This window comes from Carcharhinus amblyrhynchos, chromosome 9, assembly GCF_965287045.1.
Source record: "Carcharhinus amblyrhynchos chromosome 9, sCarAmb.v2.hapA, whole genome shotgun sequence".
Lineage (NCBI taxonomy): Eukaryota > Metazoa > Chordata > Chondrichthyes > Carcharhiniformes > Carcharhinidae > Carcharhinus > Carcharhinus amblyrhynchos.
The window spans coordinates 89,827,299-89,899,387 of record NC_137332.1 but is presented as its reverse complement, the minus strand read 5'-3'; the positions used below and the strand labels follow the sequence as shown (position 1 = coordinate 89,899,387).

Here is a 72,089-nt window from a genome sequence, read left to right as displayed (position 1 = left end):
AGAGAGCCTGCCCTACCTTCCCCAACATCCACCAGACCCTTGGTACAAGTCCCCTGTCCCCCCCCCCCCCAAACTACCCCACCCCCCCCGACTCCCTCTACTCTCCCCCGCCCCCACTCGCCCTACTCTCCCCCGCCCCCACTCCCTCTACTCTCCCCCGCCCCCACTCCCTCTACTCTCCCCCGCCCCCACTCCCTCTACTCTCCCCGCCCCCACTCCCTCTACTCTCCCCCGCCCCCACTCCCTCTACTCTCCCCCGCCCCCACTCCCTCTACTCTCCCCCGCCCCCACTCCCTCTACTCTCCCCCGCCCCCACTCCCTCTACTCTCCCCCGCCCCCACCCCCACTCCCTCTACTCTCCCCCGCCCCCACTCCCTCTACTCTCCCCCGCCCCCACTCCCTCTACTCTCCCCGCCCCCACTCCCTCTACTCTCCCCCGCCCCCACTCCCTCTACTCTCCCCCGCCCCCACTCCCTCTACTCTCCCCGCCCCCACTCCCTCTACTCTCCCCCGCCCCCACTCGCCCTACTCTCCCCCACCCCCACTCCCTCTACTCTCCCCCGCCCCCACTCCCTCTACTCTCCCCCGCCCCCACTCCCTCTACTCTCCCCCGCCCCACTCCCTCTACTCTCCCCCGCCCCCACTCCCTCTACTCTCCCCCGCCCCCACTCCCTCTACTCTCCCCCGCCCCCACTCCCTCTACTCTCCCCGCCCCCCCCCTCTACTCTCCCCCGCCCCCACTCCCTCTACTCTCCCCCGCCCCCACTCCGCTCTACTCTCCCCCGCCCCCACTCGCTCTACTCTCCCCGGCCCCCACTCGCTCTACTCTCCCCCGCCCCCACTCCTCTACTCTCCCCGCCCCCACTCGCCCTACTCTCCCCGCCCCCACTCGCCCTACTCTCCCCCGCCCCCACTCGCCCTACTCTCCCCGGCCCCACTCGCCCTACTCTCCCCACCAAAAACATGTGTCCCCAACCCTTACAGCTCTGTGGGCCGGGGTGGCAGAGTGCATTCTGAATACAGGCAGGAGTCAGACTTGAATTGCACCAGGGACCGGATCCCAGTGTGCACAACAGCGAGTCGTCATCATCCTCCAGCCTTCAATCAAGACTCCCAGCCATTGCCCAGGAAACATGAATAGGGTCAGATATTTCTGGGGGGATAGGGTGGTGGGATGACAGGAGCAGGGGAAGGGTAATGTGGGGGTCGGTTTGGAGGGGGAATAGCGGCTGCACTTGCTCCTGAGGTGTGGTGGATGTGTGTTGGTTCACCCCCTCACTGCATAGAACCAGCCTGGTGAAGCAGGCTGCAGTCAAGGCAGCCCTCCCTGCCCTTCCTTGCTGGACACCTGCCATTGCCGCCCACCATCTTTCCTCCGGTTCTTCATATGGTGGGATGTCCACCTCGCTCCCTCGCCGCTTCTCCTCCAGCCCTTCCTCCTCCCCTTGCTCCAGGTGGTCTCCCCGCTGCTGGGCGATGTTGTGCAGAGTGCAGCAAACAATGATGATGCGTGAAGCATACGCAGGGTCATACTGGAGGGCCCCCCAAAGCGGTCCAAGCAGCGGAACCGCATCTTCAGCAGGCTGATGCACCGCTCAACAATAAACCAAGTGGCTGCATGGGCCTGGTTATAGCAGGTCACCACCTCGGTCTGGGGCCTCTGCACAGGCGTCATCAGTCATGACCTTAGCGGGTAACCCTTGTCACGCAGTAGCCACCCTGGTAATCTGGGTTGGTCTTCAAAGAGCCCAGGGATTCTGACTGCCTGAGCACAAAAAGCTGTCATGGACACTCCCTGGGCGGTGTGCATGGACCTGAATGATCTTCAGCCAATGGTCGCAGACAATTTGGATGTTCAGGGGGTGGAACCCCTTCCGGTGCAAGACTTGCTGCAGCCCTGTATGGGGGGGCCCAGAAAGGTGTTGTATCGTGGTCTTAGACAGGCACAGCCGGTGACGGCACATCTCCTCCGAGAGTGCCTTGAAGGAAGTGTGGGGCCTGTACCTCCTTGTCCTGGGCAACGTCCGCCTCCAGTGCACCCTCTTGGAGCCTGCTCACCCACCTCCTGGCCCTCAGCGGCAGCCCCCTGCCCTCCTTCCTGAGGGTCTATGGTGTCCACTATTGCAGTGGTCTGTCCACGCCCGCCACCTCCTGAGCCGCCGCCACCTCCTCCACCTCTGCCGCCACCATGATGGCCAGCTCCAGATCGAGCAAACCAAGTTCCATCTGCACAGTGGGGTTTGGAAAGAGCGTGGAATGACAGATTATTCTCACTGGCTGCAGAGACCCAGCACCTCCCCAATCTCTCACCTGGGCCAGTACACCCACTTGTGGGAGCTGGCAACACCACACAATTCATGGTGCCATGTGTGGCCCGTTTAGGGTTGTGTGAGACTGTCATCATGACAAATGCTGGCACAGATTATGCAGCTCAATGTGCAGATGTGGGCAATGCGCACCTTTGAGTCATTGCTATGTTCGCAGCTGCAAACATCTGTTGCAGGCATGTTTTGCTGCTCCATGTGACAAGGCAGGGACAGACTGAAAATCAGACCAGACGTGTGCCCAGTGACAGCAGATTCCATGCAGTCCATGTTTGAACCTCTGCACCCGGCCTGGAGCAGCAACTGCTTCATCTGGTTAGGACTCAGCCAGCACATGGCATTCTCCTCCCCCAGCCTGGAACACCAGCACTTAGTCGAGTCCCTGACCACACCTCGCAGCAAGACAATGTCATTGTAAAGTGCTGTGGAGGTCGGGGGGAAGCAGGAGCCCTCGAGGCTGCTTCCCACAGTGCACTTCAGTGCTGCCCAGGAGGGTGGGGTGTGGAGGGGGGAGCGGGACTCCCTGACAGAACCATACACAGAGAGCTGTGAGGAAATACCACCCCCCTCCTCAGATATCTCTGGTCCATGGGCCAACACCTGAAGGCAGCACTCGGCACCTCCAGGGCCTCCCTGCAACATTCCCCCTGCTCCGTAGCAGCACTCACCTCCTCACGCCAGTTCAAGGCTGCCACGCCAAGTTCCAACTTTTAAATACCCGTTCTGATTTGCGCTAAATTTACACCATGCCAGAGGTGGGGAGACACAGATGTGAACAAAGAGTACAAACAAACAAATGTGGGCAGAGAGTGCCATGTGGATTCTGATAATTGCATGTGAAGGTGTGTAAACTCATGCCAAGGTCTGTAAACTCATGTTAATCAGCGGCCTGTCGATTTTCAGCGGGTTCCTGGCAATGCCATTTTTCTCCGATTGAGAGATGTACAGGAGTCATAAAAGCTTCAGGGAACCTGTGAAATGACTGACAAGCACATCTCCTGGCCTGACCCGACTGAAAACTTGTGGGTCACGATGGGAGAATTGCAGCCAAGGTGTGAGGACGGTGTGTTATTACGGGGGCTTGTGTCCCCTCACAAGGAGGACACTTTGTATTCCAGCAGTGTAACAACTCACATCCAGGACAAAGCAAGATGAAAGCATTGCCCCCAGTTATGTTTGGTGGCTGGGCTTCGATAAAGAATGGTCAGCCTAGTTGTGAAGCTCATCAGGCATTGCTGCCACCAGCGAATATGCATCCTTGGGAATAGCCTGGCACACCCTGGGCAAGAACGCATGATGTGGAGATGCCGGCGTTGGACTGGGGCAAACACAGTAAGAAGTCTCACAACACCAAGTTAAAGTCCAACAAGTTTATTTGATTGTAAACCCACAAGCTTTCGGAGCTTGCCCCTTCGTCAGGTGAGTGGAGAGTTTTGGTCACAAACAGAGCATATAAAGTCAAATACAGTTACAGAACACTGATTAGATTGCGAGTCTTTACAGCTAATCTGCTATTCAAATCTTAAAGATGCAGACAATGTGAGTGGAGATAGCATTAAACATAGGTTAAAGAGATGTGTATTGTCCCAGGCAGGACAGTAAGTGAGATTTTGCAAGCCCAGGCAAGTCATGGGGGTTACAGATAGTGTGACATGAACCCAAGATCAAGGTTGAGGCGGAACTTGGCTATCAGTCTCTGCTCAGCGATTCTGCGCTGTCATATGTCGTGAAGGCCACCTTGGAGAACGTTTACCCAAAGATGAGAGCTAAATGCCCGCTCGGCGAGCACTTCATGTTCATGTCACACACTGTGGGCACTGTGGGGATGAGAAGATGGTTTTTAAATCTTTTTATGGGAACAGTGGGAAATGGATCACTTACTGGGGAGTGGAGATTGAGTCGGGGGAAGAGGTTGGGAGCAAACTGGATTTTAGATCTAGGACTGGTCGTTAGGGTAGGATTTGGGACTGAGACAGGAATCCAGTCATTAAACAAGGACCAGCAATTGTGACAGAGACCAGAAATTGGGGCACCAACCCAAAATTTGGAATAGAGACCCAGATTTGGAACAATGTTTCAGGTTTGGGAGGCAGTGGCAAGTAATCCAGAGTCGGAGGATCCAATAGGGGAAGGAGTCGTATTGAATATAATTCTGGGGAATGAAGCCAGCCAGGTGGTTGAGGTGATGGTGGTGGAGGAGCATTTTAGGGATAGCAATCACAACATGGTACAATTTAAGCTTGTTATGGACAAGGGAATAGATAAGTTGCAAAAAATGTTTCGGATTAGGGGAGAACAAAGTTTAGTAAAATAAAGCAGGATCTAGCCAAGGTAGCCTGGGAACAGCTACTAATGGAGAAATCTACAGAAGAGCAATGGGGGGCATTTGAAAAGGAAATGGGGAGGATACAAGCCCAGCAAGTTCCCGCTAGGGTGATAGGGAGCAGTAACAAGCCCAGAGAGCCATGGATAACCAGAGATTTTCCGAATACAATGAGAAGGAAAAGAAAGTCTTTTAACAATTACAAGGGGAGCAAATCAGCAGATTGGACTATATATAGACATATAAAGGCAGGAGAATGGGGATGAGGAAAATATCAGCCATGGTTGAATGACAGGGCAGACTCGATAGGTCGAGTGGCCTAACTCTGCTCCTATGTCTTATGATCTGAGACGCATTAATGAAATATAGAAAGAGCAGGGTGGTGCTTAAGAAAGCAATTAGGAAAGTAAAGAGGGAATGTGAAAAAGCTCGAGCAGGTAAAAGCAGGGAAAATCCCAAGATATTCGATGTGTATATCAATGGGAAGAGGATGATCAGGGAACGAGTAAGGACTAAGGAGGAAATCTGTTGGTGGAGCCAGAGGATGTTAATAGACTGTTGATTGAATATTTCACATCTGTCTTCACCCTAGAGAATTAGGATGAATATATGGAATTCAGGGAGAGACTGTGAGGTTCTTGAGCAAATTGACAGGGGGAAAGACAAGGTTTTGGAGGTGTTGGCAGGCTTAAAAGTGGATTAATCTCCAGGTCCAGATGAATTGTGCCTTAGGCTGCTGTGGAAGGCAATGCAGGAGATTGTAGGGGCTCTGACCCAAATTTTTAATTCTGCTCTGGCCACCGGGGAAGTCATGATGTGGGTATGCAGTACTCAATGCTGACAACTGCCAGTTTCCAGATGCAATTTTACAACTCATCCGCTTTATCCTGGACCACAATGTCTTCGCCTTCAACAACCAGTTTTTCATCCAGACACATGGAACAGCCATGGGGACCAAATTTGCGCCTCAATATGCCAACATCTTCATGCACAGGTTCGAACAAGACTTCTTCACTGCACAGAATCTTCAACCGATGCTGTACACTAGATACATCGATGACATTTTCTTCCTTTGGCCTCATGGTGAACAATCACTGAAACAACTATATGATGATATCAACAAATTCCACCCCACCATCAGACTCACCATGGACTATTCCCCAGAATCAGTTGCATTCTTGGACACACGCATCTCCATTAAGGACGGTCACCTCAGCACCTCACTGTACCGCAAGCCCACAGACAATCTCACAATGCTCCACTTCTCCAGTTTCCACCCTAAACATGTTAAAGAAGCCATTCCCTATGGACAAGCCCTCCGTATACACAGGATTTGCTCAGATGAGGAGGATCGTGACAGACACCTCCAGACCCTGAAAGATGCCCTCGTAAGAACAGGATATGGTGCTCGACTCATAGATCGGCAGTTTCGATGCGCCACAGCGAAAAACCGCACCGATCTCCTCAGAAGACAAACACGGGACACAGTGGACAGAGTTCCCTTCGTCGTCCAGTACTTCCCCGGAGCGGAGAAGCTACGACATCTTCTCCGGAGTCTTCAACATATCATTGATGAAGACGAACATCTCGCCAGGGCCATCCCCACACCCCCACTTCTTGCTTTCAGACAACCACACAACCTCAAACAGACCATTGTTCGCAGCAAACTACCCAGCCTTCAGGAGAACAGTGACCACAACACCACACAACCCTGTCACAGCAACCTCTGCAAGACATGCCGGATCATCGACATGGACACCATCATCACACGTGAGAATACCATCCACCAGGTACATGGTAAATACTCTTGCAACTCGGCCAACATTGTCTACCTGATACGTTGCAAGAAAGGATGTCCCGAAGCATGGTACATTGGGGAGACCATGCAGACGCTACGACAACGGATGAATGAACATCGCTCGACAGTCACCAGGCAAGACTGTTCCCTTCCTGTTGGCGAACACTTCAGTGGTCACGGGCACTCAGCCTCTGACCTTCGGGTAAGCATTCTCCAAGGCGGCCTTCACAACACACGACAGCGCAGAGTCGCTGAGCAGAGACTGATAGCCAAGTTCCGCACACATGAGGACGGTCTCAACAGGGATCTTGGGTTCATGTCGCACTATCTGTAACCCCCGTGACTTGCCTGGGTTTGCAAAACCTCACTTACTGTACTGTCTGGAGACAATACACATCTCTTTAAACTGTGATCAGTGCTCCTACCACTCACATTGTCAGCCACTTCAGGTCTTGAACAGCAGGTTAGGTGTAAGGATTCGCATTTTAATCAGTAATCTCTAAACTGTCTGTGCTTTATATGCTCTGTCTGAGGCCAGAACTCTCCATTCACCTGACGAAGAGGCTGTCCCCTCGAAAGCTAGTGAGAATATTATCAAATAAATCGGTTGGACTAAAACCTGGTGTTGTCAGACTTTTTACTGGGGAAGTGCCAGAGGCCTGGAGAAGAGCTAATGTGGTTCCGCTATTTCAGAAGGTTGCAGAAATAAACCAGGGAAATATAGACCAGTGAGTTTCATGTCAGTGGAAGGGAAGCTATTCAAGAAAATTCTGAAGAAGAGCAGCTATCTCTACTTGGAGGGGCAAGGTTTGATCAGGGATAATCAGCATGGCTTCATCAGAGGACCATGCCAAACAAATTAGATTGAATTTTTTGAGGAGGTGACCAGGTGTGTAGGTGAGGGTAATGCAGTCAATGTAGTTTAAACGGATTTCAGCAAAACATTTGACAAGGTCCCACATGGGAGACATGCAAAGAAAGTAAATTCACATGAGATACAGGGTATTTGATAAAGTGGATTCAATATTGGCTTAGTTGTAGGAGACAGAGGATGACGACAGAAGGCTGCTTTAGTAACTGAAAGCCAATGACCAGTGGCGTACCACAGTGAACTGGGGTGGGTCCCCTATTATTCACCATTTATATAAACAACATAGATGACTATGTGGGATTAGGAAATTTGCGGATGACACAAAGATCGGCTGGATGGTTAACAATGAAGTGGACTGTCTTGGGCTACAAAGAAGGTATAGGTGAAATAGTAAACTGGGCAGATAAATGGTAGATGGAATTTAACCCTCAAAAGGTTGAAAGGGTGGCACAATTGCACAGTGGCTAGCACTGCTATCTGACAATGCCAGGGACCCAGATTCAATTCCAGCCTTGGATGACTGTGTTGAATTTGCATATTCTCCCCGTGTCTGTGTGGGTTTCCTCTGGGTGCTTCAGTTTCCTCCCACAGTCCAAAGATGTGCGGGTTAGGTTGTTTGGTCATGCTAAATTGCCCCTTAGTGTCCCAAGATGTGTAAATAAGGGGGATTAGCAGGGTTACAGAGATAGGGGCTGGGTGGGATTGTTGTTGGTGTAGGCTTATGGCCGTCCAGCCTCCTTCTGCACTGTAGGATTCTATGATTTTAAGTGTGAGATGATACAGTTTGGAAGGAATAATTTGACAAGTACTCAATGAATGACATGACACTCGGAAGTTGTGTGGAACAAAGGGTGTGTTTGTTCATAGATCTCTGAAGATGGAAGGACATGCTAGTAGATGAAAAAGGGTTATTGTACACTTGCCTTTATCAATCGAGGCATAAATTCCAGAAGCAGTGAAATCATGTTGAAGTTGCATAGAACTTTGCTGAGGCCACAGCTGGAGTACTGTGTGCGGTTCTGGTCACCACATTATCAGAAGAATGTGATTGCACTGGAGAGGGTGCAGAGGACATTCACCAAGATGCTGCCTGGGATGGAACATTTAAGTTATGAAGAGAGGTTGAGTAGGCTTGGATTGTTTTCGTTGGAGTAGACAAGACTGAGGGGCGACCTGATTGATGTGTACAGGATAATGAGAGACATAGATAAAGTGGATAAGGAGCAGCTATTCTCCTGAGTTGAAGGGTCAGTCACGAGGGGCCATAGGTTCAAGGTGAGGGGCAGGAGGCTTATGGGGATGTGAGGAAAAATTTTTTATCACAGAAGATGGTGATGGTCTGGAATGCACTGCCCGGGAGGCTGGTAGAAGCGAGTTACCTCACATCCTTTAAAAAGTATCTGGCACATCATAACATTTAATGCTGTGGGTCAAATGCTGGGAGATGGGATTAGGTGGGAGTTCAGGGCCGGAATTTTACTCTCAGGATTTGGAACGGCTGAGAGGTGGACAATGGTCTGCTGACCTGAGGCAGAATTTTACTGTTTTATGACGAACTAGGCTGTAAAATGCTGCAACAGGTGTTTCTTGCATGTCGGTACAGACTCGATGGGCCGAAGATACTGTCTGATTCCATGATTCTACTGTTCTGGGCACCTGGGTGCGAATCCCGCCAAAACAGATGGTGAAATTTGAATGCAATAAAAGTCTAGAATTGTAAGTCTAATGATGATATGAAATCATTGTCATATGTTGTAAAGACCAAACTGGTTCAGTAATGTCTTTTGAGGAAAGAAATCTGCCGTTCTTACCTGGTTTGGTCTTCATGTGCCCTCTGAAAGCTACTCAATTTAAGGGCAATTAGTGATGGTCAATAAATGTTGGCTCAGCTGGAAACACCCACAGCCCATGGATGAATAGAAAATAAACAGACATGTTTGTGGCCAGAGAGGCTGGTCTGCAATCAGGAGAACCGGGATTATGAAGGGAGCTGGAATTCAAACGGAGAACCAAGCTCATGTAGTGCAATGAACTCCACATTATTCCTAATCCCACACCCTATAATAATAGTTCATGAACAAGTCTGCAAATTTCACTGTATAACATTGAGTATTCTACATTCGGTACTTGAGATACATACAGAAGAATGCCAACCAAAGGAACAAGGTAGTGTGTACACTTTTTTCTGGACGGATTTTCCAGAAGGTGAATGATGCCCCCATGGAGCGGACTTCACTATCAAAACTGAACTCCTCTGGAGCCTTAGTGACTCCCCCTGTGGGACAAGTGAGGGCTTCATGATTGCCCAAATCACCCTACTGAGGAACCAGTACATCATTGTCATCAGTGCTAACACTCCTGCTCTTCATGCAACAGACCAGAACAAGGAAGGATTAAAATGCTGATCCTGAGCAATCCTTAATCTGAGACTCAACAGGTGACCACCTGAACCTCCTTGGAAATTTCAATTGAATGAGGAAGAATATGAATCTTTGGATGGGGGAGATAGACAATGAAGGAGCAGGGAAAGTAAACTCCAACAGAGTGAGCCTCATGTTAAAATGTCCAGAACATGACCCTGTCATAAGCAACACCCTGTTCTGGCAGTGAGACTATCAGAAGATCTCGTGGAAACATCCATGCTGCAAAAACCAGTATTTTCTCAGTTACTTCATCATTTGAGCAAGAGATCACAGAGATGTGCATTGGTAATTGGCATTGCAATGGTTAATGTGGGATTGGAAAACAATATCGCCCACAGTATGATGCAAAGGGACACATAACCTGGACTGGACAGAGGTCCGTGTAGATACAAGCATGGAAGTTGCGTATAGCTTGGGCCGTACCCAGAACAATGTAATGTGCCATCAATAATCAGGTTAATGTTCAACTACACAAGACTCAGGAACTCTTTGTGAGACCCACTGAAGCTACAACAAAAAACTTGCACCATGTAGTGACAATGGCTGGACTAATTTCCATCTTATCCAACCTACCATCTCCATCAGCCTGGCGTCCAGATAGCAGAAGCAATGCTACAAGATTATTCACAATGGAGGACTCAAAGATCCAACCAAGGTGTTTCTTCTCAGTCAGTACCTCACTGTCAACCTCCCAACATCCAGCCATCAGCTGCGTCCATACAGCCTGACTAACATTAAACTCCACCATAACAAGATGCAGAGAAGAGATCCTTGATCTCTCTACCAGGAAACAACTTGACTGCTTTCACAAAGATAACCAAATCGAATCCAAGTGTAAAGCTTTCACAGACTGGAAACTCCACCACAACTCAAGGGAAAAAAAGGAGCAGTCCGACAGGTGGTCGAATGGGGCAATGCAGCATAAAACCCACAACATTAGGAGCCAGTAAGGGCAGCATGGACATGGGCATAGGCAACTCTCCTGAATGGCCGAGGTTTCATTTTGAGATGATGTCCCTTATTCATGTTCCTCCCAGCAGAGGGAGCAGTTTCTCTATCTCTAAACCCTTCCTGTTCATTGTAAATTGAGTGTTGTGTTCAGGCAGTGGGTATTAATCAGGAGTTCACTTGTGATCCTATTAATCGGGGTAAATTCACACTCTGGTTGTTGGGTCGCAAGGTTTGTGTTTGTCTCTGTCAATAAAAAATTATAAACGGGTAACGATTACAACAACAACTTGCATTTATATAGCCCCTTTAACAATATAATGTCCTGTGGAGATTCACAGGAACATTCTAGCACGAGCTGTGACAGTGAGTTGTATCAGGAGATATTAGGCCAGAATAATAAATATTTGGTCAGAGGTAGTGGTTAAGGATTGTCTGAGGCAGAGAAGGGGGGAGGTTTAAGGAGGAAATTCCAGACGGTTTGGGTCCAAGCAGCTGAAGAATTGATGAACAATGGCGGAGTGAATAAAATCAGAGTTGCTGAGGAGACCAACACTACAGGAGTGGAGTTAGATTGGAGGGTTGTGGGGATGGAGGACAGGGAGGAGTGAGACCATGGAGGGATTTGAAAACAAGGAGAGAATTTTCACATTAAGACGTTGCAGGTTAGGTTGATTGGCCGTGCTAAATTGCCCCTTGGTATTAGGGGGTTTAGCAGGGTAAATGGATGGGGTCTGGGTGGGTTGTGGTCGGTGTGGACTTAATGAGCTCAACACTCCTCCTTCTGCACTGTGGGCATTCTATGTTGTTCAACTGGGACCCAATCTTTAAAGTAAAGTTTAAAGTTTATTTAGGCTTACATTAACACTGTAATGAAGTTACTGTGAAAATTCCCCAGTCACCACACTCCGGCACCTGTTCGGGTGCACTGAGGGAGAATTTAGCATGGCCAATGCACCTAATCAGCACATCTTTTGGACTGTGGGAGGAAATTGGAGCACCCAGAGGAAACTCATGCAGACACGGGGAGAATGTGCAAACTCTGCACTGTCACCCAAGCCAGAATCGAACCTGCATCCCTGGCGCTGTGAAAACCACTGCACCTTCTTGCCGCCCCTGTCAGCATCTGTCAACCTGTCAGCAATTGTCCAGGTGACAGGTCCGGGTTCAGATTCAGGCTCCTGAGTTTTAGATGACCTCAAGTGTACTGAGGTTAGAAGATGGGAGTGTGTTGGAACAGTCAGCTCCAGGGGTAATGGAGTGAGGAGTGAGGGTTTCAGCAGTCGATGAGCTGAGACAGGGTGAGGTTGGGTGATATTACAGAGGTGGAACTGGATGGTACAGTTCCATTATTCACCACAAGCTCAGTCTGTGTAACCTGTCCTCTTAATTTAACCCCTTTAACCCCAGGGACATTCTGCTGAAACTTCACTGCATTCCCTCCAAGGCAATAGGATATGCGGTGCCCAAAACTGAACACAGTTCTCCAGATGGGGATAAAACAGATCTCTGGAATATAATTTCCGACCCTCAGTATTCCAGCCCTTGGGATAAAGGACAGCATTCTGTAATGTTTCTATCTGTCCAATATATTTTTGGTTTTGAATCCCTAAATCTTTGGACTTGTCCACAGTTCCCAATTTCTCACTGGGGCAGCACGGTGGCACAGTGGTTAGCATTGCTGCCTCATAGTGTGAGGGACCCAGGTTCAATTCCTGTCTTGGGTAACTGTCTGTGTGGAATTTGCACGTACTCCCCGTGTCCTTTGGGTGCTCTAGTTTCCTCCCACAGTCCAAAGATGTGCAGGTCAGGTGAATTAGCTCTGGTAAATGTGCAGGGTTATAGAGAAAGGGCAGGGAGGAAGGCCAGGGTACAATGCTTTTTTGGAGAGTCAGCGCAGACCCAAAGGACCGAATGGCCTCTTTCTGTACTATGGGATTCTTTTCCATAGATTTTATAGACCATGCCAGAAATATTCAGTTTGATTTTTTTTAAGTTCCACAGTGGATGATCTGTCTTTCCCACATTAAACTCAATCTGTTACAGTTTTACCCACTCACTTTATCTGTTAATATCCCTTTGGAACTTTCTGTTCCCATCGATGCAACTTACTGACCATCTGAACTTAGTAACATTTATAACTTTGATACACAACTTTCCCTCACTGATACATTTATAAATGTGATGAACAGTTATGGCCCCAGTACAGATCCCTGCGAGAGCACCCTACACATCCCACCAATCAGATTACTTACTCATTAACCCCAATCCCTGTCTCCGACCTCCCAAAACAATCCCCAGCCCAAGTCAAAAGACCCCATCTCGTTCAGAGATCTTGGAGGGTTGTGTGGCTGGAGGATGTTACAGGGATAGGGAGGGGCGAGGCCATGGAGGGATTTGAAAACAAGATGAGAATTTTAACATGGGCCAGTCAGTGAGCACAGGAAGTGATAGGGGAACAAGATTTGCCACGAGTTAAAAATGTCGGTGGCAGAGTTTTAGATCATCTCAAGTTTCCAGAGGTAGAGTGTGGGAGATCAGCAAAGAGAGTGTTGAACTGTCGAGGTATGAGCGAGGGTTTCAGCAGAAGAACAGCTGAGACAGGAGTGAGATCAGCTGACGTTACAGAGGTGGAGATCAACAGTCTTGGTGATGGCACAAATATGTGATCAAAATCTCATCTCCGGGGCAAATATGACGCCAAGGATCCAATTCCCGGAAATATAGAGAGGATCCTGGCGAGAGGAGGGTATGATGAAATATTGCGACTGTTAAGTTGGTAATACTGGTAGAAGGACTAGAATCTCAAAGTATTGAATAGTGGGAACTGGACAGGTAATGTTAAAAAGACGAGCTGGAAGACTTTGTAGAGCTTACATGGCAGTTCAGCAGTTAGTTTGCAGACACTGAATTCTACACTGCCTGTTTCCGTGCTGGGTAAACTCAGGAGGTCTGTCAGCATCTGCGGAGAGAGAAATGAAGTTAACATTTGGAAACCTTTGACCCTTCTACAGGACAGTATCCATAAAAGCCAGACAGGGTGCCTCACACTGGTTCTGACATCCATCATTATGAAGTGCTTTGAAAGGTTAGTCGTGACCCAAATCAATTCCAGCCTCCCGGACTGCCTGAATCCACTACAGTTTGCCTATGCAACAAGTCCACAGTGAACACTATCTCCCTGACCCTACACTCAACCCTGGAACACCCAGATAACAAAGACACGTATGTCAGACTCCTGTTCATAGACTACAGCTCAGCATTTAACACCATTATTCCTATCAGACTCAACTCCAAACTGGAGCTCAGCTCCTCCCTCTATGACTGGATTCTAGACTTCCTAACCCCAGACCACAATCAGTAAGGATAGGCAACAATACCTCCTCCTCGGTCATCCTCAACACCGGTGCCCACAAGGCCCTGTCTTCAGCCCTTTACATATATGACTATATGGCCAAATTCCCCCACCACTCAATTTTCAAGTTCGCTGATGGCACCGCAATAGTTGTAGAACATAGAACATAGAGCACTACAGCACAAACAGGCCCTTTGGCCCACAAGTTGCACCGATCATATCCCTACCTATCTATAACCTTCAATCCCATTAACTCCCATGTCCTCATCTAGAAGTCTTTTAAAAGACCCCAGCGAGTTCGCCTCTACCACCATTGACGGCAGCCGATTCCACTCACTCACCACCGTCTGAGTGAAAAACTTACCCCTAACATCTCCTTTGTACCTACTCCCCAGCACCTTAAACCTGTGTCCTCTCGTCGCGACCATTTCAGCCCTGGGAAATAGCCTCCGAGAATCCACCCAATCTATACCTCAACATCTTATAAACCTCTATCAGATCGCCTCTCAACCTTCGTCTGTCCAGGGAGAAAAGACCGAGCTCCCTCAACCTATCCTCATAAGGCATGCCACCCAATCCAGGCAACATCCTTGTAAATCTCCTCTGCACCCTTTCAATAGCTTCCACATCCCTCTTGTAGTGAGGCGACCAGAACTGCACAGACTACTCCAAGTGGGGTCTGACAAGGGTCTTATAAAGTTGCAACATTATCTCCCAACTCCTAAACTCAATCCCTCGCTTAATGAAGGCTAGAACACGGCTTCTTGGTCACATTCTCCACCTGCGAGGCTGATTTAAGAGTCCTATCCACCCAGACCCCAAGGTCCTTCTGATCCTCTACACTGCTAAGAGTCCTACCCTTGATACTCCTTCATCCCATTGGACCTGCCAAAATGGACCACTACACATTTGTCCGCGTTGAAGTCCATCTGCCACTTCTCTGCCCAGTCTTGCATCCTATCTATGTCACACTGCAACCTCTGACATCCCTCCAGACTATCCACAACACAACCGACCTTCGTGTCGTCGGCAAACTTACCAACACATCCCTCCACTTCCTCATCCAGGTCATTTCTGAAAATGACAAACAGCAAGGGTCCCAGAACAGATCCCTGGGGCACTCCACTGGTGACTGACCTCCATGCAGAAAAAGACCCATCTACAACCACTCTCTGCCTTCTGCAGGCAAGCCAGTTCTGGATCCACAAGGCAACAGCCCCCTGGATCCCATGCCCCTCACTTTCTCAAGAAGTCTTGCATGGGGGATCTTTTCAAATGCCTTGCTGAAGTCCATGTAAACCACATCCACTGCTCTTCCTTCGTCAATGTGTTTAGTCACATTTTCAAAGAACTCAACTAGGCTCATAAGGCACAATCTGCCCTTGACAAAACCGTGCTGACTATTTCTGATCATACTAAACTTCTCTAAATGTTCATAAATCCTGTCCCTCAGAATCCTCTCCATCAACTTACTAACCACTGAGGTCAGGCTCACCGATCGGTAATTTCCCAGGCTACCCCTGTTCCCTTTCTTGAAGATAGGAACCACATCCCCAATCCTTCGGAACCTCTCCCGCCTCCATCGATGATGCAAAGATCATCGCCAGGGGCTCTGCAATCTCTTCCCTCACCTCCCACAGTAACCTGCGGTACATCCCATCCGGTCCCAGCGACTTATCTATCTTGATGCAATTTACAAGTTCCAACACACCCTCTTTCTTAACGTGCACATACTCAATCTTTTCAGTCCGCCGCAAACCTACAGCACAACCTCCCAGATCCTTTTCCACTGTGAATACTGAGGCAAAGTATTCATTAAGCACCTCTGCCAACTGGTTCCACACAGACTTCTCCCCCTTCACCTTTTATAGGTCCTATTCCTTCACACCTCATCCTTTTACTCTTCACGTATTTGTAGAACGCCTTGGGGTTCTCCTTAATCTTACCCGCCAAGGCCTTCTCATGTCCCCTTCTGGCTCTCCTAATTTCCTTTTTAAGCTCCTTCCTACAACCCATATAACTCCTCTCAATCCTTAACATCTCCTAGCTCTCTGAACCTGCTGTATGCCTTTCTTTTCTCAAAAATGACCTCAAAAATGATGAGAGTGAGTACAGGAATTAGATAGAGAATCTGTTGACCTGGTGCAGCAACAATAATCTCTCCCTCAATGTTTTCTGAGGAAACAAAGGGAATTTGCCATGTCCACTACAACTCTCACCAACTTTTACAGATGCACCATAGAAAGCATTCTTTCTGGTTGTATCACAGCTTGGTATGGTTCCTGCTCTGTCCAAGACCACAAGAAACTACAAAGGGTTGTGAATGAAGCCCAGTCCATCACTCAAACCAGCCTCCCATCCATGGACACTGTCTACACTTTCCACTGCCTCGGAAAAGTAGCCAGCATAATTAAGGACCCCACGCACCTTGGACATTCTCTCTTCCACCTTCTTCTGCTGGGAAAAAGATACAAAAGTCTGAGGTCACATACCAACCAACTCAAAATCAGCTTCTTCCCTGCTGCTCTCAGACTTTGAATGGACCTACCTTGGATTAAATTGATCTTTCTCTACGCCCTAGCTATGATTGTAACACTACATTCTTCACTCTCTCCTTTCTTTCTCTAAGTACAGTATGCTTTGTCATTAGAATATGCAAGAAACATGTGTACTCATACATGTGACATAATCAATCAAATCAAATTATTTTGCTTTAAATAAACTTACTCCGTCTTCTGAGAGATAATTCAATAGAAGATGGGTTTTCGATGTCTGCTAAAATGTAACAATCAGTCTTCATTGTCTCCACAACCACAGGAGATTAAAGTTCAGATTTTTGAATTTAATCTCTTCTTTTCAAGTGTCTCTGTCTGAAGTTGTGATGTGCCATTTCCTTCCCTCTCCTGGGATCAGTTGATCAATTACAATCCACATAGGAATTTTTCAGAAGATGGTCACTTTACCATCTCAGCCATCATGTCTGGGAAAAATGCCCTTGAAGTCAGTTCTTTTGAAAAAACAAAAAATGAGATCATAGGAAAACCCTCGAGGGTGCAGTGAGAAAACTGTGTGTTAGTTTAGAGTTTGGAGCTCCTGAGGTGACGTCATGATTTAAACATGATGTGGGGCAAGTGGAAGCAGCTAATTGGGTGAGTACAGTTGGCTAAATATTTACTACTTTTATTGTTTATAGTCTGTAAGGCTTTACCTGGCAGGGGTGAAACCATGATCAGGAAGGTGGTTCGCCCAGGACGAGGCTATCCCATTGCACTTCGGGTGTGCTGACGCCTGCGATGTCCCCAAATGCGGGATACTCGACTGCAAAATTTGTGGGTCTATAGTTTGTAAGGGCTTTATGCTGTGGACCAGGAAGGGCTCCAGATTTATTAATTATAGAATCATAGAAAAACTACAGCACAAACAGGCCCTTCAGCCCACAAGTTGCTCCAATCATTTCTCTACCTACTAGGTTTACCTATAACCTTCAATCCTATTAAGTCCCATGTACTCATCCAGATGTCCCTAATGAATTTGCCTCCACCACCACCAATGGCAGCCGATTCCACTCACCCACCACTCTCTGAGTGAAAAACTTACCCCAACATCTCCTCTGTACCTACTCCCCAGCACCTTAACCCTGTGTCCTCTTGTGGCAGCCATTTCAGCCCTGGGAAAAAGCCTCTGAGAGTCCACCTGATCAACATCTTATACACCTCTATCAGGTCACCTCTCATCCTTCGTCTCTCCAAGGAGAAAAGACTGAGCTCCCTCAACCTATCCTCATAAGGCATGCCACCCAATCGAGGTAACATCCTTGTAAATCTCCTCTGCACCCTTTCAATGGCTTCCACATCCTTTCTATAATGAGGTGACCAGAACTGAGCACAGTACTCCAAGTGGGGTCTGTCAATTGTCTTATACAGCTGCAGCATTATCTCCCAACTCCTAAACTGAATCCCTCGATTAATGAAGGCCAGTACACCATACGCCTTCTTAACCACATCCTCTACCTGCAAAGCCGATTTGAGAGTCCTATGGATCCGGACCCCAAGGTCCTTCTGATCTTCTACACTGCAAAGAGTCTTACCCTTGACATTGTACTCCTTCATCCCATTGAACCTGCCAAAATGTACCACTATACATTTATCCGGGTTGAAGTCCATCTGCCACTTCTCTGCCCAGTCTTGCATCCTATCTATGTCACGCTCCAACTTCTGACGATCCTCCAAACTATCCACAACACCTCCGACCTTCGTGTCATCGGCAAACTTATCAACCCGTCCCTCCACTTCCTCATCCAGGTCATTGAGAAAAATCACAAAATATTATTTAATTTTAAGTATCTTGCATCAGGTTTAAATTAAAGAGGTAAGCCATGGCAGGAGAACTCAAAGTCATGGTGTGCTCCTACTGCTCTATGTAGGAAGCTGAGAACATTTTGAGAGCTCAAGGTCAGAATTTGTGCAGGAGGTATCTCCAGCCGTGGCTCCTGAGAGCTTGAGCAGTGGCTGAGGACACTGAGGAGTATCTGTAAGGTGAAGACTATGATGAATAACATGTATAGAGAGGTGGTCATACCACAGGCCACACTCCACAAAGCAGGAAGGAATGAGTGACCGCCATGGAGAGCAAAAGGACCAGGCAGACAGTGCAGGAATCCCCTGTGATCATTCCCTTGCAAAGCAGATCTGCTGCTTTGAGTGGAATTGCCTCTTCGGGGAATGCAGCAACAGCCAAATTCATTGCACTGTGATTGGCTCTGCTGCAGAGGGGAGGGGCAAAATAGTTCGACATGCAATAGTTATAGTGGATTCAATAAGGGGGATAGGTAGGTGTTTCTGTGGCCACAAGCAGGACTCTAAGATGGTATGTTGCCTCCCTGGTGCTAGGGTCAAAGATGTGTCAGAGAAGTTACAGGACATTCTGAAGGGGGAGGGGGACAGTCAGTGGTCATATGGACATTAGTAAAAACACCATTGGCTAAAACAGGGAATAAGGTCCTAAAAGCAGTATATAGGAAGGTAGAAAGCAAGCTGAAAAGTAGGATCTCAAAGGTAGTAATCCTAGGATTACTATCTGTTCCATGTGCTAGTCAGAGTAGAAATAATTAGATATATAAGTGAATACATTGCTGAAGAAATGGTGTGAGAGGGAGGGTTTCAGATTCCTGGGGCATTGGAACAAGTTTTGACAGAGGTGAGACCTGTAGAAACTGGATGGTTACCTGGGCAAGGCTGATGTCTGAAGGGAATATTTGCTGGAGTGGTTGGTGAGGGTTTAAACTAAACTGGCAGGGGGATGGGAACTGATGCAAAGATTCAGAAGGTGGGGAAATCAAGGACAAAAACAAAAATGGAATGAGGAATAAGAAAAGTGATGGGCAGAGAAATCAAGAGCCAGGAATAAACAGGGGTCACTATGAAAATTAATGGGAACAGGGCCAGTAATGTTCAAAATATGAGCCTGAAGTCGTCGTGTCTGAACACACGGAGTATTCACAATAAATTGGATGAATTAATCATGCAAATAGATATAAATGTGTCTGATATAGTAAGGATTGTGGAGACATGGCTGCAGGGTGCCCAGGGATGGGAACTGAATGCCCAAAGGTATTCAGTATTTAGGAAGGACAGACAAAGAGGAAAAGACAATGGAATGGCATTTCTGGTTAAAGAGAAAATTAACACTGTTCTGAGGAAGGATATTAGCTCTGACAATATGGAACCTATGTGGGTAGAGCTAAGAAACGTCAGGGCAAAAAATATCAATGAGGGTTGTATATAGACCACCAAACCGTAGTGGTGATTTTGGTAATGGCATTAAACAGGAATTAGAGATGCATGTGATAAAGGAATATCTGTAATTATGGGTGATTTTAACCTGCATATAGATTGGGCTAATCAAATTCTTCACAATATCATAGAGGAGGAATTCCTGGAGTGTCTCCAGGATGATATTCTAGAACAATACATTGAGAAACCAACTAAAGAGCAAGCAATTCTAGAATGGGTAGTGTGTAATGAGAAAGGAATAATTGGCAATCTCGTTGTGAAAGAATCCTTAGGGCTGAGCAAGCATAACATGATAAAATTCTTAACCAAGATGGAGATTGAAGAAATTGATTGTGAGATGAGGGTCCTGCGTCTAAATGAAGGAATCTGCAGTGATATGAGGCTCAAATGGATACGATAGATTGGGGAACTTTCCTTAAAGGGATGACAATGGGTAGGCAATGGCAAACATTCAGAGTGCATGGGAGAACTGCAACAATTGTTCATTCCTGTTGGTATAAAAGTAAAATAGAAATGTTAGTCAAACCATAGCTTACAAGGGAAATTAGAGATAATATTAGATCCAGGGAAGAGACATTCAAATTGGTCAGAAAAGAACAGCAGACCTGTGGATTGGGAAAAGTTTAGAATTCAGCAAAGGAAGACAAAGGGATTGATTGAAAAAGAGAAAATAGAATATGGGAGTAAGCTTGCGGAAAATGACTGGAAGTTTCTACAGATATGTGAGGACAGAAAGATTGGTGAAGACAAATGTAGGTCCCTTACAAGGGAATTTATTATGGGGGAACAAAGAAATGGCTGACTAACTTAATACATACTTCGGTTCTATCTTCACAAAGGTGGAAACAAACAATGTATCAGAAATATTGGGGAACACAGGATTTAGTGAGAGGGAGGAACTGAAGGATATCAGTATGAGTAGTGAAATGGTGTTGGAGTAACTGATGAGATTGATAGCTCCCAGAATACTTAAGGAAGTGATCCTAGAAATAATGGATGCATTGGTGATCATCTTCCAAGACTGGTGGCACAGTGGTCAGTACTACTGCCACAGAATGCCAGAGATCCAGATTCATTTCCAGCCATGGGTTACCATCTATGTGGAGTTTCCACATTCTCCCTGTGTCTGTGTGGGTTTCCTGCAGGTGTTTCGGTTTCCTCCCAAACTCTGAAGCTATGTGGGCTCGGTGGATTGGCCATATTAAATTGCGCCCCAGTGTTGAGGGGATCAGCAGGGTAAATATATGGGTTTAAAGCCTGCACTGGCAACAATCTAACCCTAGCCAGGCTTTCTGGGCTGAATGGTCGTCTTCTTGCACTGTGGTATGGGTCTATGATCTAAAAAAGTACGATATGTGTGGAAGTACTTCATGGTTCATAACTAAATAATATGCAAGTGCAACATGTAATGAAGAAGGCTCAGGGAATTCAACCAGTTTTAAGGACTGGGGTTCAATTCCTGCCTTGGGCCACTGTCTGTGTGGAGTTTACACATTCTCCCTGTGTCTGTGTGGGATTCCTCCAAAGATGTGTGGATTTGGCTGTTTGGCCAGGTTAAATTGACCCTAGATTCAAGGGATTAGCAGGGTAAATACGTACAGTCATGGGAATAGGACCTATGTCTGATTGTGGGGTGTAGACACGATGGGCCGAATGGCCTCCTTCTGTACTGTAGCAATTCTATGATGTGTGAGTGAGTCCAGCAAAAGGGGATCTTCGGAAACTATAGATGTCTCCTTTTTCAGATAGGGTTGAGGAGAATTTTGTTTTCTTACAGATTTGTTTGACTTTGGAACTGTCTGCCTCAGAAAGCGATAGAGGCAGGGACGTTGATTAATTTTAAGACTGAGGTAGATAGATTCTTGTTTGGCAAGAGAACAAAGAACAAAGAAAATCACAGCACAGGAACAGGCCCTTCAGCCCTCCAAGCCTGCACTGACCATGCTACCCGACTGAACTAAAACCCCCTACCCTTCTGAGGATCATATCCCTCTATTCCTATCCTATTCATGTATTTGTCAGGACGCCTCTTAAAAGTCACTACCACATCCGCTTCCACTACCTTTCCAGCAACGAGTTCCAGGTACCTACCACACTCTGTGTAAAATATCCACCTCGTACATCTCCCCGAAGCCCTGCCCCCTTCACCTTAAACCCATGTCCCTGAGCAATTGACTCCTTCATGCTGAGAAAAAGCTTCTGACTATCCACTCCGTCCATGTCTCTCATAATCCCGCAGACCTCTATCAGGTCGCACCCTCCACCCCCCCAAACCCCGTCGCTCCAGTCAGAACAAACCAAGCATCTCCAACCCAGATAGGTTTCTGATAGACAGGGGAATTAAGGGTTATGGGCAGAAAGCGGGAAAGTGGAACTGATCCACTTCAGATCAGCCATGATCTTATTGAATGGCGGGGCAGGCTCGAAGGGCTAGATGGCCTACTCCTGTTCCTATTTCTTATGTTCTTACGTTCTCTCCTCACAGCTGATGTCCTCCACACGAGGCAATATCCTGGCAAATCCCCTCCGCACCCTCCCCACACCTCACCCCAGCTCACCCTGGCAGCGCAGCGACAAGAACTGAACACTACATTCCAAGTGCGGCCCAACCAAGGCTCTATAAAGCTGCAACATGACCTGTCAATTTTTAAACTCAATGCCCCAGCTGACAAAGGCAAGCACACCACACGCCCTCCCGACCAACCCCCCTCCCCTCCCGCATTGCCACCTTCAGTGACCCGTGTACCTGTACACCCAGATCCCCCTGCCTATCAATACTCTTAAGGGTTCTGCCATTTACTGTATATTTCCTATCTGTATTCGACCTTCCAAAATACATTACCCCACATCTGTCCAGATCAAACTCCATCTGCCATCCCTCCATCCAAGCCTCCAACTGATCTATATCCTGCTGTATCCTCTGATGGTCTCATCGCTATCCACAAATCCACCAACTCTGTGTCGTCCACAAACCCACCAATCAAACCAGTTACACTTTCCTCCAAATCATTTATATACATTACAAGCAGCAAAGGTCCCAGCACTGATCCCCGAGGAACACCACTTGTTACAGCCCTCGAATCTTTGATTATAGGCGATAAATGGAATGTGGAAATTGAAACAGAAACAGATTGGCCATGATCTTATTGAATGGGGGAGCAGAATAGCCAACTTTTGCTCGCATTTCCTATGTTTGTGTGCAGGTAATCTGATTGTTAATTTCCCCTGAATTGGATTCCTGAAACACACCAACACTCACGGTTCAGTGGGGGTACCAGAATGAAACTAAAATGTGGAAAAATAAAATCAAACTGTGAGATTCTCAGCTCTGTCAGGCTGCATAGTTTTCAGACAAGATAACTGGCTGCATCCAGCCAGCTTCCTGAATGCCCAAGCAATGCGGTAGTTTTATCTGGTGTATGACGATAAATTAAGAGTCCCACAAAATGGTCAAACGAACTTTAAATCTAGTGATTATTTCTCCTCATGTTCTGCAGAAATATATTCTCTGCAATTCTTCTCATGAGCTCAAACCTGCTCTCTATAAAAAAATCAAATCCATGGGTTAGTCCGGGATCTCTCACATTCTAACACCACCCTAAGCGAGAATCACACCCCGAGACCAACGAGTCAGGTGTTGAAAGCAACGGTAATGCCAACGTCTTTTCAATGTCTCCAAAAGCTCATCAGCCAATTTATCACAAAACAGTTGTAAAATCCGAGATATTAATGAATAATGTTCCATTTCACTGTCCGTTCTGGAGAAGATCAGAAACAGTGTTATCTGTTTTCACCACTCGCCAAGTTGGCCTGTGGTTGTGTCTCGCCAGTCCCATGGGGAATGTCATTTTGTTAGTCAGTGAGTTTAGCTGGTATTTTAGGAGAAATCTGAAGTCACCCTGACTTGATCAGAGGCCTCATGGTTCAGGTGTGAGTGATGTGATCCATAATGTGATCGAATGAGTGTCTGTTTCCATCTTTCCACTGGGAGTTTTCATGCTGAGGAGAAACATGTTGTGACACTATCTGCTGTCCAAGCAGTCAATGGGACCACCCAGTGAGAGCCAGACATGGAGGGCATCTCATCAAGGACAGGGATCTTGTATTGGATTTATCAGCCTTCTCAGAATCTACCAAAACAGAGCGGATGTGAGTCATTGTCCATCCCAAGGGACTGTCTAAGTGCTAGACAGTCCCACCTGAAGGTTCAGCCCATGACTGAACCTAATGGATAACATATTCCAGTGTTCAAAGATTAAAAGATTCAAACAAAACACCCAAAAGATACGTTGAATACAAATTATAAGTTTGATTGAAACATTTTCCATCCTGTAATCTCTTTCTAATGAACAGTATAATTACTAACACCAATGAAAACTCAGTGTTTTCCAGATTATCAGTATCTGGGTAACCTCTCTCTATGCAGCCTACCTTCTGCTTTAGATTCAAACACTGTCCAGTGGAAATGCCAGCATTTTATTGAGATCAAGTTTCAAAGTTTGTCAATCAGGCTTTAGGATTGGATTGCTGAGATTGAAGGTCAGAGTAGAGGCAGCTTCAGTGCATCAAAAAAATGGAAACTAACAGTGCATTCTATCCATTTGAAAAAATTGGGAAATTGATATTTGGGAAGTAAGACCTGGATTAAGTGACAGAACAAATTCAGCCAGACAGAGTGGTGGTGGATGGGAATTATTTAGGCCTCTGTTCAATTAAGAAGTGGAGAGTGCTCAAACCCCCTGCTGAGGAATGGAGGTGGAGAGGGATTCGAGATCTATGGTTTTTTTTCATAGATTATCATAGAAACCTACAGTGCAGAAGGGGGCCATTCGGCTATCGAGTCTACGCCGACAACAATTCCACGCAGACCCTATCCCCAAAACCCCATACATTTACCTTAGCCAATCTTCCTGACACTAAGGGGCAATTTAGCATGGATAATCCACCTAACCAGCACATCTTTGGACTGTGGAAGGAAACCGGAGCACCCGGAGTGATCCCACGCAGGCATGGGGAGAATGTGTAAGCTCTAGTCAGATAGTGACCCAAGCCAGGAATCGAACCTGGGTCCCTTGTGCTGTGAGGCAGCTGTGCTAACCACTGTGCTGCTGTAGTAAAGAGGAGGCTGTTTGGACCAGGGAACAGGAAGCTGTTAATGTGATGTAGGGCATCAGAGGAATTGCGGGTGTAGTTGGGAAGGGACTGATCAAGAGGAGAGAGGCTGGAATTAAGATAAGAACAGTTGAGTTCAGTGGAGCAGGAACAGGATCCTGATGGGCCTACTGGGACAATCCTGTTTATGCATTTTGGAAGGAGATAGAAGCGGACTCTATGGGATTGATAGACTGTAAGGTTGGAAGCTGTGGAGGAAAGTCACAAGACCCGAAAGTTGTGAACTCAAGTCCTAAATCAGGATGTTGAATATAGAATCTAGACTGTCACTGCACTTAGGGAGTGCTGCACTGTTGGAAGTGGTCCCTTTCAGATGAAATGTTAAACTGAGGCCCTGTTGCACTCAGAATGACGTTTTTAAGCACCATTTTCAGGAGCAGGAGAGTTCTCCTTGGAATCCTGACCAATCTTTACTCGAGAATCAACATCAAACCAAAGGGAAGTGTCACATGGTTGTTTGTGGGTGTTTTCAACATTTTCATTGGGTGACAACCAGAACAGCAGGCTAGTAAGTGTAGAGACTGGGGAAAAAGACTGAGATAAACATAGAGCAGACAGAAGGAAGCCACGGAACTCAGCAGGACTGTAGGTCTGGAATGTGTTTACTTCAATGCAAAAAGTATAACAGGTAAGACAGATGAACTGAGAGCCTGGATTACTGCATTGAGTTATAATGTTATTGCAATTACGGACACATGGTTAAAGGACGGACAAAACTAGTAGCTTAACATTGTGGGATATCATTATTTTAAAGGGGAAACAAAAGGGATGGCAGAGTTGCATTGCTGATTAAGGAGCAGATCACAACTGTATTGACAGTGGACACATTGGAGAGATTTTGCAGTGACCATTATGGGTGAAGCTCAGGAACAGGAAAGGTGAAATCACAATGTTGAGAGTGTACTTTACACCTGCCAACAGCCCGCAGGAGACAGAGGAGCAGTTGTGTTGACAGAAACTAATAGGGAGTGGGGGTGGGGACGAGACTGATAGCTCATTAGGCACTGGGATTGGGAGCGAGTTGGGTGACAGGGTAGGTTTGGTTGAAAGGAAAATTATCAGGGGGAAGGAGGATCCGAGTGGGCCTGGAGGGTTGGATTGCGTCTGTTTTAATGCGAGGAGTGTAACGGGTAAAACAGATGAGCTTAGGGCCTTGATGTTCATGAGGAATTTAGATGTGGTGGCAGTGACGGAGACATGGTTAAAGGAAGGGCAGGACTGGCAGCTGAATATTCCTGGGTATAAGTGTTTTAGGTGTGACAGAGGAGGGTTGAAGAGAGGTGGTGGGGTGGCATTGTTAGTAAAGGAGCACATCACAGCGGTGCAGAGGGAGGATAATATGGAGGAGTTGGGATTGAGTCACTGTGGGTGGAGTTGAGGAATAGGAAGGGAGTGATTACTATGCTAGGGGTGTATCATCGGCCACCCAACAGCCCAAGGGCAGTGGAAGAAGGCATTTGTAAAGACATTTTAGATAGGCGCAGAAAGAATAGGGTTGTTGTAGTGGGTGACTTTAATCTTCCTAGAGTGGATTGGAAGGTGCCTAGAACTGGGGGTACGGATGGCGAGGAATTTGTAAAATGTGTGTTGGAAGGGTCCTTGGAGCAGTACGTAACTAGCCTGACTAGGGAGGGGGCTATACTGGATTTAGTTTTGGATAATGAGCCGGGTCAGGTGGTTGAGGTTGCAGTAGGCGAACATGTGGCTAACAGTGACTACAACTCTGTCTACTTTAGGATAGTAATAAGTCTGACAACACCAAGTTTCAGTCCAACCGATTTATTTGATAGTAAACTCACTAGCTTTCGGGTTAGTCCCTTTGTCAGGTGAATGGAGAGTTCTGGCCTCAGACAGAGCGTATAAAGCACAGACAGTTTACAGATTACTGATTAGAATGCGAATCTTTACACCTAACCTGCTGTTCAAGTCTTAAAGTGGCCGACAATGTGTGTGGAAGGAGCACTGATCACAGGTTAAAGAGATGTGTATTGTCTCCAGACAGTACAGTAAGTGAGGTTTTGCAAACCTCCATTCTCCAAGGCGGCCTTCACGACACACGACAGCGCAGAGTCGCTGAGCAGAGACTGATAGCCAAGTTCCATGCACATGAGGACGGTCTCAACAGGGATCTTGGGTTCATGTCACATTATCTGTAACCCCTGTGACTTGCCTGGGTTTGCAAAACCTCACTAACTGTACTGTCTGGAGACAATACACATCTCTTTAACCTGTGATCAGTGCTCCTTCAAATAAATCGGTTGGACTTAAACCTGGTGTTGTCAGATTTTTTACTGTGTTTACCCCAGTCCAACGCCGGCATATCCACATCATGACTACTTTAGGATAAAAATGGAAAAGGATGAGTGCTGTCCGAAGGGGAGGGTGCTGAACTGGGGGAAGGCGAGCTATAGCCGGAATAGGAAGGAGCTGAAGGACACTGATTGGGAGAGGTTGTTAGCGGGTAAGTCCACGGTTGGCAAGTGGGAGGCTTTCAAGGGCAAACTGAAAATGTTGCAGGAAAGACATGTGCCGGTAAAGAGGAATGATGGGAAAGGCAGGATTAGAGAGCCGTGGATTACAGGGGATATTGAGGACTTGGTCAGGAAGAAGAGAGGTATATGTTAGGTCTAAGCAACTGGGAACGGAGAGAGCACTGGAGGAATATAGAGAGAGCAGGAGGGAGCTCAAAAGGGGAGTTAGAAGGGTGAAAAGGGGGCATGAAATTGTTTTGGCTGATAGGACTAAGGAAAATCCAAAGGCATTTTACTCTTATATTAGGAACAAGAGGGTGGTTAGAGGGGAAATAGGTCCTCTTAGGGACAAAGGAGGGGAACTATGCATTGAGTCTGAGGGAATGGGGGAGATCCTGATTGAATACTTTGCATCAGTATTCACAAAGGAGAGGTGCTTGGTGTCTTGTAATGTCTTGGAGGGAGCTGTAGACCAGTTGAGGGAAATATCCATTACGAGGGAGGAAGTGTTAGGGTTTTTAGGTAGCATAAAAACTGATAAAGTTCTGGGGCCTGATGGCATTTATCCCAGGCTGCTTAGGGAGGTGAAAGATGAAATTGCTGGGCCTCTGACGCAAATCTTTGTCTCTTCTTTGGACACAGGTGAGGTCCCAGAGGACTGGAAGATAGCTAATGTGGTACCGTTGTTTAAAAAGGGCAGTAGGGATAACCCTGGTAATTATAGGCCGGTGAGTTTGACATCGATGGTAGGAAAGTTGTTGGAAAAAATTCTTAGGGATGGGATGAATAAGCATTTGGAGCGTTGCGATCTGATTAGGGATACGCAGCATGGCTTTGTTCAGGGGAGGTCTTGCCTTAAGAATCTGGTAGAATATTTTGAGGAGGTGACAAAAACAGTTGACGATGGACGAGCCGTTGATGTCATCTATATGGATTTCAGTAAGGCATTTGACAAAGTCCCTCACTGTAGGCTGGTAGAAAAGGTTAAGGCTCATGGGATACAGGGACAGGTATCTAGATGGATTGAAAACTGGCTAGGCAACAGGAGACAGAGAGTAGTAGTAGAAGGGTCCTTTTCTAGCTGGAGGTCTGTCACCAGTGGTGTGCCGCAGGGCTCAGTACTGGGACCTCTTCTCTTCGTAATATATATAAATGACTTGGAAGAGGGCATACGTGGTGTGATCAGCAAGTTTGCAGATGACACCAAGATGGCAGGATTGGCAGATAGCGAGGAGGATTGTCAGGTGACACAGCAGGATATAGATAGGCTAGTATATTGGGCAGATAGATGGCAAATAGAATTTAATCCTGATAAATGCGAGGTGATGCATTTTGGAAGGAATAATGCAGGGAGGAGTTACATGATAAAGGGTAGCCCAATTAAGAGTATAGAAATGCAGAGGGACCTGGGAGTGCAAGTGCACAAGTCTCTGAAGGTGGCAACCTCGGTGGAAAAGGTTGCGAAGAAAGCTTACGGAATGCTAGCCTTTATAGGAAGGGGTATAGAGTATAAGAGCTGGCGTCTAATGCTACAGTTGTACAGGACGTTGGTTAGACCGCATTTGGAGTACTGCGTCCAGTTCTGGTCACCTTATTACCGGAAGGACGTGGAGACCCTGGAGAGAGTGCAGAGGAGGTTTACCAGGATGCTGCCTGGTGTGGACTGACAGGGTTATGAGGAAAGATTGGGGAAACTGGGGCTCTTTTCCTTAGAAAGACGGAGATTAAGGGGGGATCTGATAGAGGTGTATAAAATAATGAAGGGTATAGATAGAGTAAACAGTGGCAGGCTTTTTCCTAGATTGGAGACAAATATCACGAGGGGTCACGAGCTAAGGGTGAGGGGGGAGAAGTATAATTTGGATACTAGAGGGAGGTTTTTCACACAGAGGGTCGTGAGGGTATGGAATGCGCTACCAAGTAAGGTGGTGGAGGCAGGCACGCTGGACTTGTTTAAGGTTTACTTAGATAGACACATGAGCGAAACAGGGATGGAGGGTTATAGGCAACAGTTTTAAAAAGGGTCAGAGCCTCGGGACGATTCTGGAAATCTAATGCTGCATGTTGATGTTTTGTCTCTTTTACTCCGCAGGTGTGTCGGTCCACCTTGTTGTCTAACGAGGGGCATGCACACGGTGGGTCGTGCGTGGGCTGCTCTTGGATGTTTTGAGAGTGGCCTAGTACTTCGCGTCATTGTGTGTGCTTAAAACTGGACCAGCAGATGGGCACCACAACAGCTCAGTGACTATCACTGCTAGCTGTGCAGATACATGGATTTGGGCCAGCTTCTGTGGGAGTTTGTGCATTCTCCCTGTGGTTGCGTGGGTTTCCTCCCACACCCCAAAGATGTGCTCTTAGGCTGATTGGTGTAACAAATTGTCCCTAAATTATTCTCCCCTGAATCTGGTTTCCAATGGGGGTACCATACGCATACACATGGGTTAAGGCAGGTGTAGGAAAATGCTTTGTTAAGATGGCGGCATGGGCTCGTTGGGCCGAAGGGCCTGTTTCCCATGCTGTGTTGTTCTTTGTTCTTTTTGTTCTTTGTTTAGATACTGGAAAAGTGTGAAAAAAGCGGGGTAGTTGAGATGAACTTTCACCATATTGACTGGAAATCCCTTACAACCAACAGCTCGGGTTGAGAGCAGTTGGTTAGATGTATCAAGGAGAGCTTTTTGATACAGTATATTGACAATCTAATAAGAGAGGGGCCATACTAGACTTGGTATTGGGGAATGTGCCAGGTCAGATGATCGATGTTACAGTGGGGGAGCATTTTGGACTTAGCAATCATAATTCCGTAAGATTTTGGGTAGTCATGGATAAGGACAAGAGTGGCCCTTGACTGAGGGTGCTTAATTGGGCGAGGGCTAATTACATCCAAATTAGACAGAAACTGGGGAATGTGGATTGGGAGCTGCTATTTGAGGGCAAATCCACGTCTGGTAAGCGGTAGGCTTTTAAAGGCCAGTTGATTGAAGTGGAGGACAGGCAGTAGATGTGTTGGTGGGCTTTCTTAACTATGGTGTTGGCATACAGGGAGCAGGACAGGTTGTTGGTGATCTAGATTCCTAAACACTTGAATCTCTCGACGCTTTCTACTTTGTCCCCATTGATGTAAACGTTCTTCTTTATGCTTCTTGAAGTCGATGAAATGGCAGGATTTGGGAACCATTGATGACAAGGGAAATTGTAAGCTTAGTCAAAAAGGAAAAGAAAGATGGCAAGGCATCTAAAAACTAAAGAAGTTGTTGAGTACCATGACAATAGAAAGGAACTTCAACATGGAATTTGGAGGGCTAAAAGGGACAACGATCTGTTGTTAACAAACAGGGTCATGGAGAATCCCAAGGCTTTTTATGCATATATTGGGAGCAAGAGGGTAGCAAGAGAAAGAGTAGGCCCACTCAAGGACAATGGAGGGAAGTTTTGCATGGAACCACAGAAAGTGGGTGAAATTCTTAATGAGTACTTTGTATCGGTACTCACCAAGTACATGCCAGACGCTGAGGTCAGGGATAGGTGTGTCGAGAGAATGTCAATGTATCAAAGGAAGAAATGACGGACATCCTAAATTGCATTAAGGTAGACAAGTCCCCGGGGCCAGATGGGATCTATCCGAGGTTACTGCAGGAGGCAAGCAGAGAAACAGCTCGGACCTTAACAGATATCTTCACATCCTCTTTGACCACAAGTGAGGTTCCATAGGACTGGAGAATGGCCAATGTTGTTCCCTTGTTTAAGAAGGGATGCAGGTATAATCTTGGAAATTATAGGCTGGTGAGCCTGACTTCAGTGGTGGGGAAGCTTTTGGAGAAAATACTGAGCGACAGGATACATGCACATTTGGAGAAAAATGGACCAGTTGGTGACAGGTGGCATGGTTTTGTACAGGGAAGATCATGTCTCACCAACTTGATTGAGGTTTTTTTGAAGAGGTGACAAAGATAATTGATGAAGGAAGGGCTGTGGATGTTGTTTATATGGACTTTACTAAAGTGTTTGACAAAGGCCGACATGGCAGACTGATAGAAAAACTAAAATCACATGGAACTTAGAGTGGGCTGGCTAGATGGACACAGAACTGGCTTGGTTATACAAGGTGAAAGTCCAACAGGTTTATTTGGTATCACAAGCTACTAGCTTTCGGAGCGCTACTCCTTCATCAGGTAAGTGGAAGTGGGGAGCAGCACTTCAAAAGCTGGTGGCTTCTGCTACCAAGTAAACCTGTTGGACTTTAACCTAGTGTTGTGAGACTTCTTACTGTGTGTTTACCCCAGTCCAACGTAGGCATCTCCACATCTTGGCTATACAAGGCAGAATAGCAGTGGGTGTTTTTCAGAATGGAAAACCTGTAGCTAGTGGTATTCTGCAGGGTTTTAGTGCTGGGATCACTGTTATTCGTGGGGTATATAAATGATCTGGTGAAAAATGTGGTGGTTTGATTCCTAAGTTTCCAAATCACACAAAGACTAGCAGAGTTGCTGATAGTGCCAAGGATTGTCAGAGGGTAGAAGAGGATGATAGATAGGAGACTTGGGCACAGAAATGGCAAATGGGGTTTAATCCTGATAAATACAAGGTGATACATTTTGGAGGATCAAATTTAAGTGCGAATTATACTGTGAATGGTCGAACATTTACAGAGGGATCTGGGCTTGCAGGTCCACAGTTCAGTAGAAGTGTAATACACGTGGCCCAGGTGATTTAAAAGGCATATGGTGTGCTTGCCCTCATCAGCCTGGGCATTGAGTACAGGAGTTGGGAAATCATGTTGCAGCTGTATAAAACCTTGGTTAGGCTGCATTTAGAGTTATTGGATGCAGTTCTGGTTGGTACGCTACCAGAAGGACATAGAAGCTGTGGAGAGAGTGCAAAGATTCACCAAGCTGTTGCCAGGTCTTGAGGATGTTGGGTGTGGAGTAGAGGTTGAATAAACTAAGATTGTTTGCACTGGAAAGAGAGAGGCTGCTGATGACCTAATAGAGTCTCCAAAATTATGAGGCATAAACAGGGTAGATAGTTAGAAGCTTGTTTCAAGCGTGGTAGTGTCAATTACAAGAGGGCACAGGTTCAAGGTGAGGGGAGAAAGTTTGAGAGAGATGTGCAAGGAAGTTTTTCCACACAGAGCAGTGGGTGCCTTGAACATGCTGCCAGACAATAAGCTGGAAGCAAGCACATTACCAACACATATGGCACCCAGATAGATACATGAGTAGGGAGGAAATAGAAGGATACAGACCAAGTAAGGGCAGAAGGATTTTTTTTAGTTAGGGCAGCATTATCAGAACAGGTTTGCAGGGCCAAAGGGCCTGTTCCAATGCTGTACTTTTGTCCATTTTGGCATCTCTGATCATCATGTTTGTCCAAATGATCATTTAATCTAGATGTGAGACTAATAGGTCCATACCTGCCTCGTTTATTTCTCCAGTTTTTAAATATTGAAGCAACATTAGAGCTTTTCTCATTAATTTGAATGTGACAATGCAGATCAAGTTTTATTAAATGTATGTGAATCCCTAGCTTTGCTTCTGCACCACAAAGTGAACACCCTTTTCTATCCTGTAACGTTGCTGACTTTTTCCCCTCTTCGTTAGTCCCTTTTCAAAAGCCTCTAAAATTCAAACTGCATATTTGTTTGGACTTCAAGCATCTCTACATCAACCTCTCACTTCATGTTGTCCTGCAGTTGAACATTTTATTTTTGCACGATTTATTGTTTCTCTGGCATTAAGATCAATTTTTCCTCACTCTAAATTCAGCATTTACCTTTGTTGATAATGCTTGTGTTTTACTCTGACACCTGCTGCTATGATCAAATGAATTAAGATGTGGATATGCCAGCGTTGAGCAGGAATAGGACATTTGGCCTCTCAAGCCTGCTCAGTCACTAAGATTGTGGCTTCTGATTGCAACCTCAACTCCACATTCCTGTCTATCCCCAATCCCTTCCACCCCCTTGTTAATAAAAAGATTCAAAGGTTCTGTTTCCACTGCCTTTTGAAAAGGGAGTTCCAGAGACTGAATTCACTATAAAAGAGAAATACATTTGCCTCATCTCAGTCTTAAATATCCTTATTTGTGTATCAGTGACCTAGTTCTAGATTCTCCATAAGAGGAAACATCTTCTCCATGTATGGCTCAATCAATTTGTCATTTACTCTTCTAAACTCTCCTCGATACAGAAAACCTTTCCAACCTTTTATCATAAGACAACTCGCCCATTCCTAGTATTAACCCAGTAAACGTTTTTCTGAACTGCATGTAAAGCATTTACATCTTTTAAGGAAACCAATACTATATACAATATTCCAGGTCTCACCAATGCCTTGTACAACTGAAGCATAACCTTCCTATCTAATTAGTTTCCCTCAAAATAAATAACATTGTTAGCGTTTCTATGTGTATATCAGCTTTGCAATTTCTCACAATTTAAAGTTTTTTTAATTAATTCCCACCAAAATGGAAACTTCACATTTGTCCACATTATACTCCATTTGCCATATCCCTTTTAACATCCTCAAATGTCCGCTTTGATACAATAAGAAAGTAAGCTGCAATGAGCAAATTTATCAAGATTTACCCATTTATATAAATTGTAAAAATTTGAGGCCTGAGTACTGATCTGTGGCACACAAGTCATTCCTGCCAACTAGAAAAAGACGCAGTTATACCAACCGTTTCCCGTTAGCTAACCAATCTGCAATTCATGCATATATTACCCACTACACCATGAGCTTTTATCTACAATAACCTTTGATATGGCACCTTATCAAATGTCTCTAGAAATCCTAGTACAGTATATCTACCAATTCCCCTTTACCCATATTACATGGAACTTCAATGAAGTGTTTAAAACAGAATTTCCCTTTCACAAAACCATGTTGACTCTGCTTGAATTTAAGTGTCTGGTTACAACTTTTTCCATAATGACTAACGTTTTCTCCATGACAGATGTTAGACTAACTAGCCTCTAGTTTCCCGCTTTCTCTCTCCCCCCTTTTGAATAAAGGGAGCTGTATTTGTTATTTTCTAATCTAATAGAAACCTCCGAATCTGGGGAATTTTGGAAGATTTAAACCAATGCATCAACCATCTTATAAAGCACTTCTTTCAAGACCGTACGATGAAATCCATAATGGCCTGGGGTTTTGTCAGTCCATAATTCCACCAATTTTCTCAAAAGCCCATCCTGATGACTAATTTTCTCAACTTCCTCCCTCCCTTCTATTTCTTGATTTACAGCTATTTCTGGGATATTCATGTCTTGCCATTCTAACAAGTTTGAAATAAATCGCACTTTTAATATTAAACACTGAGATACTTGGGAATTTGATTGTTACAAGATTTGAATGTTCCTTATTATTTATGAGATGCATTACAGACAGATTGGAGTCCAAATCTAATTTATTAGAACTTCAGTAAATATATAACAGCAAATACAAATTAAACCACCTTTTGCAAAGCATAACCAAGCACCCCTTTCCAAACTACCCCCCCCACCCCCCCAATTATTCACAAGCAAAAAAAATTCTGATTTATGTTCCATGACCTCCCAACAACACTTTGCTTTTCCCTGGGACAGTCTCATGGAGCAGGTCCCTTCACCACCCCACACCACCACCTACTGAAGGTCTGCAGAATCAAAGCCCTGCACCATGCAGATAGGTGAGGCCCCATGGACTTAAATCAGTGAAAACCAGTTGGACTCCCACACCCTGATTGTGCATCTGAGAGCCGGGAGCTGAGATACGGAGATCTGGATCATTGCTCCATTGAATCTCTCCCTTCCCCTCACAAATAATGAATGAGATTAACTGTTAAAATGCAGTATTGCAAACAAGCCCCAGAATGAAATCAATGTATGAATCAGTGGACAGAATTTTCCATTCTCAGCAGCAGCAGAAATCGTAGCAGGCGGAACAGCAAAGATTTGACGGAAAACCAAAAATCAGATTCCCAGAGGCAGGAAGTTAGTTTGGAATCTTGTGTACCCTATTTTCATGGTGGATTAAAGGCTGCGGAGCTATGTCAGGAATGCCATTTGCATCTCATGAATGATTAAAGGGCCAACACTCTGGAACTTTATTCCCTCTCCAATTAAGCATCCGACCAGCAAGACTGTACACAAGCAGAGCGTGCTTGGTGAGTTTGACTTCTTCCTGGACTTTGAGGCAAGTAGGTATTGCACTGTCAGAGTTATCAGCTGCCTGTTACACAGTGTCAAGACCAGGTAAAGAGGAGGAACATATCGGGGATAACACATGTGTACCCGAGTGTGTATGGGTACTTGTGTGGTGGTGGTGGGGGAAACAGTAGTGAAGGAGCAGAGTGAAGGACTGAATAACTTGTTGGAGCCTATGAAGTAAGAGAGTCAGACCACTTGCTGCCTGTCCCACCGTGTCATCCTCCTCGCCAGTGCAAAATGAAAACGTTGAACAGCGCATCATCATGCGTGTTCAACTCTTCAGCAAAGTCATTCCTATCTTTGGTCCCATCAGGAGACCGTATCTCCAGAATGGAAAATTCCACCCAATTTCCCAGTATTTGCGCAGCAAACAGTGCTAGTTGAAGCTTAATTCATCAGGTACTCCCTATTCAAAGCACACACATTTCATTATGTACAGATCCCCCCCCCCTTCAAATCGCCGTTATAATCAGTTTCAGAAATGGAGTCAGTGATGAAAACACATTCTCCCCATTTTTCTCATCAGCTCCATTCATTGGTCGATTGAACTCCGTGAAATGTCACTAAGGAAGAGAAATAAAAGATGGTTAACAGAGTGAGGCAAATCCACACAAATATCCACAACAAACCCATCAGACTCCACCCCCCCCCCCCCACCCCACCCCACCCCCACAACTCCACCAGATCCATCACCCCCCAAAAACCAGTAACACAGGATTCTTGTTCTGGCGAGAAAGGAAAACAGGACAGATGAATACATGGCTCAAGGAGGTGGTGCAGGAAGGGGGATTTTAGTTTGCTGGATGACTGGGACTGTTTCTGGGGGCGGTGGGACATGTACAAATGGGACAGTTTGCCCCTGATCCACACCGGGGCCAATATTCGTGGGTAGATTTGCTATTGCTGTTGGGAGGAGTTTAAACTAGTCTGGCAGGGGGAGGGAACACAGGACATGAATAAAAGAGAAGCAAGTCAATGTGTCTGTCTACTGCAGCACAGAGAGAATTTAGCTGTGTTGAGTATCAAGAGAGTAAGGTAAGGTTGGATGGTGTTTACTTCAACGCTCGGAGTAAGACTGACAGGTTGCAGGTGTGAATTGACACATGGAAGTGTGACATTGTTGCCACAGAAACATGGTTGTGGGAAGGGTAGGACTGGCAACTCAAAAACATTCCAGGGTTTGGGATCTTTAGGCGAGACAGAAGAGAGTGTAAAAGGGAGGTGTTGTAGCACTACTAATTAATAATTACTGCAATAAGGAGTGATGATATTTTGGAAAGGTCTTCAAAGAGACTGTGGAGTTAGAATTAGGAATATAAAAAAGGGCAGCCACATTAGTGGGAGTGCACTATTGGTGAAGTCGCATGGGATCAGAGGTGAGCTGGCAAGGTGGACACAAAACTGGCTCAAAGAACAGAAAGACGTCTCAGCTTAAAGTCCAACAGGTTTATTTGTAGCAAATGGCACAAGCTTTTGGAACAGGCTGTTCCACTGAACTCCCACCCACCTGACGAAGGATTAGCCTGTTCCAAAAGCTTGTGCCATTTGCTACAAATAAACCTGTTGGGCTTTAAGCTGGTGTTGAGACTTCTTTCTGTTTTTATGCCAGTTCAACACCAGCATCTCCACATGACTACCACTGGTCAAAGACACAGGCTGTGGAAAGGTGTGTTTCTGAATGGAGGGCTGTGACAAGAGGCGTTCCTCAGGGATCAGTGCTGGGACCTTTGCTGTTATACATATATGATTTGGAGGAAAATGTAACTGGATTGATCAGCAACTTTGCAGATGACACAAAGGTTGGTGATTTGCAGATAGCGATGAGGACCAGAGGATACAGCAGATATAGATCAGTTGGAGACTTGTACAGAGAGATGGCAGATGGAGTTTAATTTGGACAAATGTGAGGTAATGCATTTTGAACAGGCAAATACAGGTAGTAAATATACAGTAAGTGGCAGAGCCTTTAGAGTCTTGATAGTCAAAGGTGTACAGGTACAGAGGTCACTGAAAGTGGCAATCCAGGAGGATAGGTAGTCAAGGCGGCATATGGCATGTTTACCTTCATCAGCCGGGACATTACATTTAAAAACTGACAAGTCATGTTGCAGCTTTATAGAACCTTAGTTAAGCTGCACTTGGAATATAGTGTTCAATTCTGGTCCCCAATCAGAAGGATGCAGAGGCTTCGGAGAGGGTACAGAAAAGATTTACCAGGATGTTGCCTGATATGGAGATCATTCGCTATGAGGAGAGGTTGGAGAAATTTGGTTTGTTCTCAGTGAAGCGACAGAGGTTGAGGGGTGACCTGACAGAAATCTACAAGATTGTGAGAGGCATGGACAGAGTGGATAGTCAGAAGCTTTTTCCCCCAGGGTGGAAGAGTCAATTACTAAGGGACACAGGTTTAAGGTGTGAGCGACAAGGTTTAAAGGAGATGTACGAGGCAGATCTCCCCCCACCCCCGAGTAGTGGGTGCCTGGAACTCATTGCCGGAGGAGGTAATACATACAGATATGGTAGTGACTTAAAGGGTGTCTTGACAAATACATGAGTAGGATGGGAATAGAGGGATGTGTCTTCAGAAGGGTAGGGGGTTTTAGTTAAGTTGGGCAGCATGGTCGGTGCAGGCTTGGAGGGCCAAAGGGCCTGTTCCTGTGCTGTAATTTTCTTTGTTCTTTGAGGTCCCAAAGAGTCAGGGGGAGAGACAGTAGATATGAAGACAGTTCACTGACGTGTTTAAGAATAATATTCAGGTAAATTACCTTGCAAAATTTTAACTTCCCCAACATAAATATAGTCATACTGTAAAGGGTTTAAAGCTAGAGAATTTCTTGCATCAGTAAGCAGAAGGCCCAAAGGATGGATATAGCGTTGGATCTCGTTCTGGGGAAATGAAGCTGAAAGTATTCAATGTGAAAATGGGGCAGCATCTCAGCAGTAGTGACCACAACACAATACAGTTCAAGTTTGTTATGGACAAGGAGAAAATTGGCCTGCAAAAGTCAACTTTGGATTGGGGAAAAGCAGATTTTACTAAAATAAAGCAGGATTTGGCCAAAGTTGACAGTGGATAGCACCTTGTGGATAAGAATATGGCAGAGCAGTATGGGGGGTGGGGGCATTCAGTAAGGAGCTGGGAAGAGTACTAACATGTTCCATATAGGGGGAAGTGTAAGAGCAATAGGTTCAGGGAAGCCTGGATATCTAGGAAAATTCAGGAATGGATGAGCAAGAAGCGAATGGCTTTTAGCAAATCCATAGGGAACGATTCAGCTATAGTCCTAGAGGAATACAGGAAGTTCAAGAAGGAACTTAATAAAGCAGTTAGAGGAGCAAAAAAAAAGGGGCATGGAAAAGGACTTGCAAGGAAAGGTTAGGGGAATTCTAAAGGCATTAAAGGGAAGAGGTTAACTAGGGAAGGAGTAGGGCCGATTAGGGGCCATGGGGACAATGTGTGTGTGAAGCTGCAGGACACTGGAAGGGCGTTACATGAATATTTTATCATCTTCACTCAGGAAAAAAAGGAATGTGAGAAACTTGCATAGTTTGACATTGGAAATGGTGGGCTTTGGGAGTCTTAAAAATGGACAAATTCCCAGGCCCAGATGAATTGCATCCCAAGTACTATGGGAGATGAGGCAGGAAAAATGCCAGAGGACAGGGGAATAGCTAATGTCTTTTCAAGGGCAGTAGTAATCAGTGGTAGGGAAACTATTGAAGAAAATTCTGAATGAGACGATTAAAATTCACTTGGAAAAGCATAGGTTAATTAGGGATAGTCAGGATAGTTTTGTCAGAGAGGGGTCATGCCTTGAGTGAGAAAGTTCAGTTGATATAGTTTATATGGATTTCAGCAAAGCCATTGACAGGTTCCCACTGAGAGACTGATTGAGAAGATTGAAGCACAACATTGGTCAGGCCACAGTTGGGGTAGTGTGTAGAGTTCTGGTCACCTCACTATAGGAAGGATTTGATTGAGGGGTATGGAGGAGATTCGCCAGGATGCTGCCTGGAATGGAGCATCTGAGCTTTAAGAGACTAGATAGGCTTGGATTGTTTTCTCTAAAACACAGAAGGTGGAGGTGAGACATGATTGAAATGGATAAGATTATGAGGGGTATGGATAGGGCAAGGAGTAGCTGTTCCCTTTGGTTTGAGGGGTCATGGTTTTAGTGCAAGCAGGAGATTCGGGGGTGCGGGGGGGGATGGGATTTGAGAAAAAGCTTTTTCACTCAGTTGTGAGAATCTGGAATGCACTGTCTGGGAAGATAGGAGATCATAAATATTACAACCTTTAAAAAATATACAGATAAGCACTTGAAATATTATAATATTCAAGGATATGGGTCAAAATAGGATTAAATGTGAATTTACCAATGGCTATTATTGGTGCAGATTTGATGGGCTGAAGGGATTTTTTGGTATTGTATGACTATGGAGGAGGGGCAATACAAATCCCCATGGAGCAGCTGACAGCAGGCACATCCCGGGTCAGATGTGATGAGGGGTTTCAACCCCTCCCTCACAACTACCCAAGATATCCATGCCTCAAGTCAGCTACTCCAGGCGGTCAATTCCTAAGCTGTGTCAAATTGTTCAACCCATGGTGAGATTTTCCAGAGGTAGCCAATGGTGTAGACACCAGAGGGATCAGAAAATCCCAAGTGGTGGCCAACCGTGAGCCACCTCCATTGCCGAAAAACGTGCTACAAGGGGCTGGAAAATCTTCCCCGTCTTTAATACATGAGAGAGAGAGAGCGAGAGAAAGACAGACACAATCAGATTCCACCCCGAGTGTACAGGAAACAACAGCTTCAAAGCCAGTGCACAATCTGCTCACTATTGATCAGTAATGTTCTTACCTTTAGGCAGTGGCAGAAGAATTTGAAGAAGATTCTCCTTTGTCAGAAGCTGTCAACAGAAAAACAAGCATTACAAAACTGTTTACCAACAGTGAGCCACAGATACAAAAAGGGTCACAAGTATAGAGGGGGCCAGAGGCTGACACATAGAAACACAAGAGGATGGAGGTCGCACACACAAAAAGGGGGACATCACATACCAATGAAGACAGCAATAAACCAGTGACTGTACACTGAGTGTGAGTAATATTTCCTGCTCTTAGATGAAGATGCAGTGATTTGAGGCATACTTACTCTTTGCTGGATTGTAGCCAGTCTTCTGCCCTGCTGTAAAACAAGGAATTCTCAGTAAGCAGAGAACGACATTCAGAGAGGAGACACAATCATTTTCTCTCTCCCAGCCAGGATCACACACATAGAAAGATAAGTACATTATAATGGGAGGAGACTATTTCGATCATATAGTTTTGACATTCAGTGAGATCATAGCTAATCTACAATATAACACCCAGCCAGTGAAAGCAGTTTCTTCCTGTATACCCATTATCTTAAATTTCCATTAGATCATTTCTCAACTTCGAGATTGCAGAGAATATATTCCTAACTTTTCAAAAAATCTCTCCTCACCCTTTCAGTCAATCTGCACTCCTCTGAAGACAAATATCTTTTTCCTATAGTATTAAGACCAAAGCTGCTCCCAGTATTTCAGGTGTGGTCAAACCAGAGCTTCTTGAAGCTGAAGTGTCTTCCCACTACCAAACTTATCTCTTCTTCTCCCCGCTCCCACCCCCCCAATTCTTCCCTCCAGATAGAAAAGCAGCAATATGTTTGACTAATGATTTTTTTCTGAAGCTGTAACCAGCGAGATGGATAATGGGTATCTGGTAGGCTGTGTGTATCTGGACTTCCAGGAGGCATTTGATAAGATACCACACAAAAGGTTAATTCACAAGGTTTGGTCACATGGCATTAGGGGTAATTTATTACCTTGGATAGAGGGTTGGCTAACCAATGGAATGCGGACAGTCAGGGTAAATTAGTCATTTGCGGTTGGCATGATGTTAACTACTGGGGTGCCATAGGGTTCGGTGCTCAGGGGTCAACGATTTTTAATCTACATTAATGACTTAAATATGAGGATAGTATGAGTATAATATGGGGATAAATTTGCAGACGATACTAAAATAGGTGGGATAGTAAGTTGCGATAACGAAATAAGAAATTTACAAATGGATACGGATAGGTTAAGTACATGCAGTAAATTTGACACGTGTAGTTTAATGTGATTACGTGGAAGGTTATCCATTTTGGCAGGCAAAATACAAAGGAAAATTCTGGTCTAAAATGAGAAACTTGAGTGCTTCGGTGCAGAGAGACCTGAGTGTCCTTGTGCACGAATTGCAGAAAACTAACATGCAGGTAATAAGGCAATGGAGTCTTGGCATTATTGCTAAAGAAAGCAAAGTAGTGAAGTGATGCTGCTACTGTACAAAGCATTAATGAGACTGTATTTAGAATATTGCGTATTTAGTCCACTTACTTGGAGGGATGTAGTTACCTTGGAGACATTTCAAAGGAATTTCATTGGATTAATTCCAGAGATGAGGGGTTTGTCTTATGAAGAGATAATGAGCAGTTTAGACCTATATTCTAGAGTTTAGAAGAATGAGAGGAAGTGCTACACGAGGTGCGAAAAGGGATTGATGGTTTGACGTAGATGAACCTCTTATGGGGCAATCCAGAACAGGAGGTCATAGTTTCAGAATAAAGAAGAAATTTAAAACAGATGAGAAGAAACCACTTCTTTCAGTGAATTGGAGTGCAGTGGGTGCTGGGACATTTGAGGAGACAGATTTTTTTTTTAAATCAGTAATGGGTTGAAGGACTATGGAGAACTCGTAGAAAAGTGGAGTTGAGGCTGAGACAAGATCAGCCATGATCATATTGAATGGTGTAGCAGGCTTGAGGGACTGAATTGCCTACTCCTGCTCCAAGCTTTTATGTTCTTATTCAATTCACCTTTGAGATTATTTTCTATGTTTAGGGTATTTTAATAATCTGTTCTTATTAATATGTTCTTATTCAATTCACCTTTGAGATTATTTTCTATGTTTAGGGTATTTTAATAATCTTTGTCCCTGACTCCCAAATTTTTTCAAACCTCCACTGTCTACGCTGAAATCCTTGTGCCAGTGTTTAATTGTATACTTCCATTTACAATGTCTCCAATGACACTCATCTTTGTTACAGCAACAATTATCTAAGTTAGTGAACAGTTGAGGCCCAGATCCCTGTGGGCAGCACAGTGGCAAGCACTGCTGCTTCATAGTGCCAGGGAGCTGGGTTCATTTCAAGCCTTGGGTGACTGTAGGGTTTGCACATTCTCCCCATGTCTATGTGGATTTCCTCCAGTTGTCTCCCACAGTCGAAAAATGTGCAGGTTAAGTGGATTGGCCATGCTAACTTGTCTCAAGATGTGTAGGTTACCTGTCTCCTGCCAATTTCCAAACAAGGTTGCAGCCTGATGGGTATTCATAAAGACACCAGCAAAGCCTGACAGTTAGCCTGAAACAGGCTAAGGCTTGTTGAAGCAACCAAGAACAGGATCAAGCATAGGAACTGATTGGACAATGGCAGTTGCTATGCTTTGAACTGACAATGTTGTGTTCCTGACAGAATTACCACCCATGACAGAGGCATAACATTTCAGTGCTTGTGTCCAAAAAGACAGTGATTTATTAATGCCCGTCCTGAGAGAATGTGATTGGAAGCATCATCAGTGCCAGCAGGATCTCTACAAGAAGAAGAGACAAAGCGATATCGGCAGCCATAACCTGTAGAAGCAGCAAGACCCTGAGCACAGAACTCAGACATCGGGACAAAACCCAGCAGGGGGGAATCTGATCAGTTTGCCTCGCCACGGATAGTATCTCTAAGGCAAAGTCATGAGTTTGGATATTTTATATAAAGCTTGGAGGGGGATCAGGGGAACACACCTTCAAGTAAAGCCACAGCAATAGCAAGTTGTACTAAGGAGCTGTGAGAAAGAGATCAGCAAACTGAAGCAGCAATGGAGTGTCGCAGAACAGGAAACCGACAAGGTGTCTTAAAGCCTTAGAAGCTGAGCAATGGAATGAGAGTCATGAGTTACGTATCAGTCAGTTGCAGAAGCAGTTTGAGAAAGCAGATAGCTGCTTCTCGCTCTCACTGTCTAATAGGATAATTGTGGAGATACAGCAGAGGTATAATGACTTACAGGTTGCTGTGAATGTCTTGCACAAGTCAAACACAGAAATTAACTGACCAAAATGTTAGAGGAAGACACGCAAGTTAAAGTTGCAACTCTCAGCACAAAGGGGTACGATATGCACTCGAGGATCGAGGGCTAGATGGAGACAGCGACAAATTGAAGTCTCTACTGTCAGCTCAGAAGTTTGTTAGACAGATTGGAGAGGCATGAAGGATGAGCCCGTAGTATGGGGACAGGACAGGGACGACCCTGGGATAATCCTCCGTGTGATGAGCATGTGCTGGAACAGTCAACCTCATTCACACCCATGCCCATGAACTCCATCAAAACAGAGTGTTCGGGGCAAGAAGCAGCAGCTCAAACCCTCACTTACACCACAAAGAACCCCAGGAAGCCCTATGCACCCAAAGGGCAAGAGGGAAATGGGCAGTGCAGTGTTACAGAATGGGAAAAAGGAAGGAACTAAGCCCCTTTAGCTTACTCAGAAATATTGTAAACTAATTGGCAAGATGCAAACATTTCTACAGATCCATCTCTGCACAGTTGCTTGTTCAATGTACGTTGTTGTATATTGAATTAGGTTCAGTGAGGAGTTATCTGGGGTTATGGAATGGAAGTTAAAAATGTTAGAAGGGGAATAAAATACACCATTTGTTCACTGTTCATGAACTGGAGACGTTTCCTCTACAATTTGTCAAGCAGACAAAAAAAAATCATTGGAGCTATCATTTACCTATATTGGGTTAGCTGAGCTTTTAAAAGGAAGTAAGCAAGTGTATGCTAATAGGAAACAAAATTTTGAGCTGTGACTATTGGGGATTTAAGTTTATAATGATAGCTGTGACAAAAAGGATTAAATGAACAAACAAAACATGTTAAAGACTAGCATCATATTCTGAAAGAAAATAAATAGTGCTTAATCCAAATAGTATTTGGATTAAGGTCTGGAAACAGGTGAGGCAAAAGACCCAACGAGAGTAGGAAGCCCTATTCAAATGTCCACCCTCTGCTTAAAGTCCCAAATCTCAGCTAGAATAGGCAAGATTGAGCTGGTAGAAACCTCTCATAGCGTTACTGGGGAAAAGAAAAATCAAATAAATCCAACAGAAATCTTCTGAAAATACAGAACCAATATTAGATTTCTCCTACAAAGGGTGATAAAAAAGCTAAGGCTCACCAAATATATATTAATATTATACAACAGGCAAGGACAATCAGAAGGAAATGGAGGCCATGAAAGAAACTAGCTGGTGAAGCGCAAAATGTTCAGATACACACTTGGATAAAACTTCTCTCAAAACTGTGTGTTGTATTTCTTAAGTCCAAGCAGTGCGTTTGAATTTTGTGAAGTTTTGATAATTTTTGAATACTTATAATGGAGTAGGACAGAATTTAGTTATTTTGTGCGTAATAAAGATTGATGCCATGTGTAATTTTGTGGTAACTTGGGTTGGCACAGTAAAGGAGACTTTTTGTGCAATAATTTGCGAGTTTGAGTGTCTTTCACCAGGTTCTGGGGCAACAAGGTCATTAATTGACCTCTAATTTCATGACTTTAAGCTTTATGTAATATCCTCTCAAGGGACTTGATCAAACGTTTTCTCATATGAATAAAATTCACATGTTCACTTACATTAATCACCTCTTCAAACACTTCACACAGGGTCATTTGACATGAGCTCCCTTTGCAAATCCATGCTGCGCCTCTGACCAGCCGAAAAGATTTACAGTGCTCCGTCACCCTATCTAATGTTAGATTCTCATCATTTCCTGACACTCATGATAGGATAATGGGTCTATAATTCCCTGCTTTCCCCCTCTCACCTTTCTCAATAGTGCAGAGAGAAGGGTATAATTTTCCAATATAAAAGAACGGTGACCCAATTGAGAAAACTTTGCAGATTGCTATTTGAATGTTGCTCTTATCTGGTCTTGGGGTTTAGACACCATCCAACTTTATTAATATTAATGAGAATTGTGTCGAGTTCCTGGCACAGACAATATTAATTGATTAACACATTGCTCTCTTCCTCTACAGTAAATACTGACATGTCCCCCATTTTGTATTCCCATTGACAATATACATCAGTCTTCAAAAGGCCCAGTGTTTCCATCTTTCCCGAGCTATTTCATGTGTTGGTTTTAATATCACACACAACTTTCTTTTCATATCTATTTTTGTAACTTTCTGGGAAGGTTGGCACAGTGCTAACATCACTGAAGTAGTAATCCAGAGTCCAGGTGAATGCTGTGGAGACACTGGTTCAAATCCCACCACGGCAGCTATCAGTTATTGTAAAAATCCATCTGGTTCATAATGTCCTTTAGGGAAGGAAATCTGCCATCCTTACCTGGTCAGGCCTACGTGATTCTTAGCAACTGCCCTTGAAATGGCCTAGCAAACCACTCACTGCAAGAGTAATTAGGGATGGGCAATAAATGCTGGCCTTGCCACAACCCCTGAAGCAAAAAAATCTGCTTTTTTTGTATGTTTCCCATTTACCAAGGTCTGTGCAATTTTTTGTAACTTTTTCTTTTATGTTGCCTGTTGAATTGTTCATGACGACCATTTTTGGCAAGTGGAGCTTTTGGTTTTTAGGAGTCTAAATTGGTTATTCACTTTGGAAGCAAAAACAAGCAGGCAGATTACTACCTGAATTGCTGTAAACTGGGAGAGGGGAGTGTGCAATGAGACCTCGGTGTCCTTCTGCACCAGTCACTGAAGATAAGCATGCAGGTGCAGCAGGCCGTAAAGAAGGCAAATAGCATATTAGCTTTAATTGCAATAGGTTGAGTACAGGAGCAGGGATGTGTTATTGCAATTATACAGGGCAATGGTGAGGCCACACTAGAGTACTGTGTGCAATTTTGATTCCTTTTCTGACAAAGGATGTTCTTGCTCTCAAGAGAGCGCAGCAAAGATTTACCAGGCTGATTCTGCGGATGGCGGGACTGATGTATGAGGAGAGGTGTCTAGGTTAGGATTGTTTTCACTGGAGTTCAGACAAATTAGGGGGAGATCTCAAAGACTTATAAAATTCTAATAGGACTAGACAGGGTAGATGCAGGAAGGATATTCCCGATGGTGGGGGAGTCCAAAACCAGGGGTTACAGACTGAGGATTCAAGGTAGACCATTTAGGACAGAGGTGAGAAGACATTTCTTCACCCAAAAAGTGGTCACCCCTGTGGAACCCATTACCATAGGAAGTAGTTGTGCCAAAACACTGAATGTAATCAAGAGGCAGCTGGATATAGCACTTGGGTGAATGGGATCAAAGGTTATGGGGAAAAAAAACAGGATTAGGCTATTGAGTGGGATGATCAGCCACAATTGCAACGAATGGCAGAACAGGCTTGAAGGGCCAAATGGCCGCCTCCTGCTCTTATCTTTTATGTTTCTAATGCTCAATCTATACTTGCCACCACCCCCCACTGACTGTGTGGAATTCATTGCCACTGAAGGTTGGTTCTATGATGTTTCTATGAAGAACAAGCGATCATTGTATGGTTGAGGTTTTGATGCAGATGGAGGATGAGAAAGTAGGGTCCCGGACCTGTGTCCTCTGTTTGAACAGAGGGGAGTACGATAAGATGAGAGAAGAATTGGCAAATGTAGATTGGGGGCGCAGATTGGTCGGTAGGACTGCTGAGGAACAGTGGAGAATCTTTAAGATTTTTTTGGTGCTTAGCAGAAATATATTCCAATGGTAAAGAAGGATGGTAGGAGAAGGGATAATCAGCCGTGGTTATCGAGGGAAATAAAGGAGAGTATTAAATTAAAAGCTGATGCGTTTAGACTGGCTAAAAGTAGTGGGCGAGTAGAAGATTGGGAGAGATTTAAAAAACCAAGAATGACTAAAAAGTTGAGAAAGAAAGAAGGATAGACTATGAAGTTAAACTAGCACTAAATGTAAAAAAGGACAATAAGAGTTTTCACAAATATATAAAGAGGAGGAGGCTGGCTAGTGTGAATGTTGGACCCTTAGAGGATGAGAGGGGGGGATTTAGTGGTGGGAGATGAGGAAATGGCTGAGGCCTTAAATAAGTTTTTTGCCTCGGTCTTCACGGAGGAGGACACGAATAGTTTGCCGGATATTAAAGATAGAAAGATGGTAGGAGTTGAGGGCCTGAATGCGATTACTGTCACAAGAGAGGTAGTGCTTGATCGACTGGTGGGACTGATGGTGGACAAGTCCCCAGGACCGGATGGAATGCATCCCAGGGTTCTGAAGGAAATGGCAGAGGTGATAGTAGATGCCTTAGTGATTGTTTACCAAACTTTGCTGGATTCCGGGGAAGATTGGAAAATGGCTAATGTTACACCGCTGTTTAAAAAAGGTAGCAGGCAAAAGGCAGGGAATTATAGGCCGGTTAATTTAACGTCTGTTGTTGGAAAAATGCTGGAATCCGTCATCAAAGAAGAAATAGCGAGGCACCTTGAGAAGAATTGTTTGATAGAGCAGACGCAGCACGGATTCGTTAAGGGGAAGTCGTGTTTGACAAATTTATTGGAATTCTATGAGGATGTGACTAGTGCGGTAGAGAGGGGAACCGGTGGATGTGGTGTTTCTCGATTTTCAGAAGGCGTTTGATAAGGTGCCGCACAAAAGGTTGCTTCAGAAGGTTAGGGGGCATGGAGTTGAGGGTAAGGTGTTAGCGTGGATAGAGGATTGGCTATCTAATAGGAAGCAGAGAGTTGGTATCAATGGGTGCTATTCTGGTTGGTGGTTGGTAACTAGTGGAATGCCACAGGGATCGGTGCTGGGGCCTCAGCTATTTACCATTTACATAGATGATCTGGAGGAGGGGGCTGAGTGTAGGGTGACGAAATTTGCTGATGACACAAAGATGAGTGGAAAAGCAAATTGTGCGGAGGGTGTGGAAAGTCTGCAGAGGGATCTGGATAGACTGAGCGAGTGGGCGACGACCTGGCAGATGGAGTACAATGTTAGCAAGTGTGAGGTTATCCACTTTGGCAGAAATAATAGTAGGAGGGATTACTATTTAAAGGGTGAAAAGCTGCAGCATGCTACAGTGCAGAGGGACCTGTGGGTCCTTGTGCATGAGTCGCAAAAACCCAGTCTGCAGGTGCAGCAGGTGATCAAGAAGGCGAATGGTATGCTGGCCTTTATAGCGAGGGGGATAGAATATAATAGTAGGGAGGTCTTGCTGCAACTGTACGGGGCACTGGTGAGGCTGCAGCTGGAGTACTGTGTGCAGTTTTGGTCGTCGCACTTGCGCAAGGTTACTTTGGCCTTGGAGGGAGTGCAGAGGAGGTTCACTAGGCTGATACCGGAGATGAGGGGGTTGGACTATGAAGAGAGACTAAATAGACTGGGTTTGTACTCGTTGGGAGTTTAGAAGGACGAGGGGGGATCTCATAGAGACGTAAAAGATAATGAAGGGGATGGATAGGGTAGAGGTAGAGAGATTCTTCCTGCTCAGAAAGGACAGCAGGACAAGAGGGCACAGCCTCAAGATAAGTGGGTGGGGGGGAGGGGGTGCAGTTTAGAACCGAGTTGAGGAGGAACTTCTTCAAAGGGTGGTGAATCTCTGGAATTCTCTGCCCCTTGATGTGGTGGAGGCTACCTCACTAAATATATTTAAGTCACAGGTAGACAGGCTTTTGGTAGGCAAGGAAATTAAGGATTATGGGGAGAAAGCGGGAAAGTGGAACTGAGCCACTTCAGATCAGCCATGATCTTATTGATTGGCAGGGCAGGCTCGAAGGGCTACTCCTGCTCCTACTTCTTATGTTCTTATGTTAAGAAATTCCTTTCTCAGCACCTTCTCCTGAAGTTGTGTCTTTTTATCCATTACCAGATTTCTCAGATTAGTGTGCCATTAAAAGAAGAGAGAGAGGGGGAAAAGCAGGGAATTATAGACCCCTTAGCCTAAAATGTATTGAGTGGAAAGGATGAGAATCTATGATTAGCGAACAATATAGGTTAAATTTTCCTGTGCCACCCACCATAGGAATAGTAGTGGACAGGACAGAAAATTCAGTGGACCGTGCAAACGTCTGTTGACCTCGAGCAGGAATTTCCAGCCTTGGGGCGAACGTGGTCAGAAAATCCCATCATAAATCTTATCAGCTGATCAGAGAGCCAGCATGGACTTCAGGTAGTAATCGCAAATGGAATGGTGGCCTTTATGGCGAGAGGGATGGAGTATAAAAGCAGGGAGCTCTTGCTGCAATTGTACAAGGTGAGGCCGCAACTAGAGTACCGTGTGCAATTTTGGTCCCCTTATTTGCTAAAGGATATATTGGCTTTGGAGGGAGCGCAGAGAAGGTTCACTAGGTTGATTCCGGAGAAGAGGGGGTTAGCTTATGAGGAGAGATTTAGACTGGGCCTGTACTCGTTGGAGTTTAGTAGGCTGAGGGGAGATCTTATAGAGACATATAAAGGTAATGAAAGGGCTAGAAGCAGAGAGATTATTTCCACTTAGAAAGGAAACAAGAACTAGAAGCACAGCCTCAAAATAAGGGGGAGTCAATTTAGAACAAAATTGAGGAGGAACTTCGTCTCTCAGAGGGTAGTGAATCTCTGGAATTCTCTGCCCATTGAAGTGGTGGAGGCTAGCTCGTTAAGTGTGTTTAAGTGACAGGTAGATAGATTTTTGACCAATAAGGGAATTAAGGGTTTTGGGGAGCAGGCAGGCAAGTGGAACTGAACCACCATCAGATCAGTGATGATGTTATTGAATGGCGGGGTAGGCTCGAGGGGCTAGATGGCCTACTCCTGCTCCTATTTCTTATGTTCTTATGATTGCTGTGGACGATCTCTGTTGCATTCCATTGAAGTCAGCCTTACCCAAAACTCGAATCTTTGCTGTTTCTCACTTCCAGCACTTTACAAACCCAAATATATTATGATCACTATTGTATCAAATGTTCAAGTGCTATTAGATTGTTAATTTTTTGTCTCATTATTAAACCTGATATGCTTGGTTCTAGGATTTTTATTAGAAAACTATGCCACAAACATTTGAAAAATTTACAGTCTGTCTAATAATTGCACACCTGCTCTTCCTAATCTCTATGAAAAAAAATAAACCTCACACCCACTGTCTTTGCTACCTGTCTAATTGCAACAGTTGAACTAGTGTCAATGCACAACTCCCAGTCACGTCTTAAATCCTTTTCCACTCTATTCAGAGTGACTCCACTCTCTGCCGCGCTCTCATTATATCCGTTCTGAATTTATCCGTAATCATTAAGGTTTCACCACCCTCTATCATTTTCCTGCTCTTATTTCAGAGTATCTTTAATTCCTGATCATCGAGCTGCCATGCCCACCAGATCATACCCACCGAGACGAACTTAAATTTCCAATTCATACAACGGACGCTTTGTATTTGTAGAACGATGCTTATCTGGGCAAATCCATTACTTCTCCATCCATTCTAATGAGTTAATATCACTGTATCTCTCCAAATCTAACTATTTAACTTTGTCAAGTTTTGCCATTCCTTTAGTTCCTGAAGTTCAAAGATTATAACCCTCCCCACCAGGTGCCCATTTCCTACCTTTCTTCTTGTACAGGACGAAAGCCACAACAGCCAGAGCGACAAGCACCAGGACAGCAATGATAACACCAATGATAACTGGGAGCGTGGAGTCAGTTTTTGGCTCTGAGGAGAAAGAATCAGAGAGAGTCACATAACAGGGGTCAGGAACATCATACAGCACAAAGACCAATCACATTATAATATATGAAAATACTGGGAAGTCAGTGGTCCTGGATATGAGTCCCACTGGGATACACTGAACCCCTTCACACAGCTCAGCACTGACCCTCTCTCCCATAGTGAGGGAGAGGGACTGGATCCTCACCCATGGGGAGAGGGACTGGATCCTCACCCATGGGGAGAGGGACTGGATCCTCACCCATGGGGAGAGGGACTGGATCCTCACCCATGGGGAGAGGGACTGGATCCTCACACATGGGGAGATGGTCTTACCATAAAACACCACCAATTTCTGGCTCAGCCCGGCATGATCCACCTCACAGGAGAACTTGGCCGAGTCGCTGGGTTCAAAGTCGGTCTGTTTCACCATCTGGTAAGTGCCATCGTGGTTGGGGCGGACCCCACTGGAATAAGGCACATCGGCAGCTGCCTGACCTCGGTGCAGTTTCATCTCGATGGACTGAGGGTAAAAGCCCGTGGCCACACAGGAGAGTCTGTTACTGTCCCCCAGCCGGGTAAAGGAGACGGTGGGAGCAACTGAGAGACAGAGAGAGAGACAGAGATTAACACAGGAGCAGAGAAACCCCGCACAGACTGAATAAACCCACCCCCTCCCGGGACTGACCCGCCCCCCCGGCCCCGCCCCCCCTCTCCCCCGCCCCCCCTCACCTCCCCCCCCCGCCTCGCCCCCCCTCTCCCCCGCCCCCCTCTCCGCCCCCCCCGGCCCCGCTCTCACTCACCGGCTCCCAGCTCTCTCTCTCCATACTGCAGGTATTTTTTCAGCCACTCGATGCAGATTCTCTCCAGGTAATCCTTCACCCCCTGATTCATTCCCTGCTCCTTATCCCACTTCTCCTTGGTGGCCACCCCCCATTGTACCGGGGTCACCCACACGCTCCGCTCCTTATCGAAGCTGATCAGATCTTTCCCGTCCCAGCCGTACTGGATAAATCCCCCGGTGCCGCCGTCCCCCCGCAGCTCACAGCCAAACATCCGCTGGAGGACGTGGATCCCTGTCAATCACAGAAACAGCCAATCACAGACAGGAACAGGAAACCCCCGCCCGCCGAACGAGCTCAGGCAGCCAATAGGAAACAGCGGCCTGAATCCCCGCCCCCCCGCTCCCGCCAGCCAATCAGGTTTAACAGGAACCCGCGTGCCCCGCCCCCCGGCTCAGTGCGGGGGGGGGGGGAATGGGCACTTACCGCCGCTCTGATTGGTCCGCTCCATGGCGATGGGAATATTGACTTTTCCCGTCTGTTCCGCGCCCTGCAGCTTCTGTGTCTCCCGCTCCCAGTAATCGGGTCCCTCACTCTCCGCCATCCAGCGCTGCCGGGGAACCATCTTCTTCAGATCACTGTCATAATGAACAAACTCCACCTCATCCACATAACCGACTGCCACAAACTCCGGCATTCCGGAAATCGGGGTCATTGATGTGGAGAAATACCGGAGAAAGTGAGAGCCTGAAAAACACAGAGAGAGATCAGGACATGGACACCAAACCCACCCCCACCCCCCACACACACAACCCACACCACACACCCTCCCACAACCCCACACAGAGAGAGATCAGGACATGGACACCAAACCCACCCCCACCCCCCACACACACAACCCACACCACACACCCTCCCACAACCCCACACAGAGAGAGATCAGGACATGGACACCAAACCCAGCCCCACCCCCCACACACACACAACCCACACCACACACCCTCCCACAACCCCACACAGAGAGAGATCAGGACATGGACACCAAAACCCACCCCCACCCCCCACACACAACCCACAGGCAGAGAGAGAGAGAGCGGGGCACAGGCAGAGCGAGAGAGAGCGGGGCACAGGCAGAGCGAGAGAGAGCGGGGCACAGGCAGAGCGAGAGAGAGCGGGGCACAGGCAGAGCGAGAGCAGGGCACAGGCAGAGCGAGAGAGCGGGGCACAGGCTGAGAAAAAGAGCGGGGCACAGGCAGAGAGAGAGACAGCGGGGCACAGGCAGAGAGAGAGAGACAGCGGGGCACAGGCAGAGAGAGAGAGAGTGGGGCACAGGCAGAGAGAGAGAGAGCGGGGCACAGGCAGAGAGAGAGAGAGCGGGGCACAGGCAGAGAGAGAGAGAGCGGGGCACAGGCAGAGCGAGAGAGAGCGGGGCACAGGCAGAGAGAGAGAGAGAGCGGGGCACAGGCAGAGCGAGAGCGGGGAACAGGCAGAGCGAGAGCAGGGCACAGGCAGAGCGAGAGCGGGGCACAGGCAGAGCGAGAGAGCGGGGCACAGGCTGAGAAAAAGAGCGGGGCACAGGCAGAGAGAGAGACAGCGGGGCACAGGCAGAGAGAGAGAGACAGCGGGGCACAGGCAGAGAGAGAGAGAGTGGGGCACAGGCAGAGAGAGAGAGAGCGGGGCACAGGCAGAGAGAGAGAGAGCGGGGCACAGGCAGAGCGAGAGAGCGGGGCACAGGCAGAGAGAGAGAGAGCGGGGCACAGGCAGAGAGAGCGGGGCACAGGCAGAGAGAGAGTGGGGCACAGGCAGAGAGAGAGAGTGGGGCACAGGCAGAGAGAGAGAGAGCGGGCACAGGCAGAGAGAGACAGCAGGGCACAGGCAGAGAGAGAGAGACAGCGGGGCACAGGCAGAGAGAGAGAGCGGGGCACAGGCAGAGAGAGAGAGAGCGGGGCACAGGCAGAGAGAGAGAGAGCGGGGCACAGGCAGAGAGAGAGAGAGCGGGGCACAGGCAGAGAGAGAGAGAGCGGGGCACAGGCAGAGCGAGAGCGGGGCACAGGCAGAGCGAGAGCGGGGCACAGGCAGAGAGAGCGGGCATAGGCAGAGAGAGAGAGCAGGGCACAGGCAGAGAGAGAGCGGGGCACAGGCAGAGAGAGAGAGAGAGCGGGGCACAGGCAGAGAGAGAAACAGCGGGGCACAGGCAGAGAGAGAGACAGCGGGGCACAGGCAGAGAGAGAGAGACAGCGGGGCACAGGCAGGGAGACAGCGGGGCACAGGCAGAGAGAGAGGGCGGGGCACAGGCAGAGAGAGAGCGGGGCACAGGCAGAGAGAGAGAGAGCGGGGCACAGGCAGAGAGAGAGAGAGCGGGGCACAGGCAGAGAGAGAGAGAGAGCGGGGCACAGGCAGAGAGAGAGAGAGCGGGGCACAGGCAGAGAGAGAGAGAGAGCGGGGCACAGGCAGAGAGAGAGAGAGCGGGGCACAGGCAGAGAGAGAGAGAGCGGGGCACAGGCAGAGAGAGAGAGAGCGGGGCACAGGCAGAGAGAGAGAGAGCGGGGCACAGGCAGAGAGAGAGAGAGCGGGGCACAGGCAGAGAGAGAGAGAGCGGGGCACAGGCAGAGAGAGAGAGACAGCGGGGCACAGGCAGAGAGAGAGAGACAGCGGGGCACAGGCAGAGAGAGAGAGAGCGGGGCACAGGCAGAGAGAGAGAGAGCGGGGCACAGGCAGAGAGAGAGAGACAGCGGGGCACAGGCAGAGAGAGAGAGAGAGCGGGGCACAGGCAGAGAGAGAGAGCGGGGCACAGGCAGAGCGAGTGAGAGCGGGGCACAGGCAGAGAGAGAGAGAGAGCGGGGCACAGGCAGAGCGAGCGAGAGCGGGGCACAGGCCGAGCGCGCGAGAGGGAGCGGGGCACAGGCCGAGCGCGCGAGAGGGAGCGGGGCACAGGCCGAGCGCGCGAGAGGGAGCGGGGCACAGGCCGAGCGCGCGAGAGGGAGCGGGGCACATGCCGAGCGTGAGAGAGAGCGGGGCACAGGACGAGCGCGCGGGAGGGAGCGGGGCACAGGACGAGCGCGCGGGAGGGAGCGGGGCACAGGACGAGCGCGCGAGAGAGCGGGGCACAGGCCGAGCGCGCGGGAGGGAGCGGGGCACAGGCCGAGCGCGCGAGAGAGCGGGGCACAGGCCGAGCGCGCGAGAGAGCGGGGCACAGGCCGAGCGCGCGAGAGAGCGGGGCACAGGCCGAGCGCGCGAGAGAGCGGGGCACAGGCTGAGCGCGCGAGAGAGCGGGGCACAGGCCGAGCGCGCGAGAGAGAGCGGGGCACAGGCCGAGCGCGCGAGTGATCGGGGCACAGGCTGAGCGCGCGAGAGAGAGCAGGGCACAGGCCGAGCACGCGAGAGAGAGCGGGGCACAGGACAAGCGCGCGAGAGAGCGGGGCACAGGCCGAGCGCGCAAGAGAGCGGGGCACAGGCCGAGCGCGCGAGAGAGAGCGGGGCACAGGCCGAGCACGCGAGAGAGAGCAGGGCACAGGCCGAGTGCACGAGAGAGAGCGCGGCACAGGCACAGCGCGAGAGAGAGAGCGGGGCACAGGCCGAGTGCACGAGAGAGAGCGGGGCACAGGCACAGCGCGAGAGAGGGAGCGGGGCACAGGCCGAGTGCACGAGAGAGAGCGGGGCACAGGCACAGCGCGAGAGAGGGAGCGGGGCACAGGCCGAGCGAGAGAGAGCGGGGCACAGGCCGAGCGCGCGAGAGCGAGCGGGGCACAGGCCGAGCGCGCGAGAGAGCGGGGCACAGGCCGAGCGCGAGAGAGCGGGGCACAGGCCGAGCGCGCGAGAGCGAGCGGGGCACAGGCCGAGCGCGCGAGTGATCGGGGCACAGGCCGAGCGCGCGAGTGATCGGGGCTCAGGCCGAGCGCGCGAGTGATCGGGGCACAAGCCGAGCGCGCGAGAGAGCGGGGCACAGGCTGAGCGCGCGAGAGAGAGCAGGGCACAGGCCGAGCACGCGAGAGAGAGCGGGGCACAGGACAAGCGCGCGAGAGAGCGGGGCACAGGCCGAGCGCGCAAGAGAGCGGGGCACAGGCCGAGCGCGCGAGAGAGAGCGGGGCACAGGCCGAGCACGCGAGAGAGAGCAGGGCACAGACCGAGCACGCGAGAGAGAGCAGGGCACAGGCCGAGTGCACGAGAGAGAGCGCGGCACAGGCACAGCGCGAGAGAGAGAGCGGGGCACAGGCCGAGTGCACGAGAGAGAGCGGGGCACAGGCACAGCGCGAGAGAGGGAGCGGGGCACAGGCCGAGTGCACGAGAGAGAGCAGGGCACAGGCACAGCGCGAGAGAGAGAGCGGGGCACAGGCCGAGTGCACGAGAGAGAGCGGGGCACAGGCACAGCGCGAGAGAGGGAGCGGGGCACAGGCCGAGCGAGAGAGAGCGGGGCACAGGCCGAGCGCGCGAGAGCGAGCGGGGCACAGGCCGAGCGCGCGAGAGAGCGGGGCACAGGCCGAGCGCGAGAGAGCGGGGCACAGGCCGAGCGCGAGAGAGCGGGGCACAGGCCGAGCGTGCGAGAGAGAGAGTGCGGGGCACAGGCCGAGCGCGCGAGAGAGAGCGGGGCACAGGCCGAACGCGAGAGAGCGGGGCACAGGCCGAGCGCGAGAGAGCGGGGCACAGGCCGAGCGCGCGAGAGAGAGAGTGCGGGGCACAGGCCGAGCGCGAGAGAGAGCGGGGCACAGGCCGAACGCGAGAGAGCGGGGCACAGGCCGAGCGCGCGAGAGAGCGGGGCACAGGCTGAGCGCGAGAGAGAGCGGGGCACAGGCCGAACGCAAGAGAGCGGGGCACAGGCCGAGCGCGCGAGAGAGCGGGGCACAGGCCGAGCGCGAGAGAGAGAGCAGGGCACAGGCACAGCGCGAGAGAGCGGGGCACAGGCCGAGAACCATAGAAAATTACAGCTCAGAAACAGGCCTTTTGGCCCTTCTTGTCTGTGCCGAGCCATTTTTTGCCTCGTCCCACTGACCTGCACTTGAACCATATCCCTCCACACCCCTCTCATCCATGAACCCGTCCACGTTTTTCTTAAATGTACCACTTTATCCGGCAGCTCATTCCACTCTCCCATCACTCTCTGCGTGAAGAAGCCCCCCCCTCAATATTCCCTTTAAACTTTTCTCCTTTCACCCTTAACCCATGCCCTCTGGTTTTTTCTCCCCCAGCCTCAGTGGAAAAAGCCTGCTTGCATTCACTCTATCTATACCCATCAAAATCTTATACACGTCTATCAAATCTCCCCTCATTCTTCTACGCTCCAGGGAATAAAGTCCTAACCTATTCAATCTCTCTCTGTAACTCAGCTTCTCAAGTCCTGGCAACATCCTCGTGAACCTTCCCTGTGCTCTTTCAACCTTATTTACATCCTTCCTGTAACTAGGTGACCAAAACGGTACACAATACTCTAAATTCAGCCTCACCAATGCCTTATATAACCTTACCATAACACTCCCAACTTTTATACTCGATACTCCGATTTATAAAGGCCAATGTACCAAAAGCACTCTTTACGACCCTATCCACCTGTGACGTCACTTTTAGGGAATTCTGTACCTGTATTCCCAGATCCCTCTGTTCAACTGCACTTTCAGAGTCCTACCATTTACCCTGTACGTTCTACTTTGGTTTGTCCTTCCAAAGTGCAATACCTCACGCTTGTCTGCGTTAAATTCCATCTGCCATTTTTCAGCCCATTTTTCCAGTTGGTCCAAGTCCCTCTGCAAGCTTTGAAAACCTTCCTCACTGTCCACTACACCTCCAACCTTTGTATCACCAAATTTGCTGATCCAATTTACCACATTATCATCCAGATCATTGATATAGATGACAAACAGCGATGGACCCAACACCAATCCATGCGGCACTCCACTAGTCACAGGCCTCCACTCAGAGAAGCAATCCTCCACAACCATTCTCTGGCTTCTTCCATTGAGCCAGTGTCTAATCCAATTTACAACCTCCCCATGTATACCTAGCGACTGAATCTTCCTTACTAACCTCCCAGAGTGAGAAAGAGAGAGGGAGAGCGGGGCACAGGCAGAGCGAGAAAGAGTGGGGCACAGGCAGAGAGAGAAAGACCTCAGCTAGCTGAGGAAGAGAGAGGGGTCTGTGTTAACCCACCCACAGAGAGAGCGAGAGGGAGAGAGAAGGGTTTACGGTAACTCTCCTATTGAAAGATTGGGATGGGGAATTTCTGTCTCAGTCAGAGCAAGTGCAGATTCGGGTTGAGGAACTGGAGTGTGAGAGTGACAGTCAGCAGAATCAGAGAATTTAATGGAGACAGTATAAGATGGAGTTTGATGTCTTGTCCTGACTAACATCTCCAATGTATTGACTAACTCGCGGGCTAAGGAATGAGAAGGATGATTACTCTGCTCACTAAGACACCATGGAGGTTTGAGTTATACTGAGTTCTGGTCCCCACATTACAGGAAGGATGTGGAGGCTTTGGAGAGGGTACAGAGGAGGTTTACCAGGATGTTGCCTGGTATGGAGGGGAGGTCCTATGAGGAGATACTGAAGGATTTGGGGTTGTTTTCGCTGGAAAGACGGCGGCTAAGAGGGGATCTTATTGAAACATATAAGATGATTAGAGGTTTAGATAGGGTGGACAGTGATAGCCTTTTTCCTCGGATGGAGAAAGCTAGCACGAGGGGGCATGGCTTTAAATTAAGGGGGGGTAGTTATAGGACGGATGTCAGGGGTAGGTTCTTTACCCAGAGGGTGGTGAGGGATTGGAATGCCCTGCCTGCTGCAGTTGTAAATGCGCCTAGTTTGGGGGCGTTTAAGAGATCCGTGGATAGGTTTATGGACGAAAAGGGATTGGTTTAGAGTAGTGGGTCATTGTCTTACTGGTCGGTGCAACATCATGGGCCGAAGGACCTATTCTGCGCTGTAGTGTTCTATGTTCTATGTTCTAATTCAATGTTGGGTTTGGGGGGGCTACAAGAATCTCTCATTTGGGACAGAGGTACTGTGTGTTGAAGACAGAGAGATGGATTGTCTATTCCTCATCCAGACAGCAGTCTGAGATTAAACCAGTCTGTTTGCAAAGTTAGATATAGCTCTTGGGGCTAAAGGGATCAAAAGATATGGGGAGGGCAACATCAGGCTGTTGAATTCGACGATCGGCCTTATTCATAAAGAACTTTGTGTTTTGCTCTTTAAACCCAATTGAGGACTAAGTGTCCTGGATGTTTGAATTCTGTGGGTGGGTACGTCTGTTAACTGGAATTGGGTTTGTCGGTCCTGGAATGTGTTTGGAGGAGTTGCCAGGTGTGGAGGTGAGCTGTGTGAAAGTTCAACCTCCACAATCCAGGACTCTGTCCCAGCTGTAAAAAAAACCCATATAACATCCCTCCAGCCCTCACACCCCCTCCCCATGGCCCATCCATGCCAACCTCTACCCTCCCCATTGTCCTTTATAACCCCAATGGCAAACAATGTCATTCTAGTCAACCCCCATGGCCTTTCAAATGTAATATTAACCCATGACCCCCCTCCCCCACCAAGTTTCCTCTTACAGCCTCCATGCCAACTCTCCAAGTATCCATCATGGGCAGACCTCAGAACTTTATTTAATCTTAGCATGGGTCCTAAGTATACTTTATTTGTATAAAAACACCTCATTCACAAAAACCGATTCACAATCCCTTACAAAAACAAACATTTCATTGAAGTGCTTGATCCCTGAGAAAAACGAGTATTTGTATTCATAGCCCAATATCAAAGACTTTAGAAACACTTGCAGCTGTCTATCGAACTTGAATTGACACAGATAGCCCACTGTGGTAACGACAGGCTTTGAAGCTAGTCATGTAGAATAAATCATATAATGATAACCCACAGGCTTGTTAATAAAGTGAAATATCAAGCTTTTTTTTTCAACCATAGGATTCCTTTTCTTCACATTGAAAGGGCAGGAGATTAATATCCCTTTAAAGCTCAGCAGTTCCAATGTGCTTTGATTGTTCCCTTAATATCTCAACAGTTCCAATGAGTTTTTAACTTTTTATGCATATTCATGTTTCTAATAATTCCAAATAGAATGTTATTTCTCCAAAATGTCATCTTTATCTCTCCTGAAGCTTTCCCTGAACTTCTCCATAAGGACACCTTATCTCACCAAAAGGATGCCCCATCTGTCCCAAGAATTCTGTCTATTTAAGACTTTATCCTGAGACCCCTATAGCCCGCACGTCATGTTTTAAACATTCCACTGACAATTGGATCTGTTTGAAAGCTGTTGTACTTTTACAAGTGCACTGTCTCTGTGAAGCACGGGTGTGAAAACGACAACCCAACTCCATTCCTGTACCAAAAATGGTGGGTGCCGGTTTCAGGGACAGGATTCTGAAATCGGGTTTCCTAAGCCGGGATCCTCTCTGTATTTCCGAGAATTGGATCCTTGCTGTCGTACTTGCCCCGGAGATAAGATTCTGAAACTAAGACTGCTGAGCTCCACCTCTAATGTCAGCTGATCTCAGCTGTTCTTCTGCTGAAACCCTCGCTCATACCTTTCCCACCACTTGACAGTTCAACACTCTCCTTGCTGATCTCCGACACTCTACCTCTGGAAACTTGAGATGATCCAAAACTCCCACCAACATTTTAACTCGTGGCAAATCTCGTTCCCCTATCACTTCCTGTGCTCACTGATTGGCCCATGTTAAAATTCTCATCTTGTTTTCAAATCCCTCCATGGCCTCGCCCCTCCCTATCCCTGTAACTTCCTCCAGCCACACAACCCTCCGAGATCTCTGAATGAGATGGGGTCTTTGGACTTGGGCCGGGGATAGTTTTGGGAGGTCGGAGACAGGGATTGGGGTTAACGAGTAAGTAATCTGATTGGTGGGATGTGTAGGGTGCTCTCGCAGGGATCTGTACTGGGGCCATAACTGTTCATCACATTTATAAATGTATCAGTGAAGGAAAGTTGTGTATCAAAGTTATAAATGTTACTAAGTTCAGATGGTCAGTAAGTTGTATCGATGGGAACAGAAAGTTCCAAAGGGATATTAACAGATAAAGTGAGTGGATAAAACTGTAACAGATTGAGTTTAATGTGGGAAAGACAGATCATCCACTGTGGAACTTAAAAAAAATCAAACTGAATATTTCTGGCATGGTCTGTAAAATCTATGGAAAAGAATCCCATAGTGCAGAAAGAGGCCATTCGGTCCTTTGGGTCTGCGCTGACTCTCCAAAAAAGCATTGTACCCTGGCCTTCCTCCCTGCCCTATCTCTGTAACTCTGCACATTCACCAGAGCTAATTCACCTGACCTGCACATCTTTGGACTGTGGGAGCAAACCAGAGCACCCAGAGAACACGGGGAGTACGTGCAAATTCCACACAGACAGTTACCCAAGACAGGAATTGAACCCGGGTCCCTCACACTATGAGGCAGCAATGCTAACCACTGTGCCACCGTGCTGCCCCAGTGAGAAATTGGGAACTGTGGACAAGTCCAAAGATTTAGGGATTCAAAATATATTGGACAGATAGAAACATTACAGAATGCTGTCCTTTATCCCAAGGGCTAGAATACTGAGGATCGGAAATTATGTTCCAGAGATCTGTTTTATCCCCATCTGGAGAACTGTGTTCAGTTTTGGGCATCGCACATCCTATTGCCTTGGAGGGAATGCAGTGAAGTTTCAGCAGAATGTCCCTGGGGTTAAAGGGGTTAAATTAAGAGGACAGGTTACACAGGCTGAGCTTGCATTTTGTTGATTTAGAAGATTAAGTGATGATCTAATGGAAATGTTTAAAATTTAAAACTATCACCTGCCAGTTTGCCAAGCAGTGAATAATGGAACTGTACCATCCAGTTCCACCTCTGTAATATCACCCAACCTCACCCTGTCTCAGCTCATCGACTGCTGAAACCCTCACCCCTCACTCCATTTCCCCTGGAGCTGACTGTTCCAACACACTCCCATCTTCTAACCTCAGTACACTTGAGCTCATCCAAAACTCAGGACCCTGAATCTGAACCTGGACCTGTCACCTAGACAATTGCTGACAGGTTGACAGATGCTGACAGGGGTGGCACGATGGCGCAGTGGTCAGCACTGCTGCCTCACAGCGCCAGGGATGCAAGTTCAATTCCGGCTTGGGTGACTGTGCAGAGTTTGCACATTCTCCCCGTGTCTGCATGGGTTTCCTTCGGGTGCTCCAGTTTCCTCCCAGTCTGAAAGATATGCTGATTAGGTACATTGGCCATGCTAAATTCTCCCTCAGTGCACCCGAACAGGTGCCGGAGTGTGGCGACTGGGGGATTTTCACAGTAATTTCATTGCAGTGTTAATGTAAGCCTAAATAAACTTTACTTTAAAGATTGGGTACTGGCCCACAGTGCAGAAGGAGGCTATTTGACCCATTAAGTCTACACCGATCACAACCCACCCAGACCCCATCCATTTACCCTGCTAATCCCCCTAACACTAAGGGGCAATTTAGCAATGACCAATCAACCTAACCTGCAACATCTTAATGTGAAAATTCTCTCCGTGTTTTCAAATCCCTCCATGGTCTCACTCCTCCCTCTCCTCCATCCCCACAACCCTCCAATCTAACTCCACTCCTGTAATGTTGGTCTCCTCAGCAACTCTGATTTTAATCACTCCGCCATTGTTCATCAGTTCTTCAGCTGCTTGGACCCAAACCGTCTGGAATTTCCTCCTTAAACCTCCCCCCTTCTCTGCCTCAGACAATCCTTAACCACTACCTCTGACCAAATATTTATTATTCTGGCCTAATATCTCCTGATACAACTCACTGTCACAGCTCGTGCTAGAATGTTCCTGTGAATCTCCACAGGACATTATATTGTTAAAGGGGCTATATAAATAAAAGTTGTTGTTGTAACAGTTACCCATTTACAATTTTTTATTGACAGAGACAAACACAAACCTTGCAACCCAACAACCAGAGTGTGAATTTACCCCGATTAATAGGATCACAATGAATTCCTGATTAATCCCACTGTCTGAACACAACTAAACACTTAATTAATTTACAGTGGACAGAAAGGGTTTAGAGATAGAGAAACTGCTCCCTCTGGTGGGAGGAACATGAATAACGGACATCATCTCAAAATTAAACCTTGGCCATTCAGGAGGGAAATCAGAAAACAGTTTTTCACATAAATGGTGGTGGAAATCGAGAATATTCTCTTTGTAAAACTGTGGATTTTTGAGGTTAATTAAAGCTTTCAAATTGAGAAAGATTTTTACAAAATAAAATACTGAATAAGTTGGAAATCTGAATTTAAAACAAAAAATGCTGGAAATACTCCACTCAGTTTTTTATAGAGTGAGAAACAGAGAATGTTTCAGCTTGATGATCTTTGATCAGAATCATTGAACCCCTACAATGCAGAAAGAGGCAATTCAGCCCATCGAGTCTGCACTAACCACGATGCCACCCAGGCCCTATTCCCATAACCCCATGCATTTACCCGAGCTAGTCCCCCTGACACTAAGGGGTAATTTAGCATGGCCAATCCACCTAATCCACACAGGTTTGGACTGTAGGGGGAAACTGGACCCAGAGGAAACCCACACAGACACAGGGAGAATGTGCAAACTCTGCACAGACAATAACCCAAACCAGGAGTTGAACCTGGGTCTCTGATTGTGAAGCAGAAGTGCTAACCTCTGTGCCACCGTGCTGCCCCTGTTAAGGATGTTAAATCTGTTTCTCTGTCTATAGATAGCTTCATATTGACGGTCACAGCAAAGGTGGATCAACCAGGGGTTAACCGGCTGGTGAGAGAATCGAGGCTCTCCTTTCACCGTGTTTCTCTGTCTGAACTCATTCTCCAGCCTCGTCTGACTAAATCTTAGTCCTCAGCACCATTTCTCACTCACTCTTCAGCCTCGTGCCTCGAATCCTTAGGCCTCCAAACTATCTACTGCTCTGTCCCGCTGTAGACTCATCACCCTAACCCTCAAGGCCCCCTGCACTCTCTCCAGATCAGTGTCCCTGATTCTTAAAGCCACTTCCCCCAAACAATTCCCCTCTTATCTCTCTCTCCCCGTATCCAGTACCCACCCTGGTACAGAGACAGTCTGACGCCATTATCCACTGAGTCGAGAGTTAATTGAATCCTTGCGGCGCCGAAGGAAGCCATTTGGCCCATCAAGTCTGCAGAGCACTCGACCTCTGAGAGACCACTTTATCTCAACCTCGTCCCCTGTCCTATCCTTGTAACCCCATATATTCACCCAGCTAATCCCCGTAACTGACACATCTTTGGACAATAGCACGGCCAATCCATCTAACCCGCACATCTTTGGACTGTGGGAGAAAACCAGAGCACCCGGAGGAAACCCAACAGGCAGAGGGAAGAATGTGGAAACTCCACACTGTCACTCAAAGCTGGAATTGAACCCGGGTCCCTGGCACTGTGAGACAGCAGCGCTAACCACCATGCCAACCAGTACCCAGACACTGAGACCCTCTCAGAGCCCATTACTCACCTGCAGAGACCCCTCCACAGAGAAGGGTCAGTAGAATAAACCTCAGCATTGTTTCCTTGAATGAAGAGTTTGGTAGGAATTCTGTTTGTCCTGCTCTTTCTCACTCCTGTTCACAGTCTGTGTCTCTGTGAGTCTCTCTCCCTCTCCCTCTGCCCTCCTGTGAACTCCTTACCCAGGGCTGTCTGCCCTAAACTCAGATCCCTCCACACTGATTGGTTCACTGAGATATCAGTGTCCAATTAGAATAGAAAGAGTCAGTGAGTCATCAGTCTCCGGGTAGAAGAGTCCTGGACAGGTTGAGTTCCATGTCAAAATCAACTTTTTGGACAGTGTTGCATCCAATCAGAGAATTACTGTCAATGACATCATCAGTCACCAGGGAGAATAAACTGTAGCAGGTTAGAGAACTGAACAACAAACTGATAGTGCTGTGATCCTCAACCAGAGGGAAAAACATTTAGAGTAAGAGTAGGCCATTCGGCCCTTCGAGCCATTCAACAAGATCATGGCTGACCTGGTTGTGGTCTCAGTTCCACCTCCCTGTTTCCCCCTCCTCACAGTCCCCCAGCCCCTCGCTCCAGATTCAACCGCCGATCAGAAATCTGTCTAACTCAGTGTGAATATGTTTAATGACTCAGCTTCCATTGCTCTCTGGGAAAGGGCCCTCTGAGAAAGAGATACTTCTCCTTATCGCCATCTCAAAAAAGAGGCATCTTATTTTTAAACGGTGTTCTACAATCTCCTCCAAGTGGAAACAGCCTCTCAGTATCTACCCTGTCAAATCGTCTCAAGATCTAATCTATTTTAATAAGATCACTCTTCTAAACTACAATGGATACAGGCCCAAAATATTCAACATTTTTCATCAGATAAACCCTTCATCCCAGGAATGAATTGAGTGAACCTTCTCTGAAATGCAAGGACTTATATTCCTTTTCAACTACGGAGACCGAAACTGTACTCATTATTCCAGATGTGGTCTCATCAAGGCCCTGGATAGGGACAGTGAAACTTCTACTTTTATATTCCATTCCTTTTGCAATAAAAACCATTTGTCTTCCTAACCACTTCTACCTGCAGAATAACATTCTCTGATTGGTGGATCAGGACAGCCAAATCCCCCTGTGCCACTGAGTTGTAATCTCTCCATTTCAGTAGGGTGATTTGTGTTTGTTCCTGCCAACATGGGCAAGTTCACATTTTCTCACATTATACGACTCTCTGTCTATGTCAGACAACTTCCTTTCCTTCCTATCTCACTGTTATCAGTAAATTTAGTGACTATACATTCGGTCCTTTCACCCAAATCATTTTCTAGATTGTTAATAGTTGGGGTCCCAGCACTGTTGATCTCTGCTCTCTGGTTATTGACCTCGATTAGTTACATCTTGCCGACATGAAAAACACCCATTTATCCCACTCTGTTTCCTGTTAGCTTTTTCTGTATTCATGGGCCAAAGGGCCTCTTTCTGCACTGTAGGGTTCTATGATTCTATGATTTAAAAGATGTGAGTGTCACTGGCTGGGCTCTAACTACCCTCTGTCCATCACATTTAAGAGTCAACCACATTGCTGTGGACCTGGAGTCACATATAGGCCAGACCAGGTAAGGACAGCAGATTTCCTTCTCTGAAGGACATTAGTGAACCGGATGTGTTTTTGCAACAATCGACAATGTTTTCATGGTCACGGAACTTCTGGATTTTATTATTAAATTCAAATTTCACCGTCTGTAATGATGGGATTCAAACCTGCGTCCCCAGAGCATTGTCCTGGGTCTCTGGATCACTCATCCAGTGACAATACAACTACCCCATCTAATATATATATTATATCAAATATATTACCTCCTACATGATGAGTTATTCCCATCCAGCCCCTTGGGCCCTGCTACACTATTCAACCAGATCCTGACTGATCCGTATCTCATTTCCATTTACCCTCCTTTTGCTCCCTAACCCCTCGTACCCCAACCCCAAAAACAATCAATTCATCTCAGTCTGAAAATCTTCAATTGTTCCAAATTCCCCAGTCTCCCGGGGGAGTTACAGATTTCTATAACCCTTTTGTGTGAAAATAGTTTCTCCATATCTATCTGATCAATTCCTCCTTAACATTATTAACATTTCAACAGTGGTACAGTGGTTAGCAATGCTGCTTCACAGCGCCAGGGACCCGAGTTCAATCCCAGCCTTGGTCACTGTCTGTGTGGAGTATGCACATTCTCCCCGTGTTTCCTCCAGGTGCTCCGGTTTCCTGCCACAGTCCAAAGATGTTAGGGTTAGTTTGATTCGCCATGCTAAATTGACCCTTATTAGCAGGTAAATACAATCTGAGGGATGGAGGTTCTCTGAGGGGGGAGACACTCGGAGGTGTGGGGAGATACTCGGGGGGAAATTGTGATGGGGAAACGTTCTGAGGGGTGAGATACTGAGTCGGGGGGGAAGATGCTCTGAGGTGGGAAACACTATAAGGGGGACTGAGGGAGGGGGAAATGCTCTGAGGACGAGGTGCTCTGAGGGGGGAACTGAGGGGAGTCATTCTGATGGGGGGGCAGACTGAGATGGGAGATACTCTGAGGGAGAGAGACACTCTGAGGGAGGGGGAGTCACTGTGAAGGGAAGAGATTCTGAAGAGAGGGACACACTGAGAGGCAGACACTCTTACAGAGAGTCAATGTGAGGGAGGGTTGTGCCACATTTTGGTGCTAACCACACTGACACTCTGCTCTTACTGGGCAGTGTAGCGTCACTGCTCTCTGTCGCTGTATTTCTGTATAATAAACTGTAAGAAGGTTTCAATCCCAGTTTGTGAGGGATCTGGGCGACGTTAACAACAAAATAGAAACAGGCTTGATCAACAGCTTCAAAATGAGGGACTTTCCGACTGAGACAACACAAGGGAGGGGCAGAGAGCAAAATAACAGCCCGGGGAATTCCAGCTGGATGTGGAGATGCCGGCGTTGGACTGGGGTAAACACAGTAAGAAGTCTCACAACACCAGGTTAAAGTCCAACAGGATTATTTGGTAGTAAACCCAATGAGCTTTCGGGATTTGCCCCTTCGTCAGGTGAGTGGGAGTTCTGATCACAAACAGAGCACATAAAGGCACACAGTTTACAGAATACTGATCAGAATGCAGCTGGATCAGAGAGTGGGAGCAGTGAGTGACACGGTCAAAGTGTAAATAAATTGTTAGACTCTGCACTATCTGACAAAGCAAAGAAACCACTGAGAGATCTCACCCCTCAGTCCTTCATTCTGAATCCACTCTCCCCTCAGTCCCTCAATCTGGGCTCTTCTCCCATCCCTCATTTTCTGTCCTCTCTCTCCCCTCAGTCTCTCACTCTGGTGCTCAGTCCCTCACTCTGTGTTTTCCCTCCCCTCAGTCCCTCAGTCTGTGTCCACTCTCTGACTTCAGTTCCTCAATCTGTGTCTTCAAACTCTTCCCAGTCCCTCACTCTGTGTCCTCTCTCTCCCCCAGTCCCTCAATATGTGCCATAGAGTCATAGAGGCTTCCAGCATTGAAACAAGCCTTTTGGTCCAACTTGTCCATGCTGCCCCTTTCTCTTAACCCCTAAACTAATCCCAATTGCCCACGTTTCGACCTTATCCCTCTATAGCCATCTGACCCCTGTAAATGTCTAAACGCTTTTTAAAATACAAAATCGTACCTGTCTCTACTGCTATCTCTGGCAGCTTTTTCCAGACACTCACCACCCTCAGTGTGAAAAAAATTGACTCTCTAAACACTTTTGTATCTCTCTCCTCTCACCTTAAACCTATGCCCTCTAATTTTAGACTCCCCTACCTTTGGGAAAAGATATTGATTATCAAGCTGATCTATGTCCCTCATTATTTTATAGACCTCTATAAGATCATACCTAAGTCTCCCATGTTCCAGAGGAAAAAGTCCCAGTCTATCCAGTCTCTCCTTATAACTCAAACCATCAAGTCCCAGTGGCAACCTAGTAAATCTTTTCTGCACTCTTTCCAGTTTAATAATATTCTTTGCATAATAGGGTGAGCAGAACTGTACACAGTGTGGCCTTACTAATGTCTTCAACAAGACAACCCAACTCCTTTATTCAATGTACTGACTGATGAAACCAACCATGCCGAATGCCTTCTTCACCACTGTGTTCACCTGTGACCCCACTTTCAAGGAGCTATGAACCTATACCCCTGCATCTCTTTATTCTGTAACTCTCCCCAACATTCTACCATTAACTGAATAAGTCCTGTCCTGGTTAGATTGACCAAAATGTATCACCTCGCATTTATTTAAATTAAACTCCATCTGCCATTTGTCAGCCCACTGATCCAATTGATCAAGATCCGGTTGCAGTCTTAGATAATCTTCTTCACTGTCCACTATGTCTCCAATCTTGGTCTCATCTGCAAACTTACTATTCATGCCCCCAATATTCTTATCCAAATCATTAATATAAATGACAAATAACATTGGAACCAGCACCGAACCCTGAGGCACACTGCTCCAGTGTGAAAGAAATCCACTACAACCACCCTCTCCCTCTCTCCCCTCAGTCCCTTACTCTGGGGCCTGTCTCTCCTCAGTCCGTCATCCTGGGGCCTCTCTCGCCTCAGTCCCTCACTTTAGGGCCTCTCTCCCCTCAGTTCCTCACTCTGAGTCCTCTCTCCCCTCAGTCCCTCACTCTAGGGCCTCTCTCCCCTCAGTTCCTCACTCTGAGTCCTCTCTCCCCTCAGTCCCTCACTCTGGGGCTTCTCCCCCACCCCCCACCCAGTCTCTCACTCTGGGGGCGAATCTGCTGAATTGGTGAGAAAACATTTTTCACTGCAACTTCAGATCCGAATCTCCCCACTCTGTGCAATGCAGAAATCACAATCGTGAATATCATTAAAAACCTCGGAGAGAGGGGGTGTGTGTGGGTGGGGGAGGTGGTCGGGGGGGGGGGGGGGGGGGGGGGGAGGCGGTGCTATTCACACCAAAGAGCCTGAAATTGGCACCTGCACATGCTCACATTGCTGGGAGATCATTGACAAGACCTCCCAGCATCCAGAGCACTGCCCTTCAACCCCTCACAGACACAATCGACCCTCCCCCCGCAATACAGACATCACTGGCCCCCACAACCCCCCACACAGACATTGCTGACTCCTCCCCTCTCCCCCCACACACAGACATGACTGCCTGCTTACCCCATGGATTCGGATAATGCAGGTACCCCCATCCCTCCAACATACTGACCTCACTGCTGCCCTATAGAGAACGTGCGTTGTGCTAAAATGCACAACCCCAGCGCAGGCATTCCTTCTCTTGAAGGGAAGCCTTGAATATTAAACCCTCCCCTACCCCCGCACACCCGCCCCTCGACACAACTGGTTATCAATTAGTTGCCCTGAGTATCGCACCCCCTCCAGACATGGCAGCCTATTGAATGGCAGCCAATCAGCACCCCGAGGGATGCAGGACACTCAACTGAAAGCAGCCTTCAAAATTTCTCACAAAGATTTGTTGTTAATGGGCCCTTGACTGACCACACTCACTGCACCTGCACCCTCCTGATATGCAAAGCTGTATATAAGCTGCAGGAATGGACACACAGACAGACAGACAAGCCACAAAGATGTCTGTGTGCAAACCAGCACTCAGATTTGCAGAGGCTGACCAGGAGCACCTGCTAGATGCCATGGAGGAGAGGCATGAGTGGATCTTTTCTGGTCAGGGCCCTAACTCAAGGGATGCATCCACGATGGAATTGTGGGAGGAGGCAGAAGCGGTAAATGCCAGGGGCCTGACACCGTGCTCTGGCAGGCAGTGCCGCAAAAAAATGTATAACCTTGTGTGAGCAGCAAGGGTGAATGAGCATCCCACTTGGAACCCACATATGCTTGGCATGGATCTCAAACCACACTGAGACACCTGAAGGGCATGCAACAAGTTACCCTTCCCCCAGAAACAGAATCTAACTCCTTCCCCTCACCCCTCAATGAGCACCCTTCAGTGGTGACCACTTTCCCCAAAACTGCCAGCACAATGCCTGAGACACAGGCACGCATTGCGCACCGTGCACTGCAATGTATTAATGCTTGCTATCCGTCTTATGTTCCCACAGGAAAACAACATTCATGGCATATGTGAACCTGCACAGACTGGTGGTGGTGTGTCTGACCTGCGGCATCAAAGAGTGTGCCAAGATGTGGATAAGCCTACAAGAGGAGAGGCTGTACTTGATTTGGTATTGGGTAATGAACCTCGACAGGTGTCAGATCTCTCAGTGGGACAGCATTTTGGGAATAGTGATCATAACACTATCTCCTTTACACTAGCACTGGAGAGGGATAGGATCAGGCAGGCGAGGAAAGTGTTTATCTGGAGTAAGGGAAAATATGAAGCCATCAGGAAGGAAATCAGAATGTAAATTGGAAGGAGGTATTCTCAGGGAACTGTACCGAAGTAAGAACATAAGAACATAAGAAATAGGAGCAGGAGTAGGCCATCTAGCCCGCTCTGCATGACAATGTTCCAATGAGACAGGGAGGTTATGGTAGATTACAGGAACTGTGGTGCACGAAAGTTGTAATGAATTTAATGAAAAAAAGGAAAAGCGTACAAAAGGTTCAGGGAGCTAGGTATTGTTAGGGATCTAGAGGAGTATACGACTTGTAGGAAGGAACTTCAGAAGGAAATTAGGAGAGCCAGAAGGGGTCATGAGAAGGCCTTGGCAGGTAAGATTAAGGAAAACCTTAAGGCGTTCTACAAATATGTGAAGAGTAAAAGGATGAGATGCGAAGGAATAGGACCTATAAAATGTGACAGTGGGAAAGTTTGTATAGAACCGGTAGAAATAGCAAAGGTGGTCAATCAACTTTACTTCAGCATTCACGATGGAAAAGGATCTTGGTGGTTGTAGTGCAGGCTTGTGGCAGACTGAAAAGCTTGAGCATGTGGACATTAAGAAAGAGAATGTATTGGAGCTTTTGAATAGCATCACGATTGATAAGTCGCCGGGGACCGGATGGGATGTACCCCAGGTTACTGTGGGAGGCGAGGGAAGAGATTGCAGAGCCTCTGGCGATGACCTTTGCGTCATCGATGGAGACAGGAGAGGTTCCGGAGGATTGGAGGGTTGTGGATGTGGTTCCTATATTCAAGAAAGGGAGTAGGGATAGCTCAGGAAATTATCGACCAGTGAGTCTAACCTTAGTAGTTGGTAAGTTGATGGAAAGGATCCTGAGAGACAGGATTTATGAACATTTAGAGAAGTATAGTATGATCAAAAGTAGTCAGCATGGCTTTGTTAAAGGCACATCGTGTCTTACGAGTCTGGTTGAGTTTTTTGAAAATGTGACTAAACACATTGACGAAGGAAGAGCGATGGATGTGGTTTATATGAACTTCAGCAAGGC

The 72,089-nt window shown here is 47.1% G+C and overlaps 1 protein-coding gene and 1 non-coding gene across 2 annotated transcripts; one reads left to right on the top strand and one right to left on the bottom strand.

Annotated features, from left to right (window-relative positions):
- The first annotated feature begins 17,242 nt into the window (after positions 1–17,242).
- LOC145348773 (U1 spliceosomal RNA) lies at positions 17,243–17,405 on the top strand. The gene has a single exon (XR_013888011.1). It is a non-coding gene; the product is annotated as a U1 spliceosomal RNA (small nuclear RNA).
- A 17,461-nt stretch (positions 17,406–34,866) lies between these two features.
- LOC145347991 (class I histocompatibility antigen, F10 alpha chain-like) lies at positions 34,867–64,881 on the bottom strand. The gene is made up of 8 exons (XM_080196065.1): positions 64,699–64,881; positions 52,680–52,940; positions 52,215–52,487; positions 51,748–52,011; positions 51,313–51,417; positions 40,825–40,857; positions 40,531–40,579; positions 34,867–36,228 (listed from the first exon to the last, which is right to left on the bottom strand). Exons 1-7 carry the CDS (start codon positions 64,745–64,747, stop codon positions 40,533–40,535), a joined length of 1,032 nt encoding a protein of 343 aa, XP_080052191.1. The 5' UTR covers positions 64,748–64,881; the 3' UTR covers positions 34,867–36,228; positions 40,531–40,532.
- Between the last annotated feature and the right edge of the window lie 7,208 nt (positions 64,882–72,089).

Coding starts and splice junctions, on each gene's coding strand:
- LOC145347991 (XM_080196065.1), bottom strand. CDS start 64,747: ATGCTGAGGTTTATTCTACTGACCCTTCTCTGTGGAGGGGTCTCTGCA. Junction 52,488..52,679: donor GCGGACCAATCAGAGCGGCG/GTAAGTGCCCAT, acceptor TGTGATTGACAG/GGATCCACGTCCTCCAGCGG. Junction 52,012..52,214: donor AGAGAGAGAGCTGGGAGCCG/GTGAGTGAGAGC, acceptor TCTGTCTCTCAG/TTGCTCCCACCGTCTCCTTT.